The sequence below is a fragment of the Sabethes cyaneus genome, chromosome 1 (assembly GCF_943734655.1).
Source record: "Sabethes cyaneus chromosome 1, idSabCyanKW18_F2, whole genome shotgun sequence".
In the NCBI taxonomy this organism is placed as follows: domain Eukaryota; kingdom Metazoa; phylum Arthropoda; class Insecta; order Diptera; family Culicidae; genus Sabethes; species Sabethes cyaneus.
Window position 1 is genome coordinate 138,721,353 of NC_071353.1, and position 69,841 is coordinate 138,791,193.

At 40.3% G+C, this 69,841-nt stretch overlaps 3 protein-coding genes across 3 annotated transcripts; all 3 read right to left on the reverse strand.

Moving 5' to 3' along the window:
• Positions 1-12,527: 12,527 nt before the first annotated feature.
• LOC128746296 (uncharacterized) lies at positions 12,528-21,056 on the reverse strand. Its single transcript, XM_053843344.1, has 4 exons — positions 20,782-21,056; positions 20,443-20,723; positions 12,959-13,131; positions 12,528-12,656 (listed from the first exon to the last, which is right to left on the reverse strand). The coding sequence occupies exons 1-4, from the start codon at positions 21,054-21,056 to the stop codon at positions 12,528-12,530; spliced, it is 858 nt and encodes a 285-aa protein (XP_053699319.1).
• An 801-nt stretch (positions 21,057-21,857) lies between these two features.
• LOC128733541 (calcium-binding mitochondrial carrier protein Aralar1) lies at positions 21,858-56,394 on the reverse strand. The gene is made up of 9 exons (XM_053827233.1): positions 55,877-56,394; positions 37,580-37,720; positions 37,048-37,497; positions 36,757-36,980; positions 30,307-30,473; positions 30,122-30,240; positions 29,887-30,057; positions 29,383-29,821; positions 21,858-29,320 (listed from the first exon to the last, which is right to left on the reverse strand). Exons 1-9 carry the CDS (start codon positions 55,937-55,939, stop codon positions 29,016-29,018), a joined length of 2,079 nt encoding a protein of 692 aa, XP_053683208.1. The 5' UTR covers positions 55,940-56,394; the 3' UTR covers positions 21,858-29,015.
• Positions 56,395-66,581: 10,187 nt separating this feature from the next.
• Positions 66,582-68,566, reverse strand: LOC128744431 (STAM-binding protein). Its single transcript, XM_053841453.1, has 3 exons — positions 67,383-68,566; positions 67,215-67,317; positions 66,582-67,153 (listed from the first exon to the last, which is right to left on the reverse strand). Exons 1-3 carry the CDS (start codon positions 68,423-68,425, stop codon positions 67,094-67,096), a joined length of 1,206 nt encoding a protein of 401 aa, XP_053697428.1. The 5' UTR covers positions 68,426-68,566; the 3' UTR covers positions 66,582-67,093.
• Positions 68,567-69,841: the final 1,275 nt, after the last annotated feature.

Genomic DNA, 69,841 nt, shown 5'->3' on the forward strand with positions numbered 1-69,841 from the left:
AATTCCCCTTATAAAGAGGGGAGGGGTCTCAATTTACCATAGAATAAATTCTTGTCACGGAAAACACCCACATGCCAAATTTTGTTCTATTTGCTTGATTAGTTGTCGAGTTATGCAGAAATTTGTGTTTCATTTGTATGGGAGCCCCCCTCTTAGTGGGGGGAGGGATTTCTAACCATCACTAAAACCTTTCCTGGCCCCAAAAAACCTCTAAATGCATATTTTCATGCCTTTTGGTTCAGTAGTTTTCGATTCTATAAGGAACATACGGACAGACAGACAGACAGACAGACAGACAGACAGACAGACAGACAGAAATCCTTCTTTATAGGTATAGATTAACTGATTGTAGGCTTCGTCCGTTATCATCATTGATATTAATTAATTATCACACAAAATTTACATAAAACCATCCAAAACTATACTTAATTTGCTGTTTTGTCATTTGAACATTAACAATATCTCGATGAATATTAACGGGTGGCAACTAAAATTTTGGAATTTTTTTCTCAAGCTGTCAAAAAAAGACAAAGATACATGAAGAAGATCTGATTTACCGAAATTAAAGATACATTATCCATTGTTGAAAAAAAATTATTGAACATTTGAAAACGGTCCGTAATCGGCTGTTCGACGAAGCTTTCGTTTGACGTCGAAACAGCAGCATTGTACAGCCTTCATGTCAACTTTGCGAATACATCTCTTGAATCTACCACCAATCAACTGTTTGCAATTCGCGGCTCTCCAGTTATTTTTGTACACCAAGGAATTCAAAATCCCGAAGAAATATTCGATTGGGCGCACTGAAACAGATTTTTCTGGTCGTGGTTTTTGGGTAAAAATGGGATCAAATGGGTATTCAGGAACGATTGTGTTTTTTTTTTGGCGTAATGCGATGATGCTCTATCCGACCAAAACACGCATTGTCCATCTGCATGATGTTTTTGTAGAAACGGGATCAAAATTTTCTTCAAACATTCATTTGGTGCATCTTAATTGATAGGCAAACAAGAGGACTTTTGTTGAAGAAACGAGAAAGAGAACGATGTCCGTCTGCGTCCATAATTTTGGCTGGTCTTCCACTACCTTGCTTGCGAATAGTTGTTGGGCGTCTTAGGATATGATAAACAGTAGAAAGGCGCAACATATTTGCTTTTTAAATGTTGTACCGTATACTTTTTGCCGAGATTTCTGTTGCAGTTCGTAGAAGTGTACAACGCGCTCCGGAAATGCTTCTTGTTTCGACGCCATTTTTAGCAAAACTGGGCAAGCATAAACAAAACAAAAAATATTAACAAAAAGAGGAGAGAGAGAGCTAACACATACATACTCTTATTTCTCTCTGAGCTCGTTTGTTGTTGAGCATAAGGGCCGCGAAAAAATTCCAAAATTTTAGTTGCCACCCGTTAAATAATGATATGGTACACTGGTTCGTTTGTAGAATGATTTTGGACTCTATCTGTCAACTGAAAAGGCCTAACCCGCCTCAACGAAGAACGTTCGTTGTTCAAAAACTGTACTTAATAAACGTGAACAACACATACCAACTTAATCAAAATGTTAAAAAATGCATAAAAATGACATAAAATAATACTAAAAATGTTTCCTGACATTTCAACAGATAACACAGAGATGATTTATTTTCACGTCTTCACACCTTGCCTTCTCTGAGACCAATACCTTTATTTCATTATTTTCTTCTGCCGTTCCCTAAATTGATTGTAAAAACTACCATAATAAAGGAATTCATAAGAGTAGGGCGGGGCATAAGTGAGACGTTCGAAGTTTTACCCCACTAGCGGGGCAAAAGTGCGAATACCGCATGGGAAAAGTTCGCTTAAAAAAGATTTAAAGCTTAAATCTATGAAATTGGCACGGCAGTAGCTAACAAAACTATAATATTTTCAATCTGCGGTAAGTTTCAACAAGAAATATTCTCAATTTGCTCCTTTTTTATTTTCTGCTGGTGTACTGCAGCCTCCGCCAGAACGAAACTTTACCAAACGTATATTTTTTTGTATCACCAACGGATGACACTGTTTTGCTTCGGCCAGCATCTGTAGAGTATCCTGCAGATCTTCCAGTTCTAGTAACTGTAATACAGTGCCTAAACCGGAATATAATAAGCTGTGCATTTTGACTTCGTCCATGAATCGCACTTTTGCTTCGACCGTGAATCGCACTTTTGCCCCGCTAGGCGCTTGACAGGTTTTGAGCAAATTATGGAAAAACCGGAAGATATTTTGTAAATTGTTCTCACCACATTTGTAAAAGAAATATGTGAGTGATGTAAAACGCTGCTACAATTTTTCGACAACTAATAACCTCCTATTGATATCGTATTTGCCGTATAAGGAAATATTACAGTCAGTCCACAATCATGGGGCACACACAATTATGGGTCATTTTAGCTTTTTCTGCTAATCAGCATGCGTGAATATTATACAAAGTGATTGATAAAATTGTTACTCAGAAGTAGCACTAATGATTTGATCAATCATTAGCTGATATTTAACCGCTAATCAGCAGCTAGAGCTAAAAAGACACCCAATAGTGTGTGGCCCATGATTGTGGACTGACTGTACATCAAAACCACTGTAAAACAACATTTACCCATAACTCAGCAACTATGCTTCGTAAACAACAAATATTTACGGTAGATTTAAGCTGTCAAAATAGTCACCACCCATGCCAATGTAGTCAATTTACTTGGAATCTGCACTGATAAATTATTGAATCGCACTTTTCAGCCCATCGCACTTTTACCACCCCTTACTCTAATGCCTGATCTCACTATTAAGTTAAAGATAGAAAAACACGACATTAATCCGCAGAAATGACGCAAAAGTGTGTAAAATTGGTAAGCGATACACAAACTGCCATATAAATTGTGCAAAAATGACACACGAGTTATAAGAAACATATATACAATTAAGCAAAAATAGCTTAAATATGGTAAACAAATTATGACACAGAAATAATAAAATATGTTAACAATGAAATGAAAATTTTTGTTACATAAAAATGACTCTTACAATAATAATTCAACAAGGACACAAAATTTATAGAATGATTAACACGAAAAGTGGACAGAAATCCTTTTGTCATAAATAAATGAGGTCACTGCCAATTATTTTAAAAGCCACATTGCTAGCTTCCACCCACATTAGTAATAGGCTTGAAAAATCGTAGCGCAAAAAACAATTCGTTGGGCATGAGTAAAAAAAATATGTTAAATTAATTGTCTATGAGCTCTAAAGCCTAAACAATTAAAAAATTAGTGTAACACGAAGCAAAAATAAAATTCGAAAAATGGTAAAAAAATTGGTTTACACGAATATGCTTGAGTTAAAACCACTTAAAATGCTAAAATATTATTGCTTCTTTAAAATAAATCCAGTTGTTTCGCCGACCCTCACCCCCACCCATTGGCCCATTGGAAGAAAAACAACTTTAAAATATTTAAATATTTGCAATTTCTATGAACAATGACAAAATGACACAACTATTATTAAAAATGACACCAAATGGGGCGAAATTGACATAAAAATTGGACAAAAAATTAAAAATAATTATAAAAGTGGCATTAGAAGGGTACAAAAAAGACACATAAAGTCACTTAAATGGTGTAAAAACGACACAGAAATGAATAAAGTTAACAAAAATGATAAAAAATTAGACATAAATGGTAAAGAGTGACACCAAAATGATACAAAAAATGACACATTGAAATCATAAATCAAATAAATTAGTATGGTACAATAGTGAATGGAAATGTTTCACAAATATAACATGAAAATCACATAAAACTGATGTAATACAAGATCAAAGATTCAAAAAATTACCAAAAAAAAATTGGTTGAAATTCCACAAAAACGACGTTAAATTACACGTCAATACGGCAAAAATGATGACAAAAGGAACTGCAAAAGTAACACAAAGATTACTTTTGCAATTATATAAAAATTATTATATGAAAACGGCTTAAAATGGTGTGCGCGGAAGTGTGTGACGCTTAACTTTAGTTGTCTGTTTCTCGGAGATGGCCGAACCAATTCATCCGCTATTACTCTCATTTGAAAGGTGTTATTACCTAGTAGATCACTATTAAATTGTTTTGTAGTCCGACATTCCATTTAGAAGTTATAAAACAAAGTTGTGAAAACAACGTGACTCGATTTTCTCCACCGCTTAACCGATTTCAGTAATTTAAATACCAAATGAAAGATCTAACACCGTCATATTTTTTACAAAGTTTCATTAGAATAGAATAGGCAGTTTAAAACATATACTTAAAATTGTGTTTTGACCAGGTCTCAACTGGTCGGTGTTAAATCAGACCGAACCAAGTAACAAAAATCTAATTTCAAGTTTTATTAGAAACTAAGTCAAAGTTTGTTACTCTGTGTTGTTTGAAGCTATCAACCGTTCGAAACCATTTCATATATCTGGCAATTTCTAACATTTATGTAATCTGACTGGAGTAAAATGTAGTTTAAAAAGTTCTTGACTGTTTTTTGTCACTAACTCATTTTTCTAAGTTTTGCGACTTGGTCCGGTCCGATTGAACACCGAACGTTTAGTCGGACGTTTCTCAGATATGGCTAAACCGATTTTAACCAAGATAGTGTATCTGGTTTCACTTATTTTGGTATCAAACGTAAGGTAACGCTTCAAATATATCTGCAAAATTTCGTAACAATCGGTATTACCGATCAAAACTTATTCATTAAAAATTTGTCGAAATTTAGTTAAGATAACTATATTGAAATAAATCAAATTGAATATTATCCAAATTAATTATTACCGAAAACCTACAGACTGCCAAGGCTATTTAAGTATTAAAGATTAATAAATTTTATTTTATTTACTTGAATGATGGTGTGAGTATGCCGCACCACTCCACAACTCAGTGGGAACAAACCGCGGTTATTCTTGCGGGAAAACTTCTATTTAATTTCTCAAAACATAGCAACAATTATTTATAAGTCGATAAATTTCACACGTAGGTAGAATTTCCTAAAACTGTTCATTCATATTAAGTCAAATATATTTATTATCTTCTTTGCATGCATGCAATGAGACTAATTAATTACGTGAATTGTTGTCATATAATTTTCTACTAATATAAAAATTTATATCCAACATAAACTTTGCATCATTCTGAACAATTATCAAAATTGTTTAAAATAGACCTAACTCATAATCAACTTCGTTCGTGGAAGCAAACTCCGCCGTTAACCCGTACTATCGTTACGTTTTAATTATTCGGTAATCGCTACTAAACAGATTCCGTTGGGCGTTCTCCAAAAACACACAAAACACTTGTTGATAGAACCCTCCCCTCCAAAGTTAATTAGTAATGTCAACACAACCGACGTGGCCGCACATTCTATTGCCAGTTACTTTGGAACTAAAGCACCGCAGCGTTGGTCATAGTCTGCAACACAGTTCGAAACAATCCGGCGCTTTCCCGGAAAATCAACCCTTTTCCGGAATCTTTTATCGTCAGTCAGAATCTATCACTTCAAGTTTTAATCCTCGCTTCACAGTACCCATCGGCGCCACAGCTAGCAAAACCCACTGAAACTGCACTCTGCTGCACACCACGGTTAATGCACACAAGTCACTTATTCACCAGCACTGGTGCCGCCGCTATGCTGTTCCTGTTCCTTCGGAAACCATGTGCGAACTTCAATCTCCAACCGGAGAACGAAACGGAATGACGGTATCTGATGATGGCTTTTCCGTTTTTATAATACACACCACATGGTGGCCACTCTCTTTTTCTCTCTCTCGACTGGAATGATGAATTTTCGAGCGTCCGACCGCTGGGCGGCGCCACCTGCCAACGGCTAAGGACGAAAGGCATCACCCTTCGAAGAGCGTGCAGCATAGCGTGGGTGGAAAACAGCAACAAGCAAGCCACGCTGCAAAACTCAAAAGGGAAATGAATGGGTTTTCCCGCCTTTTTCCTGGCAGAAGGCAGAAGTGTGCTATAGCAATGATAAATGAATAAGGACCGTAGGACCGTAGAGGCGGACGCGGAAAAGTTTTTAAACTAAAGTGCACCGAGTGAAGGATCGTTTTACGGAATTTTTTAGTATTTTGTTCGATTCTACGCTGTATTAGCTACTTTGCCGTTCACTAGCACTTTCTTGGTATTTCAGTCTCATTGCCAATCATCATTCTGTCAGGAGACTGATATCTTTAAACAATTTGAGATCAGGTGTGTAAGATGAAAAACAAAATCGCTATCTTCCCACACACGACCATTTATGGAATACGATTATGCTTATCTTGCTTTCACGTGGCTCACATCTTGCGGCATTCAATTCACTATTTGCTGTGTATCGAAATATTATATATAGACTGACATACATCAGCTAGCATTCGAATGATTCATAACACAAAAGAAAGAAAGATTTTACATTTTCTCAAACTTATACGGAAGTCATTCCCGAAACAGAATGGGAAAGTTTACTTTCAAACTCCAGTTCAGGAGCATTAATCGATATTAATTATGCAACGATATGTCTTCGATTAAATTGCGAGAGGGAACCAACTCATATTCCATACAATTAGAGATGGTACCCATTCCAGTACTTTATTGAGTATTATTAACAAGTATGATGCCACTTGCTGAATGAAATGTTTACTTTATCAACTTCAAACGTTCAACAATCAAACAAAAAAGTATTGCTGAATATGGGTGCTTGATACCCTTGCTTTTAATGTTTGTTGTCATGAGTGGGTTGATCATTGTATTTTTTGAACAAATTAAATGAAATATGAATAAATCGAGAGAAACTGGAAATAATATTGAAACGTATTCATATATGAAACTGCAACGAGACTAAGTCAAAAATCGTAATAAAATTGGGCATAATTTACCGAAAATCAATTAAAATTTCCTTTCACCCTTTTTGGTTCTCCCCACAGACACCTAAGGATTGAGATCAGTGCAATAAGGGTACAAGCATATCTTCACAATTTACTAATAGTTCTGAAGTTCCGCAAGGAAGCAACCTAGGACCCTGGTTATTCATGCTGTTTTTCAACGCTTTCACTCTGTCGTTTGCATCTAGCTGCAAGCTAATAACGACCAAAAAAAGGAATTTGATAGTTCAACCATTGAAGATTGCCGTCGTCTACAAACCATGCTGAATGATTTCATTATTTGGTGTCAGAGAAATTGACTTGGGATCAGTATTGCTAAGTATGAGGTTATGATGTTTCACCGGATATTGGGAGTTTTGTTCGATTACCACACCAACAAAATTCGAATCGATGATATCGAAAACTACACATCTGGTTGGGTTTATCTTCAAAATCGTCCGCGATTTCAAAGATTCACACTGCCTAAAAGCTCTTTATTGCTCTCTTGTTCGTCCATTACTAGGCAACTGCAGTGTCTGGTTTCTACATTAATTGACTCGGAATTTGCGAATTGAACGTTTCCAAAAGAGATTCATCCGACTTGCCCTAGTTGAGCTTCCTTGGTGCGACTCAGTCACTCCTGAATTTTCAGCTTTCGGATATCAGGAACCCTTCACGTTAGAACCTTCAAAATAGTAGAGGAATTATTTCATTTCAACGAAACAACGCAGAAATTTGTAAAACAAAGCCTTTTTTCCATAAATTCTTACTCAGCAGATCCCCCCCTCCATTACACTTTCCCTCCTTCTCCACCATATTGTCTTTCAGTCACTTGTGCAACTGCTGTCAGTCTAAATGCAAGAGAAACGCAAGTCCTTTTACTTATTTGGTTGTTTTGGTTAGGTCAACCCCCAGTATTGATTTCCTTATGACAAGGAATATTTGTGCCAAATTTGGTGGAGAACAGTCAAGGCGTTCTAGAGTTATGGCGGAGCATACAAACAAACAAACTCAAGCTCACTTTTATCGTGGTAATATAAGCAACAACAATAAACTTTTATTTATTAATTAATTTTTTAATAGTTTAATTGTGGTTTTATAACTAGCAATAAGTAGTTTTCACTTGTATCATCTTGGTATTACAGAATACCATAATGATACCAGAGGTAATGATTAATACTGCAAAAAAACTTTCATTAAATTCAAATAAAACCAAGTGGCTTCAGAATTTTTACTTGGGTTATTACCACTATTATTAATTGCATTCTTTCGGGTGCAACTGGATTAAAAAATCAAAGTTGACATTGTTGAGTAGAGTTGACTTTACTTTATAAAGCCTTAAATTGTACAAGAAATTGGAATAATTTAGGTTTGAAGCCTTATTTTAAAATTGTACTGGAAATCGGACTTAAAAATGAATTTGAAATTGGGCTTGAATTTAGAATAAGGCCATTGCAAATTATTTTTAAAGTTTTTGTCTCCACCCTTCCCTTCAAAATTGGTTTTAAAAATTGGGGAGCGAAAAAAAATTACATGCACTTGAGTATTTTTTTTGAATAAATCTACTATCTGTGGGTTTTATAGCCAAAAGAACTCGAAAAATAAGTGTACGGAGTGTTAACGCTTCTAGAACGAAGCAAAAGTGGAAATTCAAGGAATGTTATTTCAGAAAATCGGCCAAAAAGTTTTTTTTAGATTTTGACTTTATTTTGATAGGTTTTTGCATGGAAAATAATACCGTATATTAACTTTAAGTAAAAATGGACAAAAATCTTATTTTTTTTTGTGTGATTTCCCCCTTCAGTTGTCCAACACCGGAAAAACAAAACTTTATAAATTATTTGTAATGGCCTAATTTGGACTGGAAGTTTTACTTGAAATTATACATTAGCTTAGCTCGAAAAACAAACCAGAGCCATTTTCATAAGCTGAATACAGATAATTAAGATAAAAACAAAACTTATTTTCGTTTTTAATACATTCTATTTACGTAAAAATTGTGATTTTGGTAAGTAAAACGGATATTTTTACTTATATATTCAATACGGTCTTGCAAAAAAGGGCCGACCTGGACCGATGTGATCTCAGTTAATTTTGGAGGCCAATATATTACTAAACATCTATGCAAAATTTGATTTGCTGCTTTTGAGCAGTTTTTACGTTATTGACATTTGAATAAAACATATTTTTTTAGAAAAAATGCCTGTAGCTTCGGAACTGAAGGAGATAGCAACTTGATTCCTTCAAACAAAATGTACATTTTCCATGCGTGTGAATGTGCTCAGAGGGCATGATTTGTGAGAAATAAACCCGAAAGAAGATATGCAGAAAAAACGGATTTTTAAGTCCACCCTGACCAAAAAACTTTGAATAGCTCCAGCCTATAAACCATAAGAGATAGAAATTTAATTACTTTAGCAAAGTTACTTAAAATTGAATGTTCTTTAACTCTGCTGAACATTTTATTTAGCTAACTAAAGCCATAAAAAAGTTTATATTTTGCGCTCGCTTACTGTGATGGTCACCCTAATGTCATATTCACCAAAAAATGCAGAAGTTAAAATAACAAATTTACTCCGAACATACTATATACCTAGGACTAACGGTTTTGGCGTAATTACTTTTGTCCACCTAGATTTGGGTTTCATCCCACGGTGTGCCGGTGGGGTTCTTGAAGAGATCGAATTTCACTGCACAGTCGTCCGGCATCCTTGCGACGTGGCCGGCCCATCGTAGTCTCCCAACTTCCGCCAGGTGTACGACGGGAAGCTCTACAAGCGATGCCTGTAGCTCGTGATTCATACACCTCCGACACTCTCCGCTTTCCGTTTGTACTCTGCCAAAACAGTTCGCAACCCCTTTTTGTTGTTTTGTCTTAAATATTTGTATTTATGTAAGAATTTAGGCAAGCAAGCAAATAAGAATAAAATGAGTACCGTGGATCCCCGTTCGTTTGGCCGTTTTTAATCTGAACACTTTTTAATTTAACCCCCGCTGGTTTGTACGACGTGCAAATTAAAAATGGTTCAAATGTCATTCTCAATATGACAGCATTTGCTTATGCAGACAATGCACATAAACACGATTTGTTTGTACTGACCTTGCGTGTTTAATCTGTTTCACATTCCATTTTCCCAACGATTATGATAGAAATCCGATCGGAGAATGAAATATTCGCTGCTTGCAACTGCGAACTAAATCAAACCACCAAACCAATAACAAAGAGCAGGGCGACCAGTTCATACAAGTTTCAACATATTTAGGGTTACCAGTTGTTCAAATTAAAAACTAACCCCATTAGTTTTCATGGGGTCAAACGAACGGGGGTCCACTGTAATGAAGAGCCAGCCATGAGAGTAACTAGTCACCTAGCACGGTTTGAATTATGTAATGGGAAATAGTAAACGAGTTGTGTGTTCAAACACATAAGGTATTGCGCACTAATTTTTGCAAAGTGCAAATGAAAATGCGCACGCACCACGGGTTGCAGGCATTACTTGGAAATATTCCCATCGTACACCTGGCGAAAATCGGGCGACTTCAGTCGCTTGGATGCCGAACGACAGGGCGGTGAAACCATAAAAAGAGGGTTGCAACGTTCTAAATGGTGCGACTAGATCAAAACTGACTTGCGAGTACTGAGACCCCTCTGGGAATTGGCTACGAGTATGTAACCGTTGGTTACAGTTGAGATTTCAACTCAGCCAAATTATAATGTCGTCTAGAGTTGCGCAGTTTAATTCCTACATCTTAAGTCCACCTCTGATCAAACTTTGACAGAATAAATGATAGCTCTCTAAGTCATCGGACGGAGAGCTCGCAGGGGAAAGTTTTCACAGAGTTAGATGTCTAGTAAAAGCGTCCCTCTCCGGAAAAGCTGCTAACGGTGTGGTTGATACCACGCCTAGTCCATGGACGGAGTGGTCACTCATGCAGGATGGTTTTACTTAGAGAAACTGAAAATAAGGGAATGGCCAAAACACTCAATAACTCCCAAAACAAAGACAACTTCTTTTTGTACCATTACACCATTTCGTAATTTCGTTTAGTTAAACTCGCAAGGAGTTCTTAATCTGTCTGTTTGCTAACTGTGGTATAAAATTCACCTCCAGCGCCTCCTTCGTTTTCAGGTGTTGCATCGATCGAAGATTCGCTTTACTTAATTTCCTATAAGCGTACCGCTAGTCCGTGGTGAGTTTCAGTATAGCAGGGGTTTCCAACCTGACCCTAACTATCCATTCTCCCTCAACACCCTATCAATGCACAATAGTCGGAAAATTGCGATTTTTGGCCAAAATTATTTTTTAGTTTCAAATAAGAACATAAGAACTCATATATAGGGTAATTTGGGGAAAAAAGATCAAATGTTTCCGATATAAACATTTGCTTAGCAGAAATTTTTTTCCCAATTTTCTAATTGAAACTCTCTTCTGGTATCAATTTTCAAAAAAACGCAGTTGCGGTGCATACATGTGTAGGGGTATGAACCGTTTGGCTCCGAGTGGCGTTTATTACAAATCGGATTACGTCTTCTTATTCTTGAAATCACTTATAGAATATCAAATTAGCTGCCTAGATGATTTTTATCCATGGTAATGATCGGAAGCTAAAATTAGAGTAGAGGGAATTTAAAGGATTTGCGACGCAGTATTATAGTCCTGCCTTAAAATTTTATTGTTCAATCTTATCTATATCTATTTTATTTATTCTATGCCAAACGTATTATGTTTTAATTATTTTTAAACGAAAGATCGCTAAAATAGGAAGATGCTTACAAACACAATTGCTGAACACGTTTATACTCTATTTATAATGATTTGTAATGCTAACTTGTGCATTGCTTACTCTGAAATACCGATTCTATAAACTAATTTTTAAATCTATATTTTACTAAGACCATTGCAAACTTTGCAGTATTTTTATATTTATTTTTCTTCAGTCTACGAAACTTTCAATTAATCAATCAGTAATCTTACGAACCATACCTCATTATATACAAACGAAACGTTTGGAAATATGCACTAATGGATTTCATTTCCTGGCCCAGCTTCGGGTAGATCTGTTGGAAAGTAACCATACTGAACAGGCACCGGATACAAAGACGCATGGTGCGGAGGTGGTGGTAGTGGCGGCGGCAAAGCCGGTGGATGCGCAACTGGTCCGGCTCCATTTAGCCATCGCATCATCCAGGGTGGTGCAAAGTATGGCATAAGCGTCCGGACGTTGGACCAAAACAGTTCAGACATAAACTGCCGACAGCTGAGGTAGACACTGCGCACAAAGTTCGTATACATGTGGAAACTGGCTGACATGGCTGTGGACATGAAGGCTAGGGACTGTGATAGTGGTGTCCAAATTGGAGGCCCAGGTGGTTGCTGGTAGCCGGGGATGAATGGAGGATACTGCTGTGGATATCCATGTGGTTGATAGGGCCCGTACGCTGCTGGATGATGCGGTACAGGAGGAACAGGTGGCGGACCACCATGACCCCAAAGCTGAAGGAATTGAGGAGCCGGCGTCGGTGTAGCACTGATCGTAGTCGACTGAGCCGGTTGCTCCGGATTTTCCGCGCTCCCCGAAGAGCCGGATAAGCCGAAAAAACTTCTCCTATTTTGACTACGGCTTTTTCTACGGAGGGAGTCTAGCTGCTATTCTATTGGTGGAAAATTGCGAGGACCAAATGTGGACTCGCGGTCGTAGAACACGGCCGGCGAATGTGGCAGATGGTGGGGATCGACGGTGTGGTACAGTCCGTAGTGAACACCGGCACTGGCTACCTGTAAATAGTAGATGAGATGGAGATGATAGTTATTGTTCGCATAGCTTGGCCAAATTAAACGGATTTTATGGAATTTATCCAACAGATTTATTCAATATACAACTTCTAATCGAAATACCTTTCGAAATCCAATTTCAACAGACACGTTCTTGAAAAGCAATTATATAAAACAATCATTTTCCCATGAACCAAATTTCGTCAAAAATCCAATATTCTCGGCTTTCCACTCTCGCATAAGTACCCGACAACGAGATGCAATAAATTCTCCTCAAGCATATCGCATACTTACGGCAAGCTTACCCGTTTGAGTCCGTTAATCGATGCCAGCAGCAGTGCGAGTTTCGCCATCAGGAAAGCCTTTCCGCTGAGTGCTGCCAGAAACTGGAATCCGATCGGGATGACAAACATTCCGAACACCGTTACGCCCAAAATCATCATCGGAATCATCTGGTGTCGATGGCGCCGGTGACGCCCTACAAGGATAAAATCAAAAACGTCGTTTACAAGTCAAGTTCAATAACACAGATAAAATCGTCGAAATTCTATTGCATTTCTAGTCAGTTCAGTTAACCAATATTACGACATTGAGACAAAACATGAAACAAATTTCTGCCAAGCACCTACCTACGAGTTTATTTATATATCGGGACAGCTAATAACGGCAGATAACGCAGGAAACAGCGGGATCGAGCACTAAAATTACGCGTTGTGTTAAAACAAGTCACCATAATTGCATTTCTGTGTTGCGGAAAGCTGAACTTCACTTTGCACCATTCCGATGGACTGCGAGACGTGACGTGAGTGCCGCCAATCGGCGGCTGGTTTGGTGTGTAATAAAAAGATGGAGCATGAACACAAGACTGCATCCACAGACGGGGATTGAGAAGAAATGAAATGTTCCTTCGTTTTGCTAATGTGTGGACTGTGGACAAATGTATTACTCTCTTAAGGTCGAAAGGTCAATTCCTAAGTACAAATAATTTTGCATAAAAGTGCATTCGATGCTAGTTGGAACTTTTTATTTCGAGTATGATACCGGTGAGATCATTATAAAATTAGTACAAAACGAGTCTAAAATATTTGCAGAAAAACAAAGGAAAAGCTTGTAGGCGAGCTCACATAATCATTGATAATGAAATTTTCTCGACTCATCTCTTTAATTTCTTTTGCTGGCACCCCTCTTGAGAGACCAACGAGAGTTAATGGCAACAATATAGGTTTTACTGTGCACTTATGGTGGCTCGAAGGACTAAAGATCTAAATTGACCATAAAATTCGAAATAACAACGCGGTAAGATTAAAATTGTTACTTAGGGAATAACTCCTCTTAGTTTCATTGCAAATGAAAAATCAAATTCGTTGAAGAATATGAAAAAAGATGACAGCCAAGTGTACTGTGATGCTCCCATTAATCGAATGGAGGTCCAACCGGCATCAAATTTTGGATTCTTACTTTCTGACCTAAAACGAACAATCTGGTAAAATTTCGTACAAATCCATGAATATCGATTACACGAGTTTCGGCCATTTGAGTGGAATTGCCCTTATCTAACTTTTTAGGTTTTTTTTCTAGGAAAATAAATTGTTTTGATTACAAACCTGTACAAATTCAACTTGCTTTAGATATGGTACACGCAGTTCGAAAATATGAACACTTAACTACATAATTATCAAACTAACATAAGATTAAAACTAATTGACAATTTGCAGATGTCGTCTCAAAAAACTACTGGGCACCACCAAAGCCCCTCTCGCAGCCTTTCGCTCCACGGATCACACTAACTCCTGCGACGGCTTCGGATCGAGTTGTAGCTCCAGGATCCTCGGACATTGTAGTTACTGGGACGCTACGTTTTCACACCTGGCAAGTGTTGTAACTCCTGTAACAATTCTTTCGATTACGCAGTCCCCGTTTCTGGTTCGGTGACCAACCCGTAGCACAACTCCCCCAATCCTCCAATGCTGATTTACTACCAGAACGTGCGCGAACTTCGAATCAAAATCGATCATCTTTTTTAAAAAGTTTGGATCGCTTATATCGAAGTAGTACAGAAAAATTCCTACGGAATGCTTTACGCAGTATTCCATGGCGTGATCCCAGAAACCTTTCGATATATAAGGAACGCTGCCGTTTGCTTAATTCGGAGACTCTTGAAAGAAGACGTCCCAACGGTGAACGGGACTTTCAGGCAGTGACGTCAGATCTACGGATTTAAGAATTTTCTACAGACCTACGGATCAAGAGCTCGTTCCTGCAGATTTTCAAAAACTTCACAGAAATTGTTGAAAATTTCATTCAGTTGCAAAATTGTTGTTCCGCTTAAGTCTTTTTCCGCGATAATCGAAAACTGTGGAAAATTTAAGCCTTCAGGAAACACGACAAGGGGACGAAACAAAATCTAAAATACAAAGCAAAGTCAACGAAACGACCACCTGAAGACGAAGAAAGTGCGATAAAAAATAAAAAAGTGATGAAAAGATGACGAAAACACGATGAAAAATTGACAAAAAGACAACGAAAAACGATAAAAATACGACTGAAACAACATGGAAATGCGATACTAAGACGCCAAAACAGCGACAAAGAGATAACAAAAAGATGTTTAAAAAGCGTCAAAAGGGTGATGAAACATGATGAAACCAAATACGATAGAGAGATGATGAAAAGACAACGATGACAAAAAAAGACAATCAAAAAGATGACAACAAGACGACAAAAAGGCGTCGAAAAAACAATACAATGACGAAAAGCAGCCAAACCAGCGACGAAAAACATGACTAAATGTGACACGGCAAACAAAAAACACCGAAAACAGACGTTTAAAAGTGTTAAAACACAAAAGACGATGAAAACGGCAAACCCCGATGAAAAACGACGAAAACATTAAAAGCAGAAGTCAAAAAACGACGAACAGACGACAAAAATACGTCACCATTTCGGCAAAAACACCATGAAAAGGCGACAAAAATATGACAGAGAGATGACAAAAAGCCGAAAAGATTATTGTTGTCTTTTGATGATGATGAAAGGACTATAAATAGTTGTAGAAAAGTCGATGAAGAGACGATAAAAAGACGGTAAAACAGGGATACAAACAATTGAAAAGGCGACAAAACACGCAAAAAACACAACGAAAAGATGGAACAGAAAGATGACGAAAGAACGACGAAAAGACAACTTTTTGTTGTCTTGATGGCACGATATCGATAAAATTGCAGACATAGACGAAGACACAACAACAAAAAATGCCAAAAACGAAGGTCGAAAAAATGACGAATATAACTTAGGGTATGTTGCTACATCGTCGTAATTGCCTATTCCCGTCCTATCCAACACAAATTATTAAAAATATCAGCATTTTTATGACGCACAATGCAAAACTAGTTATTCCCTAATAATTTACTTTGTTGTCTATCATACGCGATCAATTAAAGTGAGCTGAGATGTATTTAAATGCTTTTTATCATTAAAGAAGTCCTAGCAAGCAAATTTTCTACGTTTTTTTTGTGCGACGAAGAAGACAATGTCGACTAATCGTTTTAATTTCCGTCATTCATAAATGAAAATAACTCACGCAAGGCATTGTCGTTATTCTACAGCCAGGAAAACTTGCCTGAGCTGCAGAAATTTTGTAGAATAACATTGTCATGCCGTCCTACACAAATACTTGCGCGTTAGCTTCGTAAACATTGTTGTCATTTTTAATTTGGACGCTGAAAAATTTTGATGGACGGATTTTAAAACGGTACGACGAATTTTAGCAATAAAGTCAGTTGCGTAATTTCAATAATATGCTTTAATAGTCGCTTTTCAGTGATTTCAAAGTGCACGGATCGGAAGGTAAGTATGTTTTAGTCAAATCAGCACAAGAATTTTTGGAGTATTCATTAAATCCATCCAACAAATGATAAAAATTAGAATGGCTTTACTTATTACGACGGGAATTAGAAAAAGACCCTAATAAGTTTTTTTACTTGTCTCTGACTCTGTCGGTAAACTATTTTATTAAAGTGGAGGAGCGTTTGGTGAGTAGAATGGCAGGCTGAAGGAAACCGCAGAATTTCGATATGAAGCCAGAAATATATTGCGTAGTTCAGTTGGTAAGTGGAATTATAATATAGGGCATCCTGTGGTGATAGTTTAACTGTCAAAACACTCGGGCGCCAACAGGAAGAGTGTGCGTTAGAGTCCCACTTACCAATTGAACTAGGCAATATATTTTTGGTCTCATATCTAAGTTTGGCAGTTTCATCCAGTCTACCATTTTTCTCACCAAACGCTGCTCTAATGGCAAAACAGAAAGATTTAGAAATGATGTAGAAACAAGGGGTCGGACACTCAGCACATTGTGCCGCGGCACTCCAGAGATATCAAGCGGCACACCTCCGGTTCAATTTTACATATGAAGTGGGAGCACTGCTAGTTGTCACAATCATCTCGCACGGTTGCCAGATCTATTAAATTTGTAACGAATTTAACAAATGTTGCTGTTCGGCACTTTCGGTACAGCATCGGCACAGTTCGGCTCGTTTCAAGTCGCCTAACATAAAAACGGTTGTGCCGAGTAACCAACCCCTTGTGTAGCAGAGAGCTTAAAAAAGAACGACGAAATGACACTAAAGAAAACATCGTTTTGGTTGATATTTTTTATATGCCAGAAGGGCATTGCGACAGTTTTAATGATCGTCTATTGCGGTAGTTTTGGTTGTCATCAAAACAAACAGAAGAGCAAGAAAAGATGTCGGAAAGGTGATAAAAAGACATAAAAAAAAAGAATGGAAAGTTGACAAAAAACGACCAAAAATCGATAAAATGACGATGCCAAACTGAAGATGGCAAAACAGCATCAAAAAAACAACAACAGCCATAAAAATCCATTGAAAAAAGTGACGAAAAATGCAAAAACGGAGTCACAAAGTAACGAACAGCCGAAGGAAATCTGACGTACAGATGGCAAAAGGACCATGAATAGGCGACAAAAATACAGACAGAGAGAGATGACAAAAAGACGCTGAACCGCGTTGAATTAACAACAACAACAACATATGGGAAAGGTGACATACTAAAGACGACAAAAAGATGGCGAAAAGACAACGAAAAAATGGAAAATAGACAAATAACCAAAAATCTGATGAAAATAAAACACGAAAGACGACAAAAATACAATGAAAGGATACTGGTAAAACGCCAGAAGTGACAAACAATGTCAAAAACGACGTAAAAATTAAAAATAGATGCATGAAAGGCGACGAAGAGACGCTCAGACGACAGCCAAACAACGAAAAGAAGGTGCATTAAGAGCAACCAAGAACGCAAAAAAGACAATAAAAAATAGCAACAAATCGATGGAAATAGTCAAAGAGACAAGTAAAGTTGCCAGAAAGTCAGATATCAAACAAAGCAAACAGTATGGAGGGAAATAAACGATGAAAGACGGAAAAACATAGATGAAAGTGGAATGATAACAGATCAATAACGAAAGTTGAGGCAAAGTGTCCTTAATTAATTTAGGACAAAGCACAAATGTACATGAAATGGTTTAATTCAGAAATGTTAATTTTCTCCAAATACAATCAAGGAAAACACCCCAAAAGCAGCACACTTTTCGCACTTACGGTTGCAGAAACTTATTTATGACTTATTTATTAGTCATAAATCGGTTGCCTCAACTGCCTTGTAAAAACTGTGCTAGTAGGTGTAGGGACTATAGTAAATGATCAGTAATATCTCATTGAGTAAACGGAATGCAAATATTAAATTTGCTAAAAATTCTATGATTTATAAGAAACCATTTTAGCGTGCATTAACGTGTTGCTCACTACGCAACAAACATCGTTTGCTTGCTCTGCTTGACTCGAGTGGCGAACAAGCACACGAAAAGGATGACTAGCAAATAGCCCGGAGAAGTGCTATGTCTTTTGGTTATATAGGAAGAAAAGAGATGGAAAGAAATAGACGCGGGAAAATTTGGTTGATACAAATGTATAGAGGAGAGAGGGATTGATTTGGTGTTCATAGTTCATTCAATTGGTTATAGTTGAGAAAGATAGACGTGAAGTTAAGTTCGGTCACGACAGTAGGGACCTATAAAACCAATGTGATAAAGAGTGGACCGACATTTGGGTGGATTTCGCTTCTCTATTGACACATTCCAGCGTAACGAGACATCACGAGGACCTGACTTTCATTGATATTTCGCTCCCGGTTAGAAAAATGACGTTTAAGACTAAGTTTTTAAATAAGTTTTAAATTTTGCGTGTTAAATGTACTTTCTTACGTAGTATTTACTTTTTAAAATTTTTTTTTTTATTTTAAAAAAGTATTTACTTTTTGATTTAGATTGTTATTTAGGTAGGTTTAACAAGTTACATTTCGTAACGCGACACCATCGCAGAAATACCGGTTTTTCAACTATGTTTTATTATGTGTACACTTACTTCAATGTACTATTTATCAGAAGTTCTGTTGGATAATTTTGTTGAGAACTACGTTTTCGTTATAGTTCAATAATCACTAGTTCATATCCAGTATAAGTATGAGTTATAATATGTAGTTTTAAATGCCGATTTATTAGTATACAGGTACGTGAAATGTGTCTATTGATTTTGAAACGAAAGTATAACTCTTTCTTCGGTGACTATGGGGCATTATCACCGGTCTTTCTCTTCTACCGACCTAATGTTCCGTGACGAAGTATGTTGCTTTCAGCAGCGCGTAGAACGCTTCCTCCTCATCGTCAGGCCCTCGGTAGGTTGACTCACTAGGATGTAGTACCGTCAAAATATGAGGACAGACGCTCATGGCTGAGAAGGCTACTTTTCGAGGTGACGCTCAGCAATTACATAAGTGCCTCCTTCCTTGTCCGCATATGATCACCCGGACTGGTTACCCCATCTCCGCTGAGGAACATTGTGGGGCCTGTTTTATTCCACAGGTAGGCAAAGCCCTTCCCATACATCACCTTACCACAGGTCCTCGATAAATTCCAATGATTTAAACTGTTCCTAAACTTCAAGGTGTCGTATGATTCAATTAAGCAAAACGACTTTTAATCGTAGCACACGAAAATGGTTTTTCCAGCAAATCTTATTCGACTGATTTATACCACGTGCATGCATATTTTTAACAAGGCGGCAGACAATATAAAGCAAAGTTCTTGCACTACTTTCTGTTTCGGAATTTAGACTTCTTCAAAAAGTTTCACAGTCACCTGTCATTGTACAGGACAATTGTGGGGCTAGTGCTACAATCCAATTGACTCTAACAGTCTCTCCCATTAGAGATTCAAAGTTAGAATTTGAATTTCAAACATACGACGACTGACTTGTTAGACTAGTGTTGCTTCTCGAAGCCAACCGGAACGCTATGTACATCACATGTAGAGTGTTAAATTCAGCTTGGAATATCTCGGATTTCCGGCAGTAGAGAAAGGTGTTTTTTTAGCGGATAAAATCAAAAGCTTCTCTCCTAGCCCGTATGATAGAAATTTTTCGGTTCAATTTTTTTGGCAAACCAAAAGAGAACCCATGGGAAACCAGCTTTCACCTTTCGTATGAGAGCTTTCCATGGCACTACTTGAAAAATAATTTGAAACTGAGTTAATAAAGGAGAATAACGCAAGAATTGACTTCGAAACATGATAAAACTTATGAAGATTAATATTATATTCATTGAATATCTCCCGGAATTCGGCCAACAAAAATATTTTACCGACGCAAAATTCAAACGTAAGTTTTTGAAGTTGAACACTGAAGGAAATTATTACCCCAAATTCAACACATACCTTCTACAGCCGATTTCTCATGATTCCGCCAGAACCATAAGTTTTTCTTTTTTTTAGCTCGACGATTTTCTTCGGAGGCCACCTGAAGCAAATCCACTTGTAGAACGTGCGTTTGAAGCATTCTATTCAATGCCTTCAAAACGTGATCCTGCCATGTTCGGTTCGTTGCCGTTTGGCTGCTTCTGGTCCCGATTTCCGACTCTTGGTCAAGATATCTTCCGACGAAGAAACTTCCGTTAATAGCAGCATTCAATGACACGTCCACGCCATCCTCTCGTATACTTGAAAACAGATAAACACTTTTTCTCTGGGAAATTATTAACTGCAACACAAACTCACGTGTCAACTGCATCGCTAACTCGCACCAAAGAAGCTCCTGCAAGGAGCGGAATTCTTTCACTGTTGGCAAATTGGTCCACTATTTCGAGGCTTTCTTTCCGTAGGCAATCCCACTGGGAGTGATTCCGCGAAGCGCACAATTTAAGCAAATCTTTACTCTCACACAGCAACTGCCTTAGCGTTCTGCGCAGCACCGAACCTCCGGCAAAACTTACTCCACCGGAAACGAGCAAAACACCCAGCAACAGCAGCAATGTCGAGGCGGGAAGCTTCATCTTGATCGTCCGCTGGATACACGCACGTACATGGTCACCATTGAACTTGAAACTAATCGTGATCTGCACTCGAACGGACAGTTTTATATCGATAGGTCAGTAAGCGAAATGTTACACTTGAACGCACCCTTGCCAGTCAGTGCATTCACTCAGTACCTAGTCATTATGATTGTCATCAGTTCTAAACAAACGGGTCACCTTATTTCTTTCTCCACCTGGCGTGGTATTAAGTGGGTGGTAACTCAGTGAGCCCATCTCAGTCTGTTTGATAACTTTAGGCCAAGTTTCATATTCCTGTAAATATGATATTTTGGTAAATTCAAATATTTGCATACTATTTTCATATCAAAATTATAATAAACAACGACTATCGTGCAACTTTTAACCCGTACTGCAACTGATGACCTACCAACGCACTGCATCCATTGCTCTACCAAGCATAACTAATTTAACGTTGTCCGTGCATAGCATCAGTCGCTGCTTAGTTATTCTAAATAAACCCAGTTCAGTAATGATCCCGTTGTACCACCACCCAACCCGTAATGACAACTGAATTTGCATACTTCGCCAAAAAGCGCAAATATTGTAATTTTATGTAATTCGTACCCAGATACTGCGTATCGGTGTGCTCCTTCATTCAACGGTTGACGGAAGTTAAATTACCTGTCAAGTTCAATATGCAACCGTTATGGTTGGTTGACGTTCGGACCACCTTTTCCGGAATGGATTAGATGAAATAAAATGATGCAAAACAACAGCAAAAAGATCGGTTGGTTTCTATCATTGCATTTTATTACCATGTTATCTTCGAATATCATCTATCCTTTGCCTGTGGCTTTGCCACAGAGTGTTGCGAATCCCTAAACAGTACAGGTGTTGGGTATACTTGTACTTGTCTACTTTTGTTGATAAATATATGTGTTTTTTTTAGTTTAATAAATATAGCATTCATTTTCTGGTAAACGTATCGAACGTGTGCTGGTAGGAAGGAAAAAGCGGCGGAAGGCGTAAAGTGGACAGTTTTATGTAATTACTTTTTCAAAAAATCGGAACACAGTTGTGTGCTTAAAAAACGGTAATGAGGTGCTTCACGAATAGCTAGCTATTTAGAGTGCATTTGAAAATTCGTCTTACTGTGTTACCCTAAAACACGGCAGCTTGTTCCTGTTTCAATTGTTTTAATGCAAATTGTCTATTTCTACATGTATCGGAATTATAATCATTAGCCATGGCAAACACCATTATCAGCAACGTGAGCTTATGCGTGAGGTAAAGTTGCTTCAACTTTAATTTAATGGTTTATGAAAAGTTTGTCCTAAACTGGTCTTTTGTTTTAATCTATTGCTATACTGTTTTTCTTTCTGTGTGTGTTGTGCAATATTTTTTGGATAGTTACTACAAAGGCAAACAGACATAACGATCATTCACTACTCCATTTACTCCAGTAACCGGATAATGACACCCATCTTCTAAAGAAATTCGCTTTCCAATCGATCTCTTAATCTTAGCCCCGGAGGTCGAATTCCACTCCTTAAGTATCACAGCAACGTCATTGTCAATGTACCGCTGTGTGGTCGAATTAGTGAATAGTCGACTAGTGAGAACCAGCTAAGTCGGACAAGAAAATACAATCAACCTACCAACGCTACTATACAGGGTACTCCACCTTTTATGTCGGTATGAAAACATTGAATACTTTTGAGAAAAAAAAACAACCGATTTCTATTAGAAATGCATTTTTATTTAGTTTGGTTTTCCGCGTTTTCCATTACCCTTTTGAGCATCTCGGGTGTTATAGCGTCGATTTCCATACGAATATTTGCCTTGAGCTCGTCAATAGTTTGTGGCTGGTTGGCTTAAACCTTGCTTGCCTCGCAGTGTGGCATGGTGCACCGTCCTGTTGAAACCAGTAACCTTCTACACCTTTTTCGCGCATTCGTGGGCAGACATAATGAGCCAACATCCACCGATATCGATTTCCATCGACAGTTTCATTTTCTTTGAAAAAATATGGACCAATGATGGTTTTGGCGCAAATCCCGACCCACACAGTTATTTTCTGGTCATGCAAGGGCATTTCGTGAAGGATTCTCCGTTCCCCAAATGCGGCAATTTCGCTTATTAACACCGCCAGAGAGGTTGAAATTGGCCTCGTCAGTCATCAAAATTGTATTACAAAAATTAGGCTCAGCGTCAACCATTTGAGCGACTTTTTGGCCGTATTCTAAGCGCGTTCTTTCGGAGTGAAGCGATACATGGCGAAAATAGTACTGAAATGGCGTTTCCAAAACATATCTGATGAAAGAAATCGGTTGGTAAATGTGAAAGTTATACAGGTGGAGTTAAAAGGTGGAGCACCCTGTACTAAAAATAAAACAAGACCAGTATTGCGGCACTTCTTTTGATAAATTTTCTAGTTCCATGGTTCCGGAAGTTGCAAAAAAACATCACTCTTCAGTTGCAGTCACAGATTTCTTGCCAAACGAGCAACTTTTTCGAGATCTTCCACTTTTTTATCTTGCTGTACGAAGTAAAACATGATTAAAACAGTTAAGACAAGCATCTTAGTAGAATCTCAAATTTGAGCAAATGGGAGATTTTTCCACATTAGTCCTACCACTGTGGAATTCCATCGCAGTAGAGTTAAATGAGGCTTACGCAGGCAGGATTTGTAGGCCGTCACTAAAAAAAACTGTTAAACAATGAACAAAGAACAAGAAAATTTGGGCTGTAACAATCGGAATAGACCCACGCGACGAAAAAGGACTATGGATTGCGTCCAAAACTCTGCGTTGTGAACAACATTTGGTACCGACGCCAACGACGCGACAGTAAGATAACGCGCGGCTGAAGCAGCCAGACGTCGCCGCAAACTACGCTGCGCTGCCTGAAGAGGACGAGCTGGACGAAACCCCTTTCGAGGACTGTTGGAACACCTTCGAAACTGTCATTAGCAGTGTAGTGGCGAGCTCCATCGGCCATGCGCCACGGAATCAGTGGAATGATTGGTTTGACGATGAATCTAGCAGGGCGATAGATGAAAAGAATGCTACGCGGGCTACCAAGATGCGCAGTTCCCCACGTCAGAGCGTGGAAAGACACAAACAGATGAAGCGAAACGTGGAGAAAGAGCGCTACGTGGAAGAGAAGGAATATGCAGATTTGGAGCGGCTGCATCGTTCTCAGGAAACGAAAAAGTTTTACCAGAAACTGAACGGATACCGCAAAGGCTGCCGCGAGCCGAAATGTGTCAAAATAACAATAACAGTATTTTGACGGACGATATTGAAGTGACCGATAGGTGGAGCACTTCAATGAACACCTGAATGGCGCCCAGGCGGAGAACCATGACGGCGGGGAAAGCGATTTCGACGGTGCAGCAAACGGGGACGAGGTGCCAGCCCTAAAGTTAGGCGAAGTTCAGTTACTATTGTTAGAATTTGGGATACGGAACAGCTACCGCAGGAGTGGACAGATAGGGTTATCTACTCGATCTACAAAAAATGGCTACAGCTTGAACTCTGAGAATTATCGAGCGATCATCGTTCTCAATGCCGCCTATAAAGTGCTATCCCAAATCATTTTCCGCCGACTATCATCAATTGTGAGCAGACTTGTGGGAACTTACCAAGCCGGCTTCGTCGAAGGTCAGTCTACAACGCATCAAATATTTACACTGCGGCAGATCGTCCAAAAGGGTCGCGAATACAAAGTTTCCGCGCACCATTTGTTCGTTGACTTCAAAGCCTCATATGATGCCATCGACCGGAAAGAGCTATGGAAAATCATGGATGAGAACAGCTTCCCAAGAAAGCTTATCAAGCCGATTCAATCTTCGATGGATCGGACACAGTATTGTGTTCGAATTTCGGGTGGATTGTCAAGTTCATTCGAATCACACAGAGGGTCATGGTGATGGTCTCTCTTGCCTGCTGTTCAACATGGCGCTACAAGGTGTTATGAAACGAGCGAATATCAACACGAGAGTACGTCTGAAACAAAGTACATGCTGGCTAGCGGAACCGAGACCAACCGACGCCGCTTGGACAGTAGTAAAATGATCGAAGGCGATGAGTATGGAGGTGATGTTGTGCTCTACGGGCATGAAACATGGAAAAAGCTCGAGGAGGACCTGCGAGTGCTCGCAGTTTTCGAAAGACGAGTACTAAGAACGATCTTAGGCGGCCTACAGGAGAATGGAGTATGGAGGCAGAGGATAAGCCATGAACTCGCACAGCTCTATGGCGAACTCAGTTTCCAAAAGGTGGCTAAAACTGGACGAATACGGTGGGCAGAGCATGTTGCAAGAATGCCGGAGAACCGCTCTGCGAAGATGGCATTTGCCTCAAATCCGGTAGGAGCAAGTCGACCCGGAGCACAGCGAGCAAGATGTTAGAGCAGGTGGAGCAAGATCCGGCGGAGAGTACCCGATATCCGAAGAATTGGAGAGCGGTAGCCCTCAACCGAGTTTATAGACCCTATCATTTGTTTATTGCCTTGCTTACTACTAAAACTAATTAGGCTGATAAGTGCTACCCTTGATGGTTCAAAATCAACGATCAGAATAGCGGGCGAGACATTGGACTCGTTTGTGATGTTAGCTGGTTTGAAGCAAGGTGACAGACTATCGAATGTACTGTTCAACATTGCATTGGGACGTGCTATTCAAAGGGTAGGCGTGCAAAGAAGCGGTACCATCATCACGAAATCTCAGATTCTCCCAGTGTTCGCGGATGACATCGATATCATCGATGTAAACCGTACACGCATATTAAGGAGAAAGCCGCGAAGGTAGGGCTTGTCATAACAAAGTAAGTCCTAGGTGCTAATTTCCGTTACGACAGACTTCGTAGCCAGCTATTAGAGTACAGGACAATTGTAGGGCCAGTTGCTACAATCCTATTTCCTCTAACAACCTTACCCAGTCAAGATTCGAATATACGACGACTGGCTTATTGGACCAGCATCATACCTTGAGGCCAACTGGGAGGGCTTGTCATAAACAACGTTTTTGTTAAATGGTAGCTTATTCAACCATTGTATAGCTAATTACCAAGTAACAGGCCTTTATAACCTATTATGCAACAAAAATGTTTGTCGTGGTGGTAGCTCTTCACTCTTCAGGTGTAGAAGCTGCAGTGGTAATAGATGGTAAGACTTTTGAGGTGGTTGGCGAATTAGTTCATCTTGGAACGTTATTGATATGTAGCAATGATGTGAGTCGTGAAGTAAATAGGCAGATAGACAGGCAGGCAAGCAGGCAGACTCCGTACCCGTTGGATGACCGTTGTTAACGAGGATGCTAGAACGGGCGTTAGTGGCGACTGGGGAGTGGCAGCCCAAGACCGAGGAGCGTGGACACGACTCCAAAATGGCGAGAATACATAGTCCCTATAATACCACCGGCCGCAAAGAATTATGGAGAGAATAGATTTCCCGGGAAGCTAACCAGACTGTGAGCAGATTTCAGGCGGATTGTGTAAAGTAAAGTATTGCAAGTAACTACTCAATGCCAAGCTGCAAATTACACACTCAAAATCTATTAACACGGTTAAGACGATCGCTAAGATGATTAATCTATTTAGGACAGAGTGTTACGCGCATATATTTTAGACACTTAATTTTGCCAGAAGTGTCAAATATGTGCTCTGCCCAAAACAAAACATTAGTGCATTAGTTCCTCGTTTTGAGCATTAGTGCGTCATGACACATGCATAAGTATTCCGTAAACCCTGTTTACGTAAAATACGTCAGTTTAAAATCAATTCCAGCAATATATGGATACAAATCTGGCAAAAGGAAAGGGTGGTCGCTTACTTTTATCGAACGTTTCACTTTCACGACATCAAATTAGTTTAGGTCCAATATTCAGGTGATATAATCGGCAAACGGGGTCAGCTCCGGCGTAGTGGTTAGCATTCACGCCGAGGACCCGGGCTCAAATCCCAACCCCGCAGAAGTCACGAAAGACCCAAGCTGTTGGTAACTATAATCTAACAAAAAAATCGGTTGACTAACGTTTCAAAGCTATGATAGGTAAATAAGTAAGGCTAGACGCATTCCACCTTCTACAGCAGCATGGAAGCTTGCCATAAATGTATGTCTAGATTCGAAATTTTCTTCAACTAGACAAACTATGAAATAATTAAGTGAAGAAAGGGGTTACAGTTTTTATTTTGGGCAACACAATTATCGAGCCACAGAATGAGCCTTTCCATGTTGCTTATAATCACTCTAACAACTCGCTGGTAGTAATAATGAATACGTCGTATCAAGATGAGCGACCGTTTACTGCTTCATTCCGTACACAGGCAACAACTGGGATAGAGTGCCAACCGCCTATTGCCTGCCAGAGCGAAGGTCTTATTAAATGCTATCTGTCTTTGCGAGAAAACGTCAGTTTTCAAACTGAACTGAGTCATCAAAAAATTTACTCATAAGTCCACCATTCCTGGTATAACCTGTATAACTGCGGAACGCAGTTTGGCCATCACTGGTAAAACCTGTAAATAGTTTCAATGCGTTATACTTGTTTTCATTTTAGAATATTTATCAAATAATTGCCTTTTGAAGAACATGTCATTTTGCATGATTCGCATTGCTCATGGTCAAGCTTAACTAACGATATGTTCATGTTTTAAAAAACCCAATAGAACGCATTGGAGACATGTTCGTCATGAATTGTGTTGTAATTTCCATACAAGAATTTCTCACTCAAATCCGCCGGAAGACAGAAACTATGAGATGCATGTGCTCGTCGGTAATGAGAAATCGTAGGGTTGTATTTTTGGATGTCAATTTGAACAGAATTACCTTTTCGCGAGTAACTGGAAGGTATTTTCCGCGTTTTCTGGTCATCTGGGGTCATCCTTTACCAATCAGCTTCATTTAGTTGCGTCGACCCTCGACTGGGCTTTGGTCTTTCCATGGCATGTCAAGGATTGAGGTCTAAAATCTACTAAATCACGACTTACCACCCTTACTTTTCGAATGATTCCACTCTTCGGAGATCGGAATACCGTAATATCGAGCCTATGAAGCCTTACCTTACAGCTAAGTTCCAAACTTTTAAAACTCAGTCGTATGCCTTTCAATCAAATATCATGGCATGTTTTTGCTGTATAATAGCTTATTTCGTTCATTATAACATCAGTATCAGCTGCGTTTTCGATCATTTTTAACATCACCATGAGAAGTACGTAAGTTTTAGGTTTATAAATTGATGCAGGGTTTAGATCTCTGTGTTTTCCGAAACTAAGCAAAGAAGAGTGAACAGCTTAAGGGATTAAGACTAACGCAATTTTATGTCTGTTTGCATGTATTACCTACCACAATTGATTGGAACCAAATAGGAACCGAAACTGTTTTAATGAACTGTGCTTCATTCAACATGATCTTTAATCTTTGATTTATCAACATTCGTAGTTATATTTACACTGGTTTAACAGAAATCGAGTAAGCTTGATTTTTCCTCAAACTATGATGGACGTTTTTTTTTATTTTATCTAAAACGGATTGCAATAGTCACAGATTTACAAAAATAAAATAAATGCAACCTAGTTGAATTGTTTGCCTCGGTGTTGATCAGTTATTCTAACGAATAACTATCAGAATTTGATTAATTAATCTCACTCAATCGTTTGGAAAACTAATTAAAATGCAAAAGTTAAGCTCCCTCCAGAAAGTAGGTGTTACGAATAATGCTATTATTTTTAAATTATTTTTCCTTTTGTTTTTTTTTTTTGTAATACATTACTATGAAAAAATTAAATTGCTTCCTAATTACTGCTTACAACCGCAAACGCTGCTTCACTCGTACAAATACTTACGCTTTGCGCCATCCACTATCGATCTCACGCACTCACACGCACTACCTGTTTTATGGTGAGGCTGCCTGCCATGCTGCTACCAGAAGAAATTGCTCCACCTTTCGTTAGCACTGCGGCGCTATTCGGTCGATCAAGACGCCTGCTGCTGCTGCTGCTGGGCCTGCTGGTGCTGTTGCAACTTTGCTGGCAGTTTTATCGTCGACGAAAACCTCGGTAAGCTAAGTCCGAACTTGGTTTCGATTCCGTTCAGCATCGGCAGCGCAGCCTGGTAGCCACCGATGTGGTCCGGATTCACCTTGGTAAGCTCTTGCTTGACCTTCGTTACATCCGAACCGGTGGGACGCGATCCACCGAAATCGACGTACAGCATCCGCTGGAGCAGTTCGTAGGTGACGAGCGTTACACCGAACTGAGGAGACGATCGGAAGACACGGGCTGGAATGAAGAAAAATCATCATTTGATGATCGTTACATGTTATTCAAGGTGGTGATAGTACCAACTGCTCCCTTCCAAAAGGCACGGGGTCCTTCTTCGGCCATAATCTTTCGAGCGGCGTCTATCACCCCATTGTATGTGGTCTGTCCGGTTCGAGCCACCACCTGCAGGCGGGTTTTTATCACATCAGCCGGCGTGACCAGCGAGGCGGCAGGAATACCCGCTATGGCACCGGCTGCCAGCAGCGTTAGCGGGTGATTGTAGCCCTGCTCGTCGGCGAAGGCAGCTTTCGTGTGTGCGTACGCGGGGAAATAGATGGCGGAGAAAGGCACATCCCGCAGCAGACAAGCGCGGGCACCTTTATACAGCCCGAAAAGTCCCAACTCACGAACCACCGCCCAGGCTCGGACCTTTGCACCGCCAGCGATTTCACCGGCCACCTGCAGTCGGATCTTGACGATCTCCAAGGGATTCGTGAAGATAACTTGCGAAGCACCGGCCTAGAAATTTAGCAGGAAGTTTTTGTTATAAATTGTCATTCTAAAATTTTATTTAATCAACTTACGCATCCACCAGCCACCACTTCAGCCCACCGTGGGATATGTCCTTGCTTGTCGGTTAGCTTGTCACGAACGAAATCGTTCATCGTCAACTTGATGGCTTTCTCGGGAGCGACACCCATCAGTTGTGGCACCAAACCCCGGTACAGTCCTAGAACACCTTCGTGACGAATAACCTACAAAAATGTTACCGATTCGACCAAAGACTCAATATTTACTACACGACGGGGCCTTCCATACCTTCTTGAAGCAATCCCACGAGTTTCGGTAGGCCACCTCCCCGATGAAGGACCCCGTCCGTTGGTTCTGCATACGAGTTTTAACCAGATCGATCGGGTAGACCGCCGTAGCACCGACAGCTGCGAATAGGGGGGCGGAACATAATTAGATTGTACTTTGCAAGAAAACACTATGCGAAAACTTACCACCGGCAACCGAGCCCAGCGTGAATCGGTACGTGCTCTCCAGCAGCTGAATAAAAAGGGACCGATCGGCAGGCGATTCGACCGCTTTAATCTCCGCCAGTCGGTGCGTGATATGTTTGGTGTAGTGTTCCGGTGCTATGCTGCTTAAATCGCCATAGACTATGCGCCTGTTGTGGGCAAAACAGTGGCCAATCAATCAATTAGGGAAAAAGGAGAAAAGAAAGCAAAACTCAATCGAAATTCTTTGGGATATGAAATACAGGGGGTTGAGGTGGTGCGTAGTAAAGAGGAGATTGAAATGACCAGTCAGTGGAGTAACGCGAAAACTCTGGCGTGCCCAGACATACATGGGGAACTGACCTTTCAAGAGCATCTTTCGGTCCAAAAACTATCAAGTAATCGTAAGAAGGCGGATCTTTTCTACGAAATTAACTTACTTACCGTAAAAATACCAACTGAAACTAAACCTCTGTGAATATGCTATCACAGAACAATTCTACTTCTTTTTATCACGGAAGAACCCAAAAATTCCCCTCTGATATGAAAATATAAATCAATTTTCATTCACTAGCCATTAGCAGCATTTTGTTTTTAATTCCAGCGTATGGTGCGTTATTTACACTACTACCAATATATGTGTTGACATATCTGGTATTTGAGTGGCAACTGGCGCTAGTGTATATGAACGATTCAGTGATACACTAGCGCCAGCAGCAAGCTGTTGTCACTGCAAAACTAATTATCTTCAATGAGCCTGGAATGTAGGCAATAGCGAGAAGTTATCCATCGGTCTCTTTTTTCTTGTCTCTTTTGATCTGTTTTTGAAAAGCATTTAATCGCTGTGCTAGCTATTTCGGCCTGTTAGATTTAAAAAACACAGACACCACTATAGAAAATGGGCTCAATTTAGCCGCAACGACTTCATCATTTCTCGCGTCTATAACTCAAGTTCAGTAGCGTTTTATTAAGACCAAAATACACGCCGATATTCAGTAAATATTATTCTATCAACTGGTATAAAAATCTTGTCTCGAATAAATATAGTTTCAACGTAGTTCCTGAATATTGTACAGGCTACCACTTAATGGGCTGGAAATACCCACCCGTACCCTACATTATATAGAAGCATTTTTCTGATTGCTATAAGGCCATTGCAAATCAATTTAAAAGTTTTTGTCACCCCCCCCCCCCCCCCCCCCCCCTTGAAAATTGGCTTGAAAAATCGGGGACCAAAAAAATAATTTGTAGGATATGAGTTAAATTTTTTTTACAAAATCAATTGTCTGTGGGCTCTACAGCCTGAAAAACTTGAAAAATAAGTGTACGAGTTGAGTTAACACTTCTAGCATGAAATAGAAATGGAAATTCAAACAGCGGAATTTCCGAAAATCGGCCAAAAAAATTTTCTTTCGTTTTTGTCTTTTTTTCGTAGATTTTTGCATGGAAATTAACAACGTATATATTAAAAGCAAGAATAGATTTGGTTTTCACGTTTAAACTTAAAATAAAAATGCCTAAAATCCATATTTTTTTTGCTCGATTAAAAAATTCATTTTGTTTTTTTTCGCCCCCCCCCCCCCTTCAGTGGTCCAACACCGGAAGGACAAAAACTTTTTAAAATATTTGTAATGGCCTAATTAAATGTCTAATTTTGTTTAAACTTAGAATTCAAATTATACATATACTGAACTAGTCAGCAAAGCAAAAAGCAAAGCCTAGGTACTGCATTCCGTTATCGAATCTTGACCTTCTGTTTTTTATACGACAGACTTCGCAGCCAGATGAAATTTGAATTAAATTTGTCTTGAAATTGGAATAAAATTAAGCTTGATATTACCTTTAGAATGGGACATTAATTTGCACTTGAAATTAGACTTGAAAATGAGATTCTGGTCGAGGGCGGGATATAAATTCAATTTGATTTGAAATCGGACCTAAAATGGGACATTAAATAGAAGTTGGAAATGGACTTAAATTTGTCTCGGACTTGGACTTAAAATGGGATATTCAATTGGATATGAATTTGGACTTAAATTGGACTTGGAATTTTAGATAAAATTAGCTGAACGTAAAATGGGACATTAAAATGGGCATGAAATTTGCCTTAAATTTGTTTTGAAAACAAACAAACAACACTTAAAATTGGACTTGCAATCAGGGCAAATTTAACTTAAATAAAACTTGAAATATGAATTAAATTAGACTTGAAATCGCTTTTAAAATGGGACAATATTTTGCACTTGAAATTAGATTTGAAATTGATATTGAGGTCGGAGGTGGAGTCTAAATTGAATTTGATTTGAAATTGGAACGGAACAACATGGTATTTTAAATTAAATTAAATTTTTCTTGAAATTAGGCTTAAAATGGGACATTGAAATGGACATGAAATTTGACTTAGAAATCTTTTAAAATTGCACTTGACACTGTACTTGACATCGGAGGTAAAATAGGAAATAAATTAGACTAGAAACTGAACTTAAAATGGAGCTTGTAATGGAAATTAAATTGGACATGAAGTTTGACTTAATGTGGACAAGAAATTGCACTTGGAATTGAAATTAAATTCGACATAATATCGTCTGTAAAATAAAATTTAAATCTTTACTTGAAATAAAACATGAAATTGAGACTGGGATCGGAACTGGAACATACATTAAATTTGATTTAAAATCGGTCTTAAAATGGGACATTAAATAGGACTTGAAACTGGACTCAAATTTGTCTGAAAATTGAACTTCAAATGGGACATCAAATTGGACATGTGTTTAAGCTTAAATCGAGCTTGAAACTTTAGTTGAAATTAGAACTAAATTTGACTTGGAACTGGACCTAAAATGGAACATTAAAATGCACATGAAATTTGACTTAAATTTGTCTTGAAATTGAACATGAAATGGAACCTGGATTAGACTTGAAAGTGACCAAAAAATTAGACTTGACATTGGACCTCAATTGAACCTGAATTTCTACTTGAAATCGAACGTGAAATAGGATATAAATTAGACAAGAAACCAAACTTTCAATGAAACATTAAATTGCAGATAAAATTTAACTCAAATTAGACTTGAAATCGGAATTGAAATCTCTTTTAAAATGGGACATTCAATTACACTTAAAATTGAGATTGGAGTCGAAGGTGGTATATAAAATCAATTTGATTTGAAGGGGTCAGTCCCGGCGTAGTGGTTAGCGCCGTGGACCCGGGTTCAAATCCCAACCCCGCAGAAGTCACGAATGACCCAAAACTGGTTAAAGTGACTATAATCTAAACATTAAGTTAAGTTAAAATTAATTTGATTTGAAATCGGACTTAAAATGGGACATTAAATATGATTTGAAAATCATCTTAAGTTTGACTTGAAATTGAACTTAAAATGGGCCATTAAATTGGACATGAGTTTCGACTTAAATTAGGCTTGAAATTAGACATGGAATTTTTGTTGAAATTAGCATTAAAATTGTCTTGAGACTGGACTTAAAATGGAAAATTAAAACGGACACGGAGTTTGACTTAAATTTTTTTTGGAATTGTACTTCAAATTGGACTTGAAATCGAAGATGAAATAGGAAATAAATTAGACTAGAAACTGAACTTAAAATGGAACTTTTAATGGAAATTAAAATGTACATGTAGTAATTCCTCAAATTGAACATGAAATTGGAATTGACTTAGACTTGAAATCACTTTTAAAAATGGGACATTAAATCGCACTTGAAGTTAGTCTTGAAACTGAGGGGTGGATTATAAATTCAATTTGACCTAAAATGGGACATTAAATAGTGAAGTGAAGTATGACTTAAATTTGACATGAAATTGCACTTAGAATTTCACCTGAAATTATAATTAAATTAGACTTGAAATCGGATTTAAAATCGGACGTCGGATGAGTTTGGACTTAAATTGAGCTTGAAATTAGAGGTAAAATTGTAGTAGAAAAAAGACTGACATAAAACTAACCTTAGAATTGGACACTAAAATGGAAATGAAATTTGACTTAAATTTGTTTTGAAATTAGAGGGGAAATTTAACTTAAATTCTACTTGAAATAGGAATTAAATAAGACTTGAAATATGTTGAAACCTTTCCTAAAATGGGACATTAATTTGCACTCGAAATAAGACTGGCAATTGAGATTGGGAAATTTGATTTGAAATCAGACTTAAAATGGAACATTAAATAGGACATGAAACTGTACTGAAATCGATCTTTAAATTGGACTTTAAATGGGTCATTAAATTGGACATGAGTTCAGACTTGAAATTAGACATGAAATTTTAGTTGAATTAGTATTAAATTTGACTTAAAACTGGACTTAAAATGAGACATTAAAATGGCCTTGAAATTTGACTTAAATTTGTTTAGAAATTGTGCTTGAAATTGGACTTGAAATCTGGAGTAAAATGTGATATAAATTAGACTAGAAACTGAACTTAAAATGGAACTAAAATTGGACATGAAGTTTTAGCTAAATTGGAATTTTGCATAAAAAGGAATTAAATTAAACTTGAAATCGCCTTTAAAATAGGTCATCAATTTGCAATTGAAATTAGATATGAAATTAAGCTTGGGTTTGGAAGAGGATTATAAATTGAATTTGACTAAAAATGGGACATAAAATGGGATTTGAAATTGGATTTAAACTGCACAAGAAATTGCACTTGGAACTTTTACTTTTGCACTTTTACTTGAAATTAGAATTAAATTCGACGTGAAATAGGCTTTTAAATTGGACATTAAATCGCCCTTGAAATATGAGTTAAATTTGTCTTGAATTTTGATTTCAAATTGAACTTGGAATCAGGCTTGAAAGTGGACACAAATTAGACTTGAAATTGGACCTCAATTAAACCTGAAATAGTGCTTGAAATTGATTTGAACACGGCAGTGGAATCACAAATAAATTAGACACGAAATTGGACCTAAAACGGGACAACAAATTGAAATTGAAAGCGAATGTGAAATTAAAATTAGATTAGACTTGAAATTGGACCCCAATTGAACTCGAAATTGGACTTGAAATCGTAATTAAAATAGGATAAAGATCAGACTGAACTTTAAATGGGACATTAATTTGGAGATGTAAAGCAAAGCAAAACCTAGGTGCTACATTCCGTTATCGAAACTTAACCTTCTGTTTTTATACGACAGATTTCGCAGCCAGCTGTACAGAGTACAGAACAATTGTAGAGCCAGTTGCTACCATCCTATTGACTCTAACAGCCTCTCCCAGCCGAGATTCGAACATACGATGACTGACTTATTAGGCCAGCATCTTACCTCGAGGCCAACTAGAGGTGTAATTTTACTTAAATTAAATTGAACTTAAATTGAAATTGGAATTAACTTAAATTTGAAATCGATTTTAAAATGGGACATTAATTTGCAAATGGGACACTATATTAAACATTATATTTAAATCGGACATTATATTTGACTTAAAATTAGACTTGAAGATACACTCAATTGACTTGAAATTGGACGGAGGCAAAATTGAAATTAAATTAGACTTGAAGTTAGCCATGTAATGGGACAATAATTAAAAATCAATGTTATAATTGGACTGGATCTACTATAATTTTGGTACGTATCGCGAAAATGCCAAGATATTTAATTGACAGCTCCGGACTTCCCGTTTACACCTTGAGAAACAGTTTTGTTACAAAGTGGGACACGTGCTCCAGCGAGCCCCAGCCAGGGCACGCGAGTAATTCCAGAACAAGGATCATATAACAGTTCGGAAGCGAAAAGCAGACAATAATAAAAGAATTGACGTACGGTTTTTAACAACATCTAAAGATTCATATTTTTACTGATATTTGCCAATCTGAGAAGAAGGGATAATCGACAGATCTACAAACAAACCGACAATCAACGGTCAAAAACTCTCTACTTGGTATGTAACTAGAACGGATAGGAAAACTATAACGTTAAACTTGCGAATTTTGTTACGGTTCGTAATAATGTTTATAGTTCAACTGTAGGGTGTCATTAATGTAAGATAAACGGTCCACGCAAAATCAGATTTGTGTCTAAACAAGCAATAAAAATGAATGAGTGTCTATTGGGTTTTGAACAATTTTCTTGCAAGATATTTATATGATAGAACAACTCTCCACTGCAAAGTTGATAACTTGCCTATTCTTTTCTATCACTTTTCTACGCTTCCACCAAACACTTATCCATTTCATTCATTAGAGTATATTTTCCAAAACACAGATCATTTTATACGATGGCACAAACAGCGTCAAGGCAGCGTTCGAAAAATTGGGAGAGAAAACAATTATACAAAGCGAATATTGTATTAATTGTTAATCTTATTTGTTAGTTAAAGTGAAAATGCAAAACAACAAAGCCCTATAGTAGGTGGATTTAGAAGCTATTGGGTCCAATTCTTAGACTTTTTTGTCTTCTCATTCATTTTGTCTATCAAGAGAAAGTCAACTTACCCGGTCTGATGAATGGCGCCCGTCAGCTGATAAAGGATGTCGATTTCCAGCGGAGTAATTTGGCTCATCGTTTGTGCCGATTGCAGCAGCTCGTCCTTGGTGATCGCCTCCGTACGACTTCCACCGGTGGCGTTCAAATAAATGCGCTTGATCAATTCCATGTTGTTGAGCAACGAGTTAAATGCCATAAAGTATGGAAAACTGACTTTGTGTCCCTCGGTTACCTGCAGATATGACAATCACGTGGTTACAACATTGTCAAGTCTGAATGCGCTCGGAAGCCTCACTTACAGCAATCAAATTTTCCTTGACTTCCGTCGTCAGAAGGTGATTCTTCACGTTCATCATAATGTCCTGAAAATCGAACGCCGAGATAAACCCGGACCCGGAGGTGTCCTTCATGCGGAATGCTTCCAGTGCACACTCCTCGTGGAAGTCGTGCAGAAACTGCGAAAATTCCGCATAGCTAATCACCCGCTGTCGGTCCTTGCCGAAGTAGAGCTGTATGAAGGGACCGTCCAGTTTGAACGGGATTTTAGCGTGCAGATCGGTTTGTTTGAAAACATCGACAAACTCACTGTACGTCACCGAACCGTTGCCGTTCCGATCGAACAGCTGAAAGGCGGTTTTGTACAGAGCATCCGGCGCACACAGCAAACCCTCGAAGGCTTGAAACTCGACGAACGAAATCAACCCATCTTTGGTCGTATCTGCAATGCTGGTTAGCAGCTTTACCGATGCCTAAAAGCAACAAAGTCCAAATCACGCACCCGGCAAATGATAATCAGTAAGGTCGACTGAAAGTCACTGTATTTTAACTCACCTCGTTGTACGATTGTCCCAGAAAGCCCCATACGAAATCTTCACTCGTCATAAAGAGCTCTCCGTTAATCTCGTGCGTCGCATATCTGTTGAAAACATCGCGTAACTTCTCCGTGGGTGCCCGTTTCAAATGCAGCGGACTCTGAAAGTACAAAGCAAAATAATCGAATTAACATTTTAAAACAACTTGTGATCGAAATTCATCATTTACAAATCGATTCAAATACGGCATTTCTGCGCGACAATCCCTTCCTTTACGAGTCTAATCGAACAACTGAAATATAAACAGCGTACACACCACACGCAGCCATCCAATCTTCAAGCGCATCGACTCCAAAAAAGCGACCAGCAAGATAAGCGTGAATGTAGCAATTCGTATGTCACTGTATCACTCTAGCAATTCGTGCATGCATGTATTTAGTACACCCTAAATAGACTGTCCCGATTTGACCGGTTAGTGCAATTTTCTTCTTTTTACTACCGTCGAAAAGTTCGAAGCATTAATCCGTAAAAATATCGGCAAAATTAGCGCCAATAGTTTGCCCACTAATCGAGAAATCGTCTTTTCAAATGTAAACAAACTGGGTGATTAGAACTTCGATGCTCTGCTGGTGGGATAGAACAAAAACTAATCTAATTTGAATTATCTGGTTGAATGGTTCAAAATAACATGACAGAAGAAAACAACTCTCCTACTAGCCTACTACTGAATGGATTGCATCGTTGTAAAATAAAATGCACTAAACCTTGGAACGTTATGAAAAGAGCTATTTTTAATGATAAATTAACGAAATTTCGCTATTTTTTGACCAAACATCGGCAATCAGGCATCGACAGCACTCAGGGAATCAAAAATCACGAACCCACAACAGACAATGATATTGTCCCTACTTCAAAATGTTGGGACAATATATGATGAAAGTTTGTCACTATGTATTGCATGAACGTTAAAACAACAAGATATCGCAGCTGTTTATCGTGGACACGGATGTTTCATGACAACCATGCTGTTGTTTGCGATAGAGACACACTGTTGTATGCAAGACGTATTGTACGCAACAAAAGCAAACCTACTTACGTCACACTGTGTCGACAGCGACCGTGTCTGGTAGTTACTAAGGTAACGTTGGTAACTTACTAATGGTAAGCATTGTACGCCAGACTTTGTATCAAAGAAAGGTAGTCTTTTTCTTAAATTTTGTTCTAAATCTGTATCTGTATTTACCTGATGAGGACGGGAAGGAAAGCAGGAGGAATAGGAAGGGGTGGATGAGGAATTTGGACAAACACCAACACATACATACCGAGAGATTTTTGTACCCCCGAGGGTATACTGCAATCCTTGGTAGTTAACTTATCAATAGGACGGTTCAGCGAGCTGAATCGTAACCATATGATAATTTAGTCTGCAGTGACCAGTCAGTGATCTGACAAGAATACTACAATTTAGGGTAATTTGCCAATGATCGCACAGCTAAGCCTCTGAGTTTTGAGTTTTATCGATATTTGCTAAACAAATAATTACAAATAGACAGAAACATAAAAATCTGAATCAGATACAAAATGTGTTCACATTACATGGCCATTTTCACGAAATAAATAAGCTTTTTGTGGAAAAATATGCGATTTTTTGAGAACGCTTGAATGCCCAATCGTTGAACAGTTCTGAAACCGTATTGTCCTATAGTTGGACACTTATTGTCCAATGGTTGGACATGCAATATATTGTACCGACCTCAAAGTTAATTTTATAGCTTACTATTAAGAATGAATACATTTTAAGATATATTCATTAAAAATAACCCGCAATTAGTAAACATGTTACTAATTATCAATATATTTCTTAAGGGATGTTATTTTCCCCTTCTAAACTTCGATGCTCTTCTCCTTCATTTCTGTTGCTTTCCCGCAAATTTTTCTCTCTTTACGGTTCCCTCGAAGTATACTTTTAGCTATTCTTCTATTTCCTGCGGTCTAATGGCAAGAACTATTTTTACAAGGGAAACTATGTTTGTTTCTCTCCTGGTTACTCGAAACAAATTTGTTAGCGAGATAATAATCTGAAAAACTGCGAAAATCCATTTCCTTACAGTTGAAAAAATACACCATTCATCTTCGTTTCATCATCGAATCTTTATTTATAAAAGAAATAAAATTATAAAATTCAAAATTTTTCAAAAGTAATGATAAATTTAGCTTATATTTTTTGAGAGCTAAAATTATTTAGCTCTCAAACAATATAAAAAACTAGCTCGCCATTGTTGGCGAAAATTTAGAAAACAAAATATTTTCAACGTTGTATAAAAAAATTGTTTCAACCCAATATTATTCTACAATATTCATAGAAGTATCTTACGTTTGCTGTCAGTACCATTAAGACCGGAACGATTCGGTGCTTCAAACTTCTTAATTTTCTTCAAGTCTTTAGACTAAAATGATGATTTTTGTGATTACCCTAATTCAGAAGCAGCCACTTTTAGCACCAAATCAAATATACGATAATAAAATTTCTCAGATAAGGTACAAGTACAAATAGTTTAAACAAATCTGGAGTAGCTTTAATTTGCAAAAGGACTATTTTTCTCGAAATTGTTGCATTAAAACAAAAAAAATTAAAAGCTTGGATGTATGTAAAATAAAAAATTAATACCATTACATAAATTTTCATCGGAAAACTTTTGCGTACAAATGAAAACCATTTGTAAATAGTGCCATAAACATAAAAACTGTCAAATACACATGCATAATGAGAAGTAAGGCGGTTTTTTCATGCTATTTCAGTTCTTGTACAAGATTAGGACAATCGTTGCTTTATTGTCCAATGATTAAACAGTCAAATCTTAATACTTTAAAAACTATAAGTAATTTTTTATTTTGCTTGAAAATGTTGACAAATAGTGCATAGATGAATATCATTAGCTGTGTACAGCATGATATGGTAATATAAGTATTTTAAACGTTAATTAGTGAGACATGTTTCTTATCTGAAATGCTAACAAAATTGAGGGTTATAGCCCATATTGTATATGACAATGTTTAACTTGAATCTTTGTTATTAAATCTTGCCTTATGTAACGCTATTGTTACAAGAAATGATCCACAACTGATCAAAGTGAGTAATTCGTGCACTTTGATAGGGCTTGATCGTATATATATTCTAAAATTAGCGTTTTATTGGACGTTGTCCAATCATTGGAATCGTTCAATGATAGGCAAAATACCCTACCTTTGAGTGTTGCAAAAGAAATTTCGCAAGCTTCTCACAAGGCTTAACAATGAAACTTTTCGTTTGACGACAAGTTTCAAGATTTTCCCAATAACGTTCATGTTGAGATGAAAAGCAAGATCGAATCTTTTGTTTTATCCAACATGCCGCAATTGGTAAAGCAGGTTCCGGTCCGAAAACCGACTTTTCTGCTCCAGATCTTGCTAGTTCATCAGCCCATTCATTTCCGGTTATACCAGAATGGCCAGGAACCCAAACCAGATGAACGGCATTTAGAATGCTTAGTTCTTCTAATTGGGTGTGGCAGGCGATGACTGTTTTAGATTTAGAATTAGTCGCATAAAGGGCTTTTATAGCGGCTTGACTGTCAGAACAGAAGCAGATAATCTTGCTTATCAGTTCTTTCTGAAGTGCAAACTGAGAAGATTTCAGCTTGAAAAACGGTGCAGTAACTACCTAACGGGTCGTAATAGGTGAGCAAGAGGTCGGAGCGATGGTTCTACAATTGATGAAGGGACAGTAGGGGAAAGAATTGAAAATTTTTTGGTGAAGGAGGAGGAAGAGCGGAAAGGTGAGGAGGGGGGGGGGCGATATTGGTAGCTATGCTTAACAAGTACTCCTACTTTTTGTCCAATGCTGGAAGGCGCATGAGTCGAACCAAGCTATATAATCTGGGATTATAACCGGATTCATAGATTATACCTTAGATTATACAGTCCCAAGGGTTGTACGAAAGGGTGATGTAGAACTGTGTCATATAATACTCATTACATTGATAACATGTTTTAATCGATGAAGTATAACTTTATGTCTGATCATTAGATCAAAGACTAATGCAAACTGCATTTATGGCATATGCATATTTTAGTATCTGTGAGTATCATTGTTTGAGTGTTTATTTGTAAAAGAAGAGCGAAATATTCTGATTTAATTCTTCATTGAATCAATGGTGGTTTTGAAAAAAACCGTTTGAAATTGTTTGGTGGCCCTGAAAAGAACTATGTTTGAGCTGATAGCACTTCTTAAACATCCGGACTATAATTACTGTTGCCAATATATAGATGGATGTCGCTATCCGGTCCTTTAGACTCTAGGATGATGGTTGCCCGCTAATACAGGAGTGATAGGAAATACCAAATCATTGTAAAGTAGAAATGGATTAGTTTTATCAAAATACTGACCGTCCGTCAGTGCGATCGTGCGGTAAATGAGCAGACGGCGAACCTAGTGTGCTATTTTATAGTCACTGGCACTGTCGTTGCTACTTGTAAGTTAGTGTAGGTGTTGGGGGAAACCAGATCGACTGCTGCTACTGCTGCTCAAATGAGTATCCGACGCTGAATGAGCAAGCATTTTCCATGTTAACTATGATATAACGCAAAATGGAACGTTAACCATTTAGAAAGTGTAGAAAAATATTTCCATTCTTCAATTACTATAGTTCTTATAAGAACTGTTTAAGACCACAATGGCCTGCTGCTGAATTTGCTGCCCGTCAGTCCGTTTCCATTTGCCTTCAGTGTTGGTTTGCGATAATTGCCATTGAAACTGCCGCCAAAATGCCATCGTTTTTGCCTCCAATTGATGTCGGTGCTGCCGCCAAATGCCGTTTGTTTCGCCACCAATAGCCGTCGATGATAAATACTGACCGTCCGTCAGTGCGATCGTGCGATAAATGAGCAGGCGGCGAACCAAGTGTACCATTTTATAGTCACTGGCACTGTCGCTGCTACTTGTAAGCTAGTGTAGGTGGTGGAGCAAACCATATCGGCTGCTGCTGCTTAAATGATTGTCCGACACTGATTGAGCAAGCTATCGAACAATTTCGCATGTCTGCGATGGGGATAATGCAAAATGTAACGTAAAGTGCATCGTGTGGGATTCACGTTGGCCATTGCCCGCTGATTCTGCTTGTCTTCGGGGTCGGTGTTGCCGTCAATAGCCATCGATGTTGCCAATTGGATTGGAAAAGGGGTGTGTCTTACGAAGTGGTCTCAAAGGTTATCATTTGGATCCAAACCCTTTGGTGTATCTAATTGTCGTCCGTGCCTGTGAAGCTAGGCGATCACAAGGGAAACGTATGGGAAAATTCGACCTTAAAACTTTACACACATTTTCACTATTTAGCGTATAAAAAATTATTATTAATATGTTACTATAAAATTGCTGGACATTTTATCTATCCAACGACATATTAACTGTTATGTTTCGTTCAGTAGTATAGTAGCTATTAGCGTTTGAAATATTTCATTCAAACGTTACACTTCTATTTTTCGTTTTTACAAAGTGCTACCCAGTCCCAGTATAGTAAACAAAGACGTAGTCCTACGTCAAAATTTTCATTTCTGTCCCCTACCGACCCTTCATCAATTGTAGAACCATCGTTTCAAAAAAATATCAATATATATGTATGACCGCATGTCAAGGTCAAGACTAAAAACATGAGTTTAGTCTAAAAGGTCGGAGGACAAAATATCGCCTACTGGCATTCCGTAGTTTACTCAAACGGAGAGCTGTCTTTGATGATAGTAGAGTCATACTTCCCGTAATAGTTTATAGCGCTCAGGAAGGAACGAATCCCGGTGAGGTTCGTCGGTTGGACCTGGCCGAATACCACCTCGATCTAGCACAAGGCCTAAGTATCCAATCTGCGCCTTCGCAAAAGAGCACTTTGCAGAGCGTTTGGTGAGCCCGTACTGTTCGATCCGTTGTAGAAATGCGTGCAGATTCCGTGGATGCTCCTCAGCGTTCTTGCCTCCGACAACATCTTCCAAGTATCCAGACGTACCCGGAAATCCAGCCAGCATGGTATCGTTCAGCTGTTGGAATGCTCCTGGTGCAGCCTTTGTTCCGGGTGGCAACCTGTTAATATTGATGCTGGCCATGGTGGGTATTGATGGTGAGTATGCTGGGTTCCCGTAATTTCCAACCGTTACAGTCGATCAAACTCCTCGCTGTAGGGAAGCACGGCGTAAGAAACTGATCTGCGAGAGTTGAACACCGGTTGACAGCATTCCTTGAGAACCAACTTGACTTTGGATTTGTTGCACAACCCTAATGTTGTACCAAAAAGCTTCGAATACGCCATCTGCGAGTAATTTGCACCAACTGGTATCACCGCTAACCTGAAAAGTTGTCCATCGGTAAACACCAAAAGTTAAATTTGTGGACGAAGTCTATACCCAACAGGTTAAGGGAACATTTGGAGGCGAAAATCAGACCCCTTTGAGCCGATCCGTTGAACGTCACCTCATAGTCAAACTCGTGCTGCAAGTCGAGTTGGTCACCTGAAGCTGATTTAGCAATCTATGTTGCTGGAACCACCATTGGTTGGCCTAGTTGTTTCCAGACTCGCCATGATCAGCATGACTATTTGAACTATTGCTCGGACATCTTCGCCAACTCAAATTCTACGCACCTTTCCTTTACTCGACAATCAAATCTGACGTAGTCTTCGGTCAGGGTTTTAGTGATGGCAAGGGTACTGTATCGTTTCGTCACCGTTGACTCAATGGTCGCGAACAACGCTGTATGTTTCTGGAAGTGGATGAATGCAAGCCAGTCGCTTCGGTTCACGACATATATGTCCCTGACAAAAAGCCTCTAGGGGAACAAGGGGTAAGAAGACCCGGCGGGGTAAGAGGGAACACATCGATTTCGTCAAGAAATCCCTAAATTTTCTACAAATGCCCCAGTATGCTTTGTTTATTAGCCTATCTAAACACTTTCGAGACAACCTGTGGCACTCGGCCGTATCCAACGTCAAAACTAGAATCAAAACAAACTTTTCATTCGCAGTGTCTTCATATAATTTCGATATAATTTCAGCAGCAACAAATTTAAGGTTTTTCAGCAAAAAAAAGCTAAGTATTTTGACGTTTCTCTTACCATTGACTTTAATTGGGCAATTCTTGTTCTGCGTGTGGCAGAAAATGTATAGATCATTTTACGATGACGTCATTTTGCCGGCAAATGACACCACTTGGTGGTTTGTTTACATGTTTTTTGTCACATCCAGCAGTTTCGATTTGAAATTTCGTGAAGGATTATTGCATCAATTTCTGTAAAACGCATGTAAGGCACTTTCTCTTCAATAAAAACTATAAATTTCTATCATTATCTGCCGGACAAAGATAGAAAACTCAATTCAAAATTTAACACCACGTAAACAAACCACCAAGTGCTGTCAAAAAAGTGTGGTTAGGAGCTCCCGTGTAATGATCCATATAAAATAGTACGGATTGAGAGATAAAAGCAAAATAATGTAAACTGTTAGCTAGGGGTAAGACGGGCCATTTTTCACGGGGTAAAAGGGCCATACGTCATAGTGCTCATAATTGCCTAAAGTTCTTCTGTTTAGTGTCTTTTATTTTATTATTCTGACAGATACGCATTTCGTTTACGACTTGCAGGCTTCATCAGTGTCTTTTTCGAAATAGAGTACACCTGTAATAAAAATTATCCCTGAATCTGAGATCATCCTGTCTAACACAGAGCCTCCCACGTCAAAAGAAGCCAACAAGTACCATTCGAATAATACAATCAATGTAAATTTGGATCTAACGGAATCAAAATTCGATGATTCCAATTCACTTAAGACTTAACGTTGCCTTCTTTACCTTCATTTAAAGTTAATGGTATTCGAAGAGTCCTACTGACAAATCAACAAAAATAACACCAACAAAAGAGTAAATAAAAACCAGTGGAGTAAAATAACGTCTACTCTTATTTTCAAAATTGAACTAGTAGTAAAGTTCCTTCTTTTAGCAGGTGTACATTAAACTATAGAGTAGGGCGGGGCATAAGTGCGATGTTTGAAGTTGTCATCAATTTTCTTGAGATATAAAGAAGGACAACACTTTCACCCCACAAGGGGGGCAAAAGTTCGATTACCGCGGGGCAAAAGTGCGAAGCTCGAATCCATTAAATTGGCACAGCAGTATCTAACAAAACCATATTATCTTCAATCTGCGGTATGTTTCGTTAAGGAGTATTCTCAATTTGCACCTTTCCCATTTTGCGCTGGTGTATTGCAGCCCCTGTCAGACCGAAACTTTTCCAAACGTTTGTTTTTGGTTTCATCAGCGGAAAAACATTGTTTTCCTTCGGCCAACATCTGTAGAGCACGCAGTTTTCTGCGGAACTACCATTTCTAGTATCTGTAATATAGTGCCAAAAGCTGTATATAATTAGCTATACATTTTTGCATCGTCCACGAATCGCATTGCCCCGTCCGTAAATCGCACTTTTACCCCGCCAGGTGCTTGACGAGGTTTGATTAAATTGTTAAAAAGCGAAATATATTTTATAAATTCTATTCACCGTAATTTCAAAACAGATATGTGAGTGATGTAAAACGCTGCTACAAATTTTTAACAAGTAATATCCTCCTGTTGATATCGTATTTGCCGTATAATGAATAATTACATCAAAACAGCCCTAAAATAACATTTGCACATAACTCAGCAACTATGCTTCGTAGGCATTCAAAGTTTACGTTAGATTCAAGTTGTCAAAGTAGTCACGCATTCATGCCAATGTAGTCAGTTCACTCGGAATCTGCACCGATAAATCATCGAATCGCACTTTTACCCGCATCGCACTTTTACCCCTCCTTACTCTACCTTCTTTTAGCATGTACCTAAAAACCCCTTAAGAACTTGTTCTTACTTAGTTAATAATATTGAAATTGTGTTTACAACTCAAAGAAACCTTCAAATCTGCCACGATCCGCCTTATTCCGCCATGGTCCGTTTTACCCCTTTGGTGGTCCTTCTTACCCCGCCTGGTTGTGAACGAATAATTTTTAGGCGTTTCGAAAATTGATGAAAAATCACGGAATTAATGGTAGATAAATGAATGCTTTTCCATGTGTGGAACAAGAAAATGTGAATTTTCGTACACATTTTATGCTAGCAATTTATTCGCTTAGGGGGGTCGTCTTACCCCGTCTTCCCCTATGCAAAAATAAAGATTATTTTTCTTCTAAGTGTGAAATTCAACGCCTTAACAATTGTGCTAGTAGCGTGAAATGCTGGTTATATATGTAGACTGCGGACGGGATAGCATTATCACTACGAATTGCACTAATCCCCTGGTGGATTCTATTATCGGTTGAATCGGAAATGTGTACGATTATGCACCAAAACAATAATAAAACGTACCGTTCAATTTGCTGAGAGCGTCTTCTTATATGATAACCAGTTTCCTCGTACGATTTATTTCCTGAATCACGATATTGATGTTAATCGTCTGCAGCAACAAGGGTATAGGGAACTCAAGCAAATATGCACAAAAAGTGCAAAATCTGTGTTCAATGTTTCATAGCTTATCAGCTTCTATTCATATTCTAAAAGATGAATGTTGATTCCTCACTGTTAACTACATCCTTCGTAATGGCTGTCGTCTCAGGACGACCCATCAAATCACTGACTGGCGTTAACCGTTCTTACTCATCAGCTGTTCAGATCGGACATACCTTAACCACGCTCGCGGCATGTGATTCCACGCTTAATGGTCTAATTTTAAACTCAAAAAAAAAGAAACCTTTGCCCGTTACAAAGGTCGACCTTGCTGTTTCAAACGTAGTAAATATAGCCTACGTCAGCGAATTAACCTAAGCGCTTTATTAATGATAGAACAATCCTCTGATGATAAGATAACAACTAGATTCGAAAGTTTGTTCATGTCTTCTTAGATGAATATTTCCGGCAAACGGAGCCGACAACGGTTTCGCCAGCAATGCAGAATGTTTTACCTATTTTTAGACCTTCTCATTCTACGCGTATGCGTTGTTCTCGCGGGAAATTTTCAAGGTGCGTCTCTGTTTTCGACATCCACGGAGTGCGGTAATTACATCAACGAAGCTAGTAATTTATTTAACAGAGCATGCAGTTGATTTCCTTCCGATGATGACAAACTTAGAAGTGGTTCTCTTTGAAGGCTGCATCGTACGTCGATAGAAACAAACTTTGGGTTCCCTTCAAGGGGAGTCAACAACAAATAATTGCATCGCTTCTTTTGAACCCCAGAAGGTTGCTGTTAGAAGTGTTCGCTTCCTTGCGTCTAACATCGAATCCTTTGATCCTTTGATCGAATAGAAATATTTTTCATAAGATGTTCGCTTGGATGCTTTGCAACAAATCAATTATCTATCTCGTACCTACCTTCTTATCTTCAGTGGTTTTGCTCATACTGCCCACAGTTTTCTTACGTTTAAGAATGAAAATATATTATCCCTTGCTTTTTCACTGACACCATGCAGAGGACAGTAACAGCATACATGCACTGTGATATCAATAACAATGAATCACGAAGGAATTTAAATAATGCAGTACACGATGCACGCACGCAACCTTGATCACAATTTCACGAATTTAGGTGATTCCTCTTTCCAAACGTTGTGACTGTGCGGGAGGACGGTGTCGGTCGAGTGATGATACCAATTTAGAACTGGCTACCGAGTTACCGAGCTCAGAATCGCCCCATGAGAAAGCAAAAGCAAAGCCGGTGTAATAATTAGAGAGTGAAATTTATATGCCACGGCGACGCCGGTGGCGGGCAGGGAAAAGCGGCGGAAGTGAAATGTGCTCGACTAAAAACGCGCGGTTTACACCGAAAGCAGTGGACCTACAGCCGAGACCGTGGCCAGTACGCAACTGTTTAGGCGAGTTTATGGCGCTACTACAATATCATAACGGACGACATATGTAGGTACCTACCCGAGTAAGCTCTCTCTGAGATTGTAATAACCCCTAAAACAGAACACAAATGTGGAGAATATGTTTAAAAAAAACAACGCTATTCTCATGATGAGTGTAGACAACATTGCACGTCATAAATGTTCGAGTTTTGAAATTGTTTTACGTTGCCTGTATATAACGTTATAAAATGTTATTGCAGCAAACATACCCAAATCTGATCCTAGTCAGTAATTTGACTGCGTTACATTTACCAATTGGGCTGGAGGTACGACAGTGGTCTAACAAGCCAGTCGACATATGTTCGAATCTAGGTTGGGAGAGGTTGGTAAAGTCGATAGGATCGTGGCATTAGCTCCGCCATTGTCCTATTCTCTTGACAGCCATGCTGTGAACTCTGTCGAATAAAAAATGAAGGTCCGGGTTCGAAAATGCAAAGTAGTACTTAAGCCAAGGGTAAGTCGCTTAGAACATTGTTGCAGGCTCAATTTAAGGAACAGCTTACCTCATTGATTACAATTGCGGTACATTAATTTCACAGTTCATGGCACACTGTGGCCCACCTTTTTGACATTTAAATTTTGAAATGTTAGAAATTGGCAGCCCTGCCAATGTTTGTTATTGTCAAAACGATCAAAACAGTCGGGCTGGGCGCAGGCGAGTTTGGCAGGTTTCACACGATCAGCACCTCAGCGGTATAGTAAGGCACAGACTGAACAAAATTTTTATGAATGAAGTGAACGGAATATTCTCAGCGTCTTACCCTTGACTTAAGCTTTTTTGCTTTTTACCATGAAAATGATGGCAACCGCAAATCATTCTAAGTTTGGACTTATCGCCGTCAAAAAACGATGGTTTTTAAAGTTTTTTGCAACGAACGAGGCACGAAAGCAAACAATGCTAAAGAGACTGATGGTTATCCGGAGTAGTGTCCTGTCCGCTCACTGCCATCATGTTGCTTCTCGCGCCCGCGAAACGAGGGCATATGAAGAAAGCATATTCTGCAGTTTCCTCAATATCCACGCATTTATGATGCGCGTGGGACTCCGCATGCCAGAACTTGTGCAGTTACTGTCTTCGCTTCTTGACTTCGCCGTGGCGCCTGTCGACCCACCTGGATATTTCCGGAATAAGTCAGTGAGTCCACCGGCCCTTAGTAGAATCAGACCATGCCCGCTGCCATGTGGTCACCGAGGCTGATCTTGTGGTACTCCGTATGCCTTTTTTTATTTGACATCTACGACATCATACGAGACAATGCCGAAATAGCTGTGGAAGCCTTCTTGCAGGCATAGTCGACGTGGCTCCCGAACTTGAGCTTGTCGTCGACCATGACTCCCAGGAGTTTTAAGGACCGCGTTGACGAAATAGTGCAGTCCCCGACGCTGATATTTGCTTGCTGCACCGACTTGCGGTTGTTCACCACGATAACCTCCGTTTTATGATGCGCTAGCTCCAGTTTCCTGGAGCGCATCCAGTCTTCGACAATGCTTATAGAGTGGGTAGCCGTCAACTCAACCACTCTGATAGATTCACCGTAGAGTTCCAAGGTGATATCGTCCGCAAAGCCGACAATCATAACCCCTACTGGGAACCTCAGTGTTCTGTACGAGTCTGTTAAGGATAACCCTCTCCAGCACCTTGCCGACAGTTATCGAGCAGACAGATCGGCCTATATGACGAGGGGACACCCGGAGGTTTTCCCGGCTTCGGCAATAGGACCAGGTTCTGTCGCTTCCATCTGGCCGGGAAGTGGCCATCTACCAGGCATTTACTCATTGCTGCTCCGAATAATTCGGGAGCCTCGAAAATAACCGCTTTAATGACCAAATTCGGGATTCCGTCTGGTCCCGGTGCCTTGCTCACCTTTAGGAATTTAGCGATCTCAATGAGTTCCTCGTTCGTAACCGTCGCTTCCTCCCCGACCTCTAAACCGCCGTCGCCCACGTTACTTTGGATGTTCGGCTGAGAGGCCGACCATCTTACGCTATGGTCTGAGATACTGGAACGTCGGCCGTGGAACGGCTCAGCAGCCTGAGGCCAGTGCCTTAGCTCGTGGTGCGAAAAGAGGCCTCTGCCAGCATCTCTGGTGATCGCTCTGCGGGCGCCATCACGCCTTTGGTCTTTGCCATTACGACCCTGTCGGCATCACCCTCTCGTTAAAGTCACGTTAATGATAGACTCCCCACCGTTCCTACTGAAGGTACTTATGGTGCCGACGTTGGCCAGATCTACGTTAAGCTTTGCCAGAGCCTCAAGCAGAATCCGACCCCTATGGCTCGTGCGTCGACTTCCCCACTCTATCGCCCAAGCGTTAAAGTCGCCTGCCACAACCAACGGCCTTAAACCAGTCAGCACAACTGATAGTCGGTCTACTAGAGATGGGCGAACGGCTCACGAGCCGTTCAAATGAACCGGTTCACAAAAAGGAACGTTCAAACGAACGGCTCTTGAAAAAGAACCACGGTTCCTCAAGCGCACCCGAAGGCGACACGAAGTTTGGTTCGGGAATCGTAGTTTGCCGAACTGTCAATCTGCCGAACAACGAACTGTGAGCCATGAACCGCTCTTTTGAATCGGTTCGCAGCAGCAAATGAACGGTTCGGAGCCGCTCACACAAAAGAGCCGTTTTGCTTACCTCTACGGTCTACCATCCGCGTAAACTGCTCGATAGACCAACTCGGCGGAGCATAACAGCTGCGGTAGAACACCCCACCCACTTTGGCAACCGCAAATCCCCTATCTGCAGTTGACACAACGTCCTGAACCGCGAACCTGCTTGTCGTCCATATAGTCACCGTCTCGGGCCTATCCGAGACCCAGTTGTCGTTTCCGGTAGGGACGCGATATGGGTCCGAGATTATGGCAATGTCCATTGCTGACTAGGAAACTGCTTGGTGTAACACTTGCTGAGCCGTTCTGCAGTGGTTCAGGTTGAGTTGTGTCACTTGCACTATGAACGTGGCTTACACACTTAAAAAATAACACCGAGTTCGGCAAAATTTTGCCGAAATCTCAACAGCCGAACGTTTGGTAAAAATGTCGATAGTGTATATCGACGTTTACGGATCTTTAGTAACGTTTGGCAACATAAAACATTTTACCGAACGGTCGGCTGTTGAGATTTCGGCAATATTTTGCCGAGCTCGGTCCTTTTATTTAAGTGTGTAGTCGCCGGCACACCGGCCGGGCACCTTGGACCTCCCGTTACGTACTTTGCGTCCCGTTTACCGGTACAGTCCCTCGTTTTATGGCCAGCACTACCAAATCTCCTGCACAATTGGCTCCTATCTGGCCCCTTGCAGTTCCAGGCTTTATATCCGTGCTCGAAGCACTGGAAGCAAGCTTCCGACTGCTTGAGCACGCTCAGTGGCCATACCGACCACCCCACTTTTAGCCTAGCAGCTTTCAGGGCTTCGTTTCCATCCGCCAGCGGAAGTCGTATGGTGGCTACCTGGGTCCCGGCCGGACCCTTGCTTAGGCGAACCGCCTCGGTTGCCACCCGCACTCCACTTTCCTCTTTGAGAGCTTGTACGACCTCGCGCACTTCGGTGATCTCCCCGAGCACTCCTTCCGCTATGGACTTGTATGCGCAAATCTTCTTGGTGGCGTCCTTCTTTAACTTGAGGATCAATCGCCCGTGCGTGAGCGGCGGGTGCTCCGCACGTCCACGACCAGATCCCTGAGCAGGGCATCTCCTCTCATGGCCTTCAGAACCTCCGAGTATTTCGACCAGTCGATTTTCAGGATAAGAACGTCGCCCTTCGCTCGCTTTCTAGCCGGTTTGGGTGGAGCCTTTTTTTAGTAGAGCCTCCTCTGCCTTTCCTCTTGGCATTAACCTCGGTCCACGGACCAACCGTCTTGGAGCTTCCCGCTGGTTCAGCGGTTAGCTCTGCCAACCCGCCAGCCTGAGGGCTTTTACCGATCAGGCGTTTTTTCGGTCCACCAGGGGTTCTATCCGCCGGGGACTGTCAGACGCTTGGCGGACGCCTTACCGCTGTTAGCAGCGCTTTCTGTGGCCTCCTTGGCCGCGTTGCGACACTCCGTCAACGGGCAGGTGTCCGTCTGTACTGCCTTTGTCGCCTTCACGGTCACCTTCACCTCTTCTGCACGCGCCACGAGGTCGTTGTGCGTTTCGGTCGCTGCGTTCAAGGTTTTCCGAAAGTTTATATCGAGCTGCTGTGACGCTGCTACCACTTTAGGTACTGCGTTTCTATTCTTCTCCATCGCCCTGATTGGCGCTGGGCCGTTCATCGTTGTGTCCGGCGTGATAGGCATACCGCTGCCCTTGCCACCCACACTAGCGCTCCTAGTTGCATCCTTCTCGCTCCTTGGTGGAGAACGCTGGATGCCTCCTCTCGCGAACGGGTTTTCCACCGTATCTGCTCTTGTTGTATTTTTGATTTTGTTTTCCAGAAAAATCCCACGAGTTGAGGGGAAAGAAAAGTCCGCCACATCAGAGCCCCTCATGATGCGAAGGGCGGATTACCGTGGAGTTCGCTCTGGTATTCCACAGCTCCGTTTGCGGCTGAGTATTTGTAACCCCCCGCCATTCATCTCTCGGCACGGGTCGCATGACACCTTGGATTAGGGGTTCAATCCATTCTCGTTTTACATTATAGCCATGGATAACAGCTATAAAAACCATCCTCCTTTTGGGGCTTTGGACCCTCTGCTCTGGTTCCTAGTATTTATAGATTCATTCTAACCTGTTCCTACCGAGATCCGTCATTTGCAGGCGGAGAATTTACACTCAGCATTCGCATGAGTGCCTCCTTTCCTGACTGCATACGACCCTAGTTTCGACCGGTTGTTCGACTTCCACTAAGGAACGTATCCCGGATGGTACCACGAGGAGGTTGGGAGAGGAGTTGCTGAATAAGAGGCTGTGGACCTCCGTGGTATCTATTTTATCGCTACAGTACTTGCAGGAGCGGGAAGTATGGTCAACTCTGGCCGCTCGCCTTGTTTGTTCCCTCGCCATTCCTTTAAATACAGCCGAGCGTGCATCTTTGACTCCTAATCACTTCCTATTTCTGAGTTCCAGTAGAGTACGAGAACGGATTCGCTACGGATTCTCAAATGGCCCTACGAAGTAGCCGGAATCTGGTGAAACACACTCTGGATTAAGGCTGGCATCGTTGGGTAAGAGAGTATCTACCACCGAAACTCGGCGAATGAAATGGTTCCAGGACGTAGCACCAATAAAAGAAGGAGATCTAGCGCATCTAGTGGTTGACGAAAACGTGCGGAATTGGTGGTTTCGAGGATGGGTACTGGTTGGTTATTAAAGAGACCTGCTACAAAGTTAGTATTGCTGGACGTCGAAAGCTTCAGTGGCGCCAACCCGAAAGTTTTGGCGACACGGGGAGGAAGTTGTTCGCCGTAACAGTCGCTTGTAGCGTTAGCAACAAACGGTAACCGATGCGACACGCCGATCCCGACGGTTGATTCAAAAAGCTCAAAAAAAATTTGCTCACTCTGTAATGATGTGAACAATATGCACGGCTAATCAATCAGCCAAAAACTGGTTATTATCAAGCATTTGACGATAGACATTTGTAATGACAATTTAAATCCCAAACGAATATTTTTTGAGACACTTTCCGGCATCATCGAACTGTACAGAAATTAATTTCCTTCGTTCAGCAGTATCGCTCGGGTCTTCTATGGCAGCCCAAGCTGTTGCCCTATTGTTGCTAATAATCTTCATCACAGTAATCAACAGTACGTCATGACGGTTTGTCTTATCAGTTTAATGCAGTTTGTTCACTGAAATACAATAACAAAAACATGCTGCTTATGCTGAATATACAGTTGGGAAACTGCATATGTGTGTTCTAGGGCTCTAACTACGTCAGTATTGTTTTTACTAGGTCAATGTTTTTCAAGACGAAAAAATAAATTTTTCATCAGCATCGCCCAGTATCATGCGCCAGCTGCCCTGCGGTGATTACTCTGTTCGGATGACAGTGGAAAGGACCATAAAATGTAAACATCTAAACGCAATAACATAGAAAAAATAAAGTTTATATCCCACATACATTCGGCATAGAATGCAGCAGTAAACTCGTGATACGAAATGAAGCCTATAAATTTCTGCAACAATCGATGCATCTAACTGTCGTTTAGACAATACGAAATTTCCGGTTGCATTACGCGGCCACTGCAGCCATTTGCGCGAGCATTGTCCCCCGCTCGTTCAATAAATCGACTTTGCAGCTACACTCTAGTTGCTTTTTACGCGAAGGATACGTTCCGGGTAAATCAAAGCCACGTTAAAAAGCCCTTCTATGAGTTCCGAAAGTCTCGTAAAAACTGCGTGACTTTAGAGATAAAATAATTCGTTTTAACGAGTCATGTAAAAAACACCGTATAAAGCGACATCAGTGTACATATTATATATGCCAGCGTCATCAGTGTGTGCTGCCGGACGATCAGCTGTCCGAAATTTCCGAAGCCTTGACTCGCTCGCACTGACTGGCTGCACGTGAGCCGGAATGATAAAGAGGAATTTTGGAAGCGCTACAGAATCGAATAGCTTGCTGCTAATGAAACTCGCGTGCCTCGGTGATTTGCGCTTTCCTAGGTTAGAATGGAAGAATCGCTTGATTTTTTTTCTTGCTACCATTCATTAACGATCCCCAAGCGCGAGCAGTACGGGAAAAGGAAGAGCAATCATATTAACGAAGCTTATCAAATTGATGTGTGATGTTTCACTGACAGTTATCGCTGTCTGTTTGATCGCCCTTGCCCTCGCTAATGGAGTTCAGTATTTTTACTTCTGAGTTTACTGTCAATAGTAATTGATAGCAAATCTGTTTGTTAGAGATGGAGAATGACTGTAGTCTCGATTTTCGGCAGAAATTAAGAACTATTTTCCTCTAAGAGAAAGCAAACTTTCAACTTCCAGTTTCGCAAGGGTTAACCACGTTCGGCGCACACCAACATACGATGGTGGCCTATATAATTTGCACGTGCCCGCATGGTCGCGTATACGAAAGCAACACGTTCGCACACAGCCGTCCCGGCGCGGGCGCATCGCTGTGGTCGTTGGTGTTAGTAGTCGTATCGCGAAACTCGCTGTTCCAGCTGCATCGAGGTGGAACTGTCAAAACAATCCCGACCGAACGCCAACCAACAGCCTCAGTCGTTACGGTAACCAGACAATCGACTAACTTCCAGCACACAGTCCCTGTTTATAGCCACTCCATGGCTGCGCTAGTACTGGTCACCGCATGAAGGTCTCTGAAGGTTAGATACGTCATCCAACAAAATGGAAAAAATAAATGTTCCCCGAAAAAGCAGCCTACAACTGCTACGTCCCCAGTTTGCATTCAAGGATTTTCGCAGAAAATGCCGCATAACTTACCTCTTGGCAGTAAGCAATCATGCCACACAGGTTCAGAATTTCATCCAAGGTCAACGCCTTCATCTTGTTCCGCAATTACAGCTCCTTATCAGAAATGGGTATCACTTTTATTGCCTACCGACAATAATTCTCTATTCCTAATTATCACTCGTCACCTACTTAAAACAATCAAACACCAACCATCCAGCAATCTATTCACTTCCCAGTAGATGTTTCCGATAAAACCGATATGAAATTCCACCGGCGTTTTTCCAAAGTTTTTCAGACTTTTGCGTAACCTCTCTCACTTTAAATCACCACTGAATCATCGACCACCTTTTGACGCTTGACGTCAACGCAGCTGGTAAAAATACAGAACACTTCACGGCACATGAAAATTTCTTTCCTCCAAAAGAAAAACAACGCACCACAATCACCTTTGCTAAATGAACTTTCGCTCTTGGTTTTTTTTCCTCAACTACACTTAAATTTTACCAGCTCTGATGCAGAAGCCTCCACTTGGTTGCGCCTTGCATGTATGAAAGTCGGAATCGTTCTGTCAAAGTATGCAACTAGGTATAGCCAGCTAGTCAATCAGCAATGGAATAAACAACGCAATCTGTAATGTAGTTTCACGATAGTTATTCTATGATGGCACAACAAAATCGCGCGAGCGCGAGTACTGCTCGATGCAGGAAGAAGCAAAATGGTTATTTTTTTGTGCGAGATCTTACGCACAGAATGAAAGTGCCGTTGAATGTCGACCATCTGGAGGGAGTAATACCGTGCGAGGTCGTTTGCTGGACCACGCTACGAACTGTACCTTGGAGAATATCCAGCTGTCCTAACTGACAAACAATTTGCTTGTTGTGTAAATAGTTTCAATACCTAATCCGAACCTCTCGGAAATCCTAAACGGCTTCATAAAACAGCAAGGTCAAAAATCTGTAGTCTTTTGTGTAGTACGTAGGGCACGGGAGGGTATTTTCAGCCCATTAGCGATTGCATCTGTTTCTTCGCCATATGGTATAGTTTTAGTAGAAGAACAGATGGTTTTGACGGTCTTTGAATAAAAAATAGTAAATTACTTACAGTCTTGAGAAATATAATATATTAAAATTGTATGTCGACAAAATATTTTCATTGGCAAAGAAAAAGGCAAACAGCTGAATTTAGAAACCTGCTGAAAATACCCTCTATGTGTACAAATGAAACCTTGGAATGCAAATTATGCCTAAAGAATCACCTTCAAGTTTCGTTTGAACCCCCGCAGAAAAGGATGAGTCCCATATCGATTTTCATAATTTTTGAGATAAATGAATATTTAATCTTTATTTTTAGTGTACTTTTTAAGAACATATTTAAATTAACCAGTTTATTTCTGAAAAGTAAAAAAAAATACCAAAGTAATGTGGTCCCATATTGAAAATAAAAGGTGTCCCACATCAAATTGCACCGCGGAAGAAACGCTGTAGAAAGTTACCTAATTGACCGATCGTTTTCAAACTTTCAGACAACAAAATATAACCTATTAGTAAGCTTTTGGCTTATTTATTTCATTCAACTTCAATACCATAACCGAATGCTCGCACCTTACAACCTAGCTGCAGCTTCATCTGTACGGAAAACCGCTTTTTCTTCATGTTTTCTTTAGAATTGACCTCCTTGGGATGCTTCCCTACCCAAGTAACCAAGAGTTCGAATAATGGTGTCTAACGAGGGTTAAAGAGCTTTATGTTTATTAATCTATAACTCGCTAAGCAGCGTCTTTTTTAAGTAATTAACCAAACTTTCAAGCTGTCTTGGGTTCGCTGCATAGAACGCTAAGCAGTTTCGAAACAAACTGTCAAAAACTAAAAAAAAAATTAGCAGCACTTCTATGTTCTATTTTTATACTTCTACCTAACTTCTATATTCGTTGCATTTGCCTGGTGTTGGGTTTGAACCCGGGTGTTCCGCGTTGTTAACCTATTCCGATCCACTGGGTCACCTTTGTTGTATACAAGCGATGTGAATTTTGCCAATGAGTTATTCAAGAAAGTTCCACGGAACTGAATTTGAACTAATTGTGATCTCTCGAGTTCGCGTGTCAAGTAAAATTCGAACTTATGGTTGCTTGGGTAGTGCCTGCTTCATAATAGACCAGTATTTTTAGATGGACCTTAGTTCCGGGGCGATGAAGGTGTTGATGTTCTTGGGTACGAAAGTGACTCCGTTGACTTCGTACCACTCCAATATATCCATTAAATATTGGCACGAAGGTAGATCCGACCTGAAGATCGTAGGGCCCTCGTGTTGCTTCGACAGAGGAAGCAGATGCTTCTGTAGACACTCCCTGAGGTAGATCTAGCCGTCTACAGTCCTGGTAGTCACAAACGGCGCACTCCGTTTGCCACATGATGTACACTGAAGTCGCTTTGTACGCGGTTTTTTTACGCGAATTTCGGAATTTACGCGGTTTTTTTACGCGGTTTGGATTTACGCGGGACGTATCTAGGCCAAATCATGTATTTCTTGGCAACAGGCTTGTTATTTCCTCACTCATTGTGCAAAAAATGCAACTTTTTTTCAACACAATGAGCAAAACTGCTGTCAGAAATGAGAAATAAATCCACACAAGGAGAAACAGACTAAACATAAAGAGAAAAACTAACGCGTAGAAAAACTTCTAATTGCGCTCTTTAAGGGGGCATAGTACTTTTAACACCATATTTTTTGCCTTATTTCAAATATTTTTTTCTCGATAACGCGAAAAGCGAATCGATTCGGGTTTTTTGCATATTAAACATTGCACTTTATACTAATATTTACAGTTTTGTTTGCAAATGTGAACCACTTCCCCTCTCCCCTTTGGCTCCTTGAACATGATCATTCGAAAAAAACATGATTTGCGGTACCATGGATTGGCGCTAAGGGGCTTATCCGAATTGAAAAATTCCAAAACGACATGAAAGTATATTAAATTATCTCGTGTTTGACCCATCCTTTTTTTAAAATTCGAACTCATAACAAAATGGCGGACATTCAAATATAAAAGTAAGGTTTTTAGTCGAAAAAATTGACTTTAAACATTTCTAAAAAATACAAAAATTGTAATACCGAAAAAAGGATGGGTCAAACACTAGATAATTTTGTTGGCTTTGAAACAAAAAAAGAATCATGAGAATTGCTTGAGCCGTTCTTGAGATATTTATGGTACCGACTTTCAAAACCTGGTTTCAAGAAAAACGACGTTGAAGTTTTTATTCGCTGTGTAATCGCTCCAGACATGCGCGGTACAAATAGCTGTAACTTTGTCAATTTTTGGAATTCATCGAAATGACTTGAAACACATATGGTCAAAATGTTAATCTTTCGAAATAATCAATAAAAAAAATTTCGATTTTTTTGAATTGAAAAAGTACTATGCCCCCTTAAATGAGAAACTTTCGGTATCGCTCTCGGTCCTCTCGGTAGCTACAACAGTAAGCGTGAAAACGAAACAACCAATGCGTGTACAGAAACTGTTGACTCAGAGGCGTTAAGGCAATCAAAAATCGTTAAATTTTGAATCTTAGCGGAGAATTACCTTGGTTTATAATGGGACTTTCCTGTAGGTGCGTGTCAAGAAGCAAGTGGATGGGAATTCCAATGTTATCATATCTAAAAAACATTTTTCGCACTGTTGCCTTTGTGACATGCCTAACCGTATAATGCAGTTGCATTCACGGGCGGCCAAACTCAACTGAATATATTAAATGTCGTAATCATGATTCAACTGCATTAATAGATGAATATTTTTCTGTTGGCAATGACCGCTATTTACAATCGTCGTTTTTTCTCAACGCCACTACCCATGTTAATACTACCCGAAGTTGTCATACGTGAGCGCATCGCATCAACGCATTCAAAGTGTATTACCATCCTGTTGCTCCTCAATGAGTAGCGCAATGTGCGGTTGCTCATACAACCGCGTTCAGCAAGAAAGAGAAAAGTCAAAATGAAACGGAGAAGAATAAATCGCGTTGAGGATTGAGCACAGTTTGAATTTTTCTCTTCTCTTTTTTTCCTCTGAGGAGGAATCATCCCTGCTTGGAAAACTATGAAAGTTTTTGCATTCTTACTTCCTCCGAAACATCAAATTTGTGCTGGGCGGTGAAATACAGTAGCCCCGGAAGCTGCCGGAAGACCGCCTTGACGTAAGTCTCATCATTCGTGATGAGAGAGTTGAGGATTTTCCAGGTGCTTGCGCAAAATAAATTCGGGACGTTGCTTTTCGGGTGACGCCATTTTTTCCAATTTTTGAAAAACTGACCGCGATCAAAATAGAGTGTAAGCAATACACTCTAAACTACTTCTACTCAAATATTCAAGAGAAAATACCCAATGAGTAATTTTCTACAGCGTTTCTTCCGTGGTGCAATTTGATGTGGGACACCCTTTACCCGCATAACAGTTCCATAATTTGGCATTAACATAACTGCCAATACTATAGTTGGTACTATAGTTGCATTTAACCCATACATTTATCTACTTTCGATAGTATTGAAAATAAAAATGTGGGATCTTTTTTCATATTTCGAAGTACATCAGTAACTTAAAATCGGATTTGCCATTTCGGAATCGGCTGTGGTAGGTTCATCGAGGGCCTGTTGGGAACCTAAGACCAAATTAAAATTCGTTTGGTGAATCTGGTAAGGTAGTAGAATTAACCTGTAGCATTGACATTTCAGACTAATATGGACAATTTATTTCCTTTTGATCATTTCGGAACTGGTTTCTGGTAGCCTAATTATTAATTCCCAATCCTGTACGACCCGTTTCCGGAATAACAACTCAAAACACTTCGAAGCGTGGCCTGCTGAACCTACTCCAAGAACTTTTGATAACTATATTGTTAGATATTATATTAAATCCTGAAGGGCCGTTCTTGACTCCACTACTTAGGCTTAATTAGGTGGTTTGCCGTCCTATGACAAAGCCTGTTTAACAAGGTTTCCCCAGTTCACTCGGTTATGGGCTACTGGCCTCCAATTCCTCGGACGCCGAGTATTCTTCACCAGATCTCGCTCCACCTAGTCTAACAATGTTGCTCGCTGCGCTCCTGGTCGTTTTGTTCCCACCGGATTTGAGGCAAACACCATATTTTCAGAATGCCAACAAGCGGTGGAAGGGAAAAAACTTCTTGGAAAAATTATCTATAGTAGTATTGCCACTAGAGAGAACCTGGCCAAATACCGACGAGCTAGGAACCAGTTGACCACGATTCTGAGGAGGAAAAAGCGCCGAAAGCAGGACAGAGATCGTGAAGAATTAGAATAACTAGTCCGAGCTAATGACACGCGCAAGTTTTATGAGAAGGTGAACCAAACTCGGAAGGGCTACACACCGAAACCAGACATGTGTGGGGACGATGAAGGGAATCTAATCACAAACGAGCGCGAGGTGGTCGACAGATGGAAGCAGTTCTTCGATTAACACCTCAATGGCGAAGTCACAGAAGGAGGCGGAACGGAAATTAACCTAGGAGCGCCCATGGAAGATAGTGATGTCCTAGCACCTGATCTCCAAACGAGTCAAACGAGAAATCGGGCTGCTAAAGACCCATAAAGCTGCTGGGAAGGGCCGCCTACCGGCAGAGCTTTATAAACATGGCGGAGAAACGCTAGCACTGTACACTACAAAGGGTGATCGGCTAGACTGCTGCAACTACCGTGGTATTACGCTGGTAAACGCCGCCTACAAGGTACTCTCCCAGATCCTGTTACGCCGGTTGTCACCGATAGCACAAGGTTTCGTAGGGAATTATCAGGCGGGTTTCACGGGGGCTCGCGCAAATACGGACCAAATTTTTACTATCCGACAGATCTTGCAGAAATGTCGGGAGTACAACGTGCCCACGCATCACATCTTTATTGATTTCAAAGCAGCATACGATACAGTCGATCGAGACAAGCTATGGCAGATAATGCACGAACACTGTTTTCCAGACAAACTGACGCGACTGATCAGAGCTACATGGGAGGGATCGAGTAATGTGTTTCGTACGCATCTCTGGGACACTCTCGAGTCCCTTCGAGACGCGGCGAGGGTTGAGACAAGGTGACGGTTTATCCTACATGCTGTTCAACATCGCTCTTGAGGGGGCGATCCGACGAACGGGCATCAAAACGAGAGGCACGATTTTTACCAAGGGTAGCCAACTTCTAGGCTTTGCAGATGACTTCGATATCATACCCAGGAACTTTGCGACGGTGGAGGCAATCTACGCCAGACTGAAAACGGAGCCTAGGAGAATTGGGCTAAAAATAAATGCGTCGAAGACCAAATACATGAAAGGAAGAGGCTCAAAAGAAACAAACGCGCGTCTTCCACGGACCTTAGCCGTTGACGGTGACGAACTAGAAGTGGTAGAGGAGTACGCGTACTTGGGATCGCTGGTGACCTCGGACAACAACACTAGTAAGGAGATCCAGCGGCACGTCTAAGCGGAAAATCGGACCTACTTTGCCCTTCGTAAAACACTACGATCAAGAAGCATACGCCGCCGCACGAAGCTAGCAATGTACAAAACCCTTATTAGACCGATAGTTCTTTATGGACTTGAAGCCGTGACGCTGCTCACGGAGGACATTCGCGCCCTTGCCGTGTTCGAGCGGAAAGTGCTGCGGACGATATTTGGCGGAGTACAAACTAAAAGCGGAGAGTGGCGGAAGCGTATAAATCACGAGCTACACGCACTGCTTGGGGAGACTCCCATCGTACATCTAGCGAAAGTTAGCAGGCTTGTGTGGGCCGGACACGTCGTAAGGATGCCGGACGACAGTGCGATAAAAATAGTTCTCTTAAACAACCGCACCGGCACCAGGAACAATGGGGCCCGACGTACACGATGACTCGACCAGGTCGAAAGCGATTTGCGACTTCTGAGACGACTAGGAAATTGGTGACGAGTGGCCCAAGACCGAGTTTAATGGAGACGAGTGCTTGAAACAGCACGAGCCGCCCCGGCTCTATGCTGAAGAAAAAGAACCTTTAACCCAATCTTTTCTGCTTTGCGCTTTAATCTGCTCTACTGTTCAGCCACCGCCACAGATGTTCACGTCCATGATTTTCCATAGCACTTTCCGGTCGATGGTATCATATGCGGCTTTGAAGTCAACGAACAAATGGTGCGTAGGAACTCGGTATTCACGGACCTTTTGGAGGATCTGCCGCAGTAAAACTGTTGACCCCACAGTATCCGGATCTATTCCAGAATGGTCAATCCGCTTAATCTCTTTATATAAAAGAAGTGCATTGAATTACTAGAGTGTTAATATACCCATCAAGCTGCAACACAACTCGGGCTGTGCCTCACTAGGAAATTTGATTTTCCGGATACTGTATTCCGTTTAATGGCCAAAAGGTTGAATAGGTCATAACTAAAAAAAAATCACGAATCAAAACTGTACATTTTATGTTTATGTAGAAAGTACCCGCATATGAGTCCCATCTATTTCAATCATTCTGCAATAAATCATCAAGACTGACTTTTGAATTTAGTTACCCAACACGAAATAAAAAACAAATCATTGTTATAATTTCAATCATCTTTTTCTTCGTTATTTTCGTTTTGGGACTGATACGCAGGTGCCGGCAGAAATATTAAATCTCAAAACCAAAATGATATGAAATAAATTACCGGTCAAAACATCCAAGCTGAGTCAACCGGTAATCTTGATCCCAAGGAGGTCCTTAGTCTCTTATTCAGCAACTCCTATCCCTATCTCCTCATGGTACCATCCGGGTTACGTTCGTTAGGGGAAATCGGATAACTGATAGAAACTAGGGACGTATGCAAACAAAGAAGGAGGCACTCTCGCGAAAGCTGTGTGAAAATACTCCGCCTGCAAATGACGGATCTCTGTAGAGGCCTGTTGGAATGGAACTGATACTACTGAGCACCAGAGCAGAGGGTCTAAAAGCCCTAAAAGGAGGATGGTTTTAATAGCTGTAATACATGGGTTTTACGTAAAACCCTCAATGTATAAACCCCTAATCTAAGGTGTTAGGTGTCATGCCGTTATTGTTAGGAGGAGAGTTCTACAAATACCCAGCCACAAACGGAGCCTGTTAAGTACCAGGGCGCCCTCTACAGTAATCAACCCTTTTCGCATCAAGATCGGTGCCCCAATTGAAAAAACCGGCCGCCTTACAAAGCCGAAACTAATAGAGTCGGAAGACTCCATTTCGCGCGATTCTGAGCACAACTTAACCTCGACAGTCGACAGTGACTGGCTGTATGGAGGACCTTCAGTCTCTTCGCTGATCCCGAATTCGCCAAAAAAAAAAACAATCTTCCACGAACTGGCGACGCAGCCAGACGGCAATGGATCGTCTCGTGGTGCGCTCAAGCGGCTCTCTAGTGCATGAAAAAACCGGCCAGGAAACTGGCCCTTCGTTCGGTCAACCAGCAACCGCAACCGCGGCAACGGTGAACGGAAACTGTGTCGCCAAACACTGGCACAAAAGTTTCAAGAACTAAACGACCTAGAGTGCATCGCAATCACTTCAAGTGATTACTCACCCACTGTACTAACAGCGGATCAACTAAGGGTTGTTCGCAACAAAATCCTAAACGGCATAGCAGAACAGAATTCTCCAGCCACACAGCCAAAGTTCAGAAGCTGCCTGTTCAAGAACGGCTACCTGCTTCTCGTTTGTGCCGCCGAAGAAACAGTAAGATGGCTGGAGACACTACGGTACCAACGCTCAAACCGTGAGATGAACCGCTGCTATGAGTATACACCATGAAGGACCCGAAGCATCTTGTGTTCAAGGAGTATTTTCCGAGTAGCGTGGATATCTCGAGTGAGAGGGTCCTCCGTCTGCTCTAAAATTACGACAACGGCATCTCTACACATGTGTGGCGAATACCTCGTTGAAGCGTAACAAGGAACAACGTCGAGCTGGCGTTAGAGATAAACCCTCTGTCTGCCAACCTAATTGTCAAGTAAGGCTTCATGCTGAACTATATGTTCGGCATGGCTCGTATGCGACAGGTTGGCCGAAGAGTGACCAACTGCCGAATACGGCGTTTTGTGTCGGGAGCAGCGAAGGTACGTGTGGGCAACCTTCCGAGAGGAAGTTCCGCACGTCCATGACGGTTGCAAAGGTTTGCACAGTTCCCTGCCAGGGGGATCTGTATCAACCACCAACCACTCGTACAACCCGTACAACCTCTCCGAAAAGCGCCGGTCGTGATTCGGTCATCAGTCTACCGCATCCGCTGAAATCTTCTGCTGTAGAGAAGCAGGCTAATCAACAAGGCGTTCACGATGATTCTGCCAAGAACGGTAAACCTCAAAGATAGAGGGTAGCCTTCGCTGCATGCAAGCGAACCCCATCATACCAAGGGCGCTTCCAATGTTCTTGGTAAATACAGTAATCCGCCGTGATATGCGCCTACCAGTACAATCATTGATGCTTTTAGCACAAACTGTCCGTTAATCACGCGGATAGTCTGCTATGACTCTGGTGGGGCTCATCAACCTTCGTCGGGAATCTAAGCGTCTATTCAACAGAGCTAAGATCACCTCCAACTGGCAGACCTGCAGGGCATTTCTCACCAAATACAATACAAAGCTTCGCAAGCCCAAAAGGAAGTCCAGAGTCTAGTTTGGCGAGAGCATCCAGACTCTGTCTGAGGCTACGCGACTCCAGGCGTTAGCCAATGATCATAATAATGATCTATAGGGTCACGGAAAAAAGATGATGGTAGTCTCACTTACCCTTATTCTGCGAGGCGAGTGACGTGACTATGTTGCAGTCACCGCGAATCAGGTGACAATTGTCACCTAGGTGACTCGCCTTGTCACTTAGGTGACAAGGGTTTCTTACCTAGGTGACACGATTGTCACTTAGGTGACTCGACTCGCCGTGGCGAGTCACCTAAGTGACAATTGTCGTATTGAGTCATGTGACTCGCAGAATAAGGGTGACTGTTACTACTATGGAAATTTTTATGAACACGTATTTCTCCGGTACGACAGTGACTACTAGGAGCGATGTCGACGGGCGGCAGCAAGATGAGTCATCACACATCCGGGCGGCATGTAACCCATCTGTAAGGTCTGATATCAGCACTTCTCAAGTTGATAGAAAAATCACGGATATTCACGTCCGTACACACTTAAAAATGTTTACCGAACAGCGCAATTTCTTGACAGAACTGCTGAACGTTCGGTAAAAATTACGGTGACGGATTTCAACGTTTTCGGACCTTCAGTAACGCTTGGCTTCACCGAAATTTTTACCGAACATTCGGCAGTTCTAATTTCGTCAAAAAATTGCGGTTTTCGGTAAAATTTTTTTGGTGTGTAAGAAGTTTTTACAAAACTCCCCTCTGCACGGCAGCCAACATGCTTACCAACGCTGCTCATCTACGGAAACCGCATTTCAGTGCCGCTAATTGGAAAGTCGCTCCAATACTAAGAGATGACACTCTGTGCTTTCCTTGACATTGAAAGCACGTAGGCCTGATAATTTCTTCTTTCTGGTCGTGAATAATGAACATTATCAGGCATTTAAAACGCTGAGAAGGGGTTCACAACGATAGTTGGACTCCTGACAAAGTTCGACAGTTAGTATAAACAAGATACAAATTATTGCAAAATATTACATGCAATCACCTTTAAACGTTAACCGACTATCAATGGAGGAAACACACTTCAATAACAGCATGATTACCGATTTATTCGTTGAAACAGTAATTGAACAGTGGTATGTACCAGTGCTACCACCTAAACTAATATTGCGAAATGATACAAATCAAAATTTTGCTGTCACTATTTAGAGTGTGTAGTAGGATATTTTACGTTTGATAACTAAATACGGAACTATTACAGGTTTAATACAATAATGCATACAATAAATACATCGCTTATTCGATTCTCACCTATTACACAATAGCACCACTAGCACTATTCTCAACGATCATTTCTCAATAAAGCACTTAAAAATAAGCGAAAATATGGTACACACTAGAACTAGTACGCATTTGACTATGTGTTTCGTTAGTAGGTATTCGACGCTCCAATTTTGTCATTTCAAAAATATACACGAAATTTGTAAATAGTGGCAGCGGCCTAACTTTGCAATTTGATTAGCCTAATATGCTCTCCTAAATCCAACGAATAGTATAGAATGTTTGTATAAGCTACTAGCACACAGTTTAACAATTTTATTAGGCATACGTTTGCTTCCGCTGGTGAGCGTTTATCGCAGATCGACTACCTCAATCGACAGCTTATCTTCCAGCGTTAGATGAAGGGCTTCCTACAAAAAAAAAAGTTTGCTTTCAAAATCATTGTTACACCATAAGAAAAGTTGAAATTACCATGAACAGAGGAGGTTCCTTTGGATGCGGATGAAACCCAGACTGTCGACACTGGGAAATGTAATCCAGCCCGTAGCTAGGCGTCAGACAGAAAAAACCAGTTCTGAAATGTACAATAAAGTCGGTTGGTTAACGATAAGAGCAATGAAACCTAAATTTGCAACTTACTCCTGGTACTTTGGCGAGCAAACAATCGCGATAGCCTCCTCCAGCATCATCTGGTACGAGCAGTGCGTGTGTAGATCTACGGACGAAAGGAACGCAGTCTGGCTGGGATGGGTGTGAATCCAGCCGAGTGTGATCAGGTTCATCTGATCCTGGTAGTTGAAAATTTCCTCCTCGTTCATCGTCGTGCAGCTGTCCGAGGTGCCCTTTTGCTTGGGAACAATCACGTGCGAAATTACCAGCTGGTTGTGCGCCAGTTGACCGGCCAGTATTCCGCATGTTTCCACATTATTCAAAGTGTTCTTTGCAGCTAGCTGCAGGAATCTGGACATCGTATCCGTCGGAACTATCACAGGTCGTAGACTGCCAGCGACTACCGAAGTGGGTGACGGTTTCAATGTACGATCGAAAGCCGGTTTCGAAGAAGGCTTAGTGTCTGGAAGTAATAACCCAGTGCCCCCGGTGGATCGGTTGGGATCAGTTGGGAAATCATTTGGATACAGCACACGATCCAACATTTCCGCATCGACTAGCATTGAAGGGGGTGCGCTGGGTTGGGGGAGATTCGAAGGCGACACAGTCGAAAGTGCCTTCGCTTTCTCTAACTCTTCTCGTCGTCTTTTTTCATCACGTTCTTTTTCTTGACGTTTGTCTTCTAAAAACTGTTTGTATTCCTTGGTATATTTTTCCAGCAATTTTACCTTAAGCCTCTCCGCCACCGGAAGTACTTCCTTTATCTTTTGTTGATTTTGTTGCTTCAAATCAGCAGGAACTGTTTTGTACTCTGGATGACTCAGAATCTTCTCCAGGAACAAAGTCATAAACTTCATATACAAAACGTAAGCCCAATCAATATTATCCTCTTTGAGATAAACATGAGCCATCCGGACCATTTCCAGCCCAGACCGGTAGTAGCGCTTGATCGGAATGTTTCCGTCCACTTCCACGCCGGCACTGAGAGCAGCCAGCTGCCGTATCCGCTCCTTCGGTTCCACGATTCCCATCTGAGCTGACTCGGCCATGAATTGATCCATTCTAAAAGACATATCTTATCTGCTGTTGTTCGCTGGATTTATGAATCACACACCACACCGACCACCGAGCAAACTTTCCACCACACTGGCTGATTCACACAACAAATGCAGCAAACTTTTGATAATGTAATGTCCAATGCACCGATATTTCGCTTTCGCATCCAATCAATTAATTCAGTTTTCCTAGTTTTCTCCGTCCTGCAAATCTGACAAGTGTAAATATTGATGAACGGTTGTTCTTCTTCTTTTTTGTTTTGACTCGAACGTTTCGATTTTGATTGCACGGTGGGCTCGATGGCTTCATAACTATTAGCATTCTTGAGCATAGATATTTGTTTTTCGTGGCAATCATTAAAAATTATCGTTCAAAATGTGCCGGAGCGATCTACTGTTTTACCTGACTCACTGCGAAAATACGTGTTATTGAAATAAAACATAACAATACCGTTTTATTCGTTTATAACGCATATGTCGACTAACATTTGAAAGGGGCGGATAAGCCAACAGTCAAACAGAACGAGTGAGAGTTCATTTTCCTATGCTGCTCCAGCAAAAAATAACTCTCACTCGTTCTGTTTGACTGTTGACTTATCCGCCACTTTCAAATGTTGGATAGGTTTTGCGTTTATTCGCCTACAGTCAACCAAAAAAGTATTCGGACAGCAGCGCATGATTTTTTCTTTTCGTAATTTTGCGCAGTATTTTTGCAAAGAATGGTAATACATATTTTTTAAAACAATTTTTAACTAAAGCACATTTAGATGCACAACAAAAATTCGGGAAAAAGCTTTCCGTTTTGAAGATAGAGTCATATAGTTTTAATTGTCTAAAAATGCAGCCAAAAAAGTATTCGGACAGTTAACTATTAGTTGAAACAAATGTCCTTTCTCGCTCAACTACTGCCTTGTAGGACCATTTACATTCTTGATGACCTGTTTTAATCTGTTTGGAATAAAATTAACTATTTTCAAATATCCCTCTGTGAATTGATGACCATTATTTTACAAGAGCTCGGTTTAAGTCATTTTAATATGAAATCGAATGATTTTTCATTATAGAAATGAAATTATCTGAAAAGATGTTTAAAAGGGTTCAAATCTAGACTGAATACTGATGTTTCGATAGCGCTAGGACAATTGCATGGTGCCTACCGCTTACAATTATCGACAGTATGTTTAGATTCAACATCCCGATACAATATGTATGTGCCACACAATTACAATTTTGCTTTAATTTTGCGTAAAATTGTTCAGATAATTAAGTTTACATTTAGTTCTATCCAAAAATCCAAATCCAAATTCCAGTCCAGTCTTCAAAACGGAAAGCTTTTCCCCGAATTTTAGCTGTGCATCTAAATATGCTTTAGTTAAACATTGTTTTAAAAAATGTGGTTCCATTCTTTGCAAAAATACTGCCCAAAATTATTAA

Bases quoted from the DNA above. Each gene is read 5' to 3' on its own strand.
- LOC128746296 (XM_053843344.1), bottom strand. From the start codon at position 21,056: ATGAAGCTTCCCGCCTCGACATTGCTGCTGTTGCTGGGTGTTTTGCTC. The intron at 13,132-20,442 runs GTATGTGTTGAA...TTATCCTTGTAG, and splicing joins TGAGAAATCGGCTGTAGAAG to GGCGTCACCGGCGCCATCGA. The intron at 12,657-12,958 runs GTAAGCTTGCCG...TACTATTTACAG, and splicing joins CGATTAACGGACTCAAACGG to GTAGCCAGTGCCGGTGTTCA.
- LOC128733541 (XM_053827233.1), bottom strand. From the start codon at position 55,939: ATGAAGGCGTTGACCTTGGATGAAATTCTGAACCTGTGTGGCATGATT. The intron at 30,241-30,306 runs GTAAGTTTTCGC...CCCTATTCGCAG, and splicing joins GCTGGGCTCGGTTGCCGGTG to CTGTCGGTGCTACGGCGGTC. The intron at 29,321-29,382 runs GTACTATCACCA...TCTTCATTCCAG, and splicing joins CTTTTGGAAGGGAGCAGTTG to CCCGTGTCTTCCGATCGTCT.
- LOC128744431 (XM_053841453.1), bottom strand. From the start codon at position 68,425: ATGTCTTTTAGAATGGATCAATTCATGGCCGAGTCAGCTCAGATGGGA. The intron at 67,318-67,382 runs GTAAGTTGCAAA...TGTACATTTCAG, and splicing joins TGCTCGCCAAAGTACCAGGA to AACTGGTTTTTTCTGTCTGA. The intron at 67,154-67,214 runs GTAATTTCAACT...TTTTTTTTGTAG, and splicing joins AGGAACCTCCTCTGTTCATG to GAAGCCCTTCATCTAACGCT.